Raw genomic sequence first — 72,089 nt, 5'->3', positions numbered from 1 at the left:
CGGGATTTTCTCAGAAAATTGTGTAGATAACAACAAGCCAAAACAATTTTCCTTACTTTTGTAGGATTAAAAGGAAATGCTCTTTGAAATACTCCAAAACGAGTAGCTAGTATACCGAAAACACTTTCAACCATCCTTCTAGCTCGCGATATTCGATAGTTGTAAATTCTTTTTTCCTTTGTTAACCTAGTTTGGCTATATGGTTTCAATAAATTTTGAGACATTGGAAAGGCATCATCCCCAACAAAAAAGTATGGGAGTTTTCGGGAACTTCCAGGCAACAATGCAGGTGGTGGGATATTTAAAGCATTATTTTTTAATTGCTTTCCAAATGTTGTATTCTGCAGCACACCTCCATCTGATACACGTCCATTAGTCCCTACATCAACCATAATGAACTCGTAGTTAGCATTTACAACCGCCATCAACACAACACTGAATGTTTTTTTGTAGTTATAGTAGTATGATCCAGAACCAGGAGGTTTCTTTATTTCCACGTGTTTGCCATCTATAGCACCGATTACATGAGGAGCATTCCACTGGCTCTCAAAATCCTTGGCAACTCGTTCCCATTCCTCGGCAGTTTGTGGTAGCTGAAAACCAAATAACAAATTATTTATCTTTTTCAGGAGAATAGTTTAACTGTTGAAGCGGACCAAGTGCCATCTACTTCCCATACAGTTCTAAAGACAAAATATAAAAAATTAAATAGAAAAGCTGAAGATGACCTTATGAAATTAGCAGCTAACCGTCTTAGAGAGAAACCAGACGAATATGAAAACTGGGCTTTGTCTTGTGCTGCAGATTTAAAGAAAATGGAACCAATGCAACAAATCTTTGCTAAGAGTGCTATTGCTGCCATTATCATGGAAGGACAATTAGGTCTTTTACATCGCAATTCAGTTAAAATAAATACTCCAACAGTTACAATAACTCCATCTCCAACATATACCAGATCCACGTCAACTCCAACTTACAATAACAACAATTACAGCAGTACGCCATCGCCACGGTATTTTATAAACTATTCTCAACAGCAAAATTCTGAACTTCCAGCTGAGCAGCTGCCTCATAACCAGCAGAACATGTACTACTTCCAACAGGATAATCAGCAGAACATGAACAATTCTCAACAGGAAAATGATGCTAATGACTCAATATCTCAATTAATAAAGTTTAATAATTAAATGAAAATATTATAAGTAGTCTTTATTTACCTTGATGAATTCCTTTAAAACATGAATTATGGCATCGCAGGTTTCCGTAATTATTAAGGAAATAGTTTGTGGGGCAATAGCACTATGAAACTTTAAATCTTCTAGAGTATTCCCAGTCGCTAGATACCGTAATGTTATTGAAAGCCGTTGAAAAGGTGGTATTGCTTCCCTCATGTTTGTATTTTTTTTCTCAATCAATGGCGTGACCAATTCTAGTAGCTCTTGAAACTGTTCCAAGTCCAGTCGTACAAAATTTTTGAAGTCTGCTTCCTCAGTTAACATCAAGTCTTTTAAGAGATTTTCATGAGTATATTTTTGTCTTTTCGTGTACCAATCTTTCGACCAACAACGTGTTCGTTTACGTTTACGCTTAGCCACAAGCAATAACACTACAGCTGCCGCTAAATCTTGTGCAGACATGTTGCTTTATTACGCACGATGCACACGGTATCAAACTATTCTCCGACTGAACTCGAAAACATTGCACAGTTCGTATTATTGTGCAATATAATTGAACGTTTGGATTCAATGCGCCATTCAATTTTATTGTACAATAAAATGCATTGTACAATGTTATTGCAGGTCTAGGGGTCGCCTAATTAACTTCTAAATTTATATTGCACTAATTCTAAAGCTATACGGATACAGTATTAATTACAAAAACCTTAATTAATTTTGTTAATTGATTAAATATTTATGATATTTACTAAATACGTTAATTAATTAGATAATTGACTAAAATACGTCAATAATTTAAACATTTTATGTAAAATTTGATACTTTATTGTTATACATTATACATATTTATTATATACGTTTGTGTGGATATACGTTTGAACAAATAGGTAAGTAGCTAAAAAGTCAGCGCTCAATTAATTTAAATAGGCTAAAAAAAGCAAGCGAAAATATTATTCAATTAGCAGTGCCCGCGACTTCGTCCGCGTGGAACTTATAAAAAATTATTGTTCAGTTCGCAGAAACACAAAATAAATAAATTTCTAAAATATAAGTAGCCTAAGTTACTCCTTATATCTGCCCAGCCGTTTCAGAGATTAGCCGGAACAAATAAACAGACAGACAGGCAAAAATTGCAAAAAATATTATTTTAGTATTTGTACCGTGTATACGCCCATTCAGTAAAAAGAGGTTATTTTAATATTACAAACAGACACCAATTTTATTTATTTGAATAGATGACGGGTCAGATACCGACGACGCGACACCACCCGCTCGACCTTCGCTTCGCGCCCCCCGTTGTTGCTGAGATAAATATTATTATTATACTAGGTAGCTAGTTACACGTGCAAAGCTGAAAAAGGACGCTAGCGTCGATAGCGAAATATACAACAAAATCAGTGACATCAAGTACACGGTACCTTCTTGTTAGTTAATTAATTTTATTAATTTTAAAATAAAATATAACACGCAAATTTGTATCATTTGGGACCCCTCCCTCCCCCTTTGTCACGCTAAGTCACACGTTCAATGATCCCCTAACAGACATTACTCTGTAACAACCACAGCCCACCCATCCTCCTAGAATATTTTTATTTCGAAATTATAGGTGTCTCTATTTATTTAAATAAATACATATTTAGTTTAAAGGACGCTCTCAGCGGGTGCTATTCTATTTCCGTGATTGCGATAATCCCCTTCCCCATATAATTGCAAACGTATTTGACGGGACCGAATATAGGATAGAACACCTAATGAGAAAAACTACTTGTATCATTTTTTCATCAATAAATTATTGTAGTACTAGAATTCAGTTGGTAATAAAAACAACTGATTCAAAGATATTAAAATAAAATAAATAAAATTGTGTTTACTCGCAAACGAAAGAAAAAACCAACTTCAATTATATCGACGAGTAAAATAACGTTTATAGACGAAAACATAGTAAAATACGCATTATTAGATATAACTCGAAAAGTACTTGATCAAATTCAAATGGGACTATAATGATAAGCACCACCTTTTGAATAAAAAAAGAATTATCGAAATCGGTCAACCCAATAAAAATAAATTATGACGTAACACACATTACAAAGAATTCAATCGAATTGAGAATTTCTTCTTTTTTTTCAGGTCTATTAAAAATAATAATACACAACGAACGGCTTATTTCATATTCCACCATTGTTTTAAAAATAGATCACATATGTGCACACTAAACAAACGGCGTATTCTGTAATAATTCAAAAACTAATAAAGAAAATTACAAATCTAATCTGTCTCTTTCTTACATTGTACGAGCGTAATAATTTCGTTACCTATAACGTTAACAGTAGCAATTAACAGTAACGGTATAGATAAGTAACGTTAAAAATAACGTTAACTGAGTTTTTACCGGTAAAAAATATAACGGTAAAATTGGTGAAAAATACCGGTATCTAAAGTATCGTTACTTCAAAAATAACGTTATGCCGACCTTGGCAAATTAACGTTACCGAATTTTTAACGGTATTCCAAGCCCTACCTGAAGGTTATCTATACTTGTCATAAAACTGTAATAGGGTCCATTCGGAACATTGAAAATTTTATATTTTAATATATATACTTTATGATCGATACTTAAGATATTAATTTTTTTGCCTTAAATTAAACTATAATAATTTGAAAAAAGAATCTAGGAATAAAAATAATTATGAACTTCCATTAGCCCTTTTAATAAAACAGTTAATATTAATTTCGAACGTCAGTCGGCAATTTTTTAGTTTTTCCTTATCTCAAAATTCGGAAAGTAAGTACCTACGTAAAGCATTTACTTATTTACTAACAAAATTTTGATATTCTTTAGATAAAATGCATTTTATTTTCGATAAAAAAGAACTACGTTTGAAAAAACTGATTTCAAAAATCTATTGAGTTACAACTCAATAAAGATCTAAATTGAAACACAACCTTTAATAGAATAACACGTGGTTCAATAAGTCCCGAGACTAAGTACTAAAAAAAGGTCTTTTTTATAAAATTAATTTTTATTCATCAACATAGTCTCCTCCAAGAGCGATACAGTCCCTCCAACGCTTTTCTAACTTTTCTATCCCATGTGTGTAGAACGATTTGTCTTTGGCTTCAAAATAAGCCTCCGTTGCTGCGATAACTTCACTATTTGAGTCAAATTTCTTACCCTGAAGCATTTTTTTGAGGTCTGCAAACAGCCAGTAATCGCTGGGGGCCAAGTCTGGCGAATAAGGGGGATGAGGAAGCAATTCGAAGCCCAATTCGTTAATTTTGGCCATCGTTCTCACGGACTTGTGACAAGGCGCGTTGTCCTGGTGAAACACCACTTTCTTTTTGTTCATGTGAGGCCGTTTATCCGCAATTTCGTACTTCAATCGCTCCAATAAGCACATGTAATAGTCACTATTTATATTTTGCCCCTTTTCAAGGTAGTCGATGAAAAGTATTCCATGCGCATCCCAAAATATAGACGCCATAACCTTACCGGCCGATTTCTGAGTCTTTGGACGCTTTGGGCGGCTTTCACCAGCCGCTCTCCACTCCGCTGCCTGCCGATTGGATTCCGGAGTGAAATGGTATATCCAGGTTTCATCCATTGTTACATACCGACGTGAAAAATCCTTTTTATTATGATTCATCAGCGCTAAACATCGTTCTGAATCATTGATACGTTGTTCCTTTTGATTAGTTGTAAGCAAACGCGGCTCCCACTTAGAAAAAAGCTTTTTCATGGCCAAATTTTTATGTAAAATAGTGAAAACACTACCAGCTGAAATCTTCACTATCTCGGCTATCTCTCGCACTTTTACCTTCCGATCTTCCAATACGATTTTGAGGACTTGGTTAATATTTTGTTGAGTCACTGCTTCATTTGGACGACCTGAGCGGTCCCCATCATTGGTGTCCATGCGATCGCGTTTGAATTCGGCATACCACCGACAAATGGTTGCTTTAGAGGGAGCTGATCCTGCATAACATTTTATAAGCCATTGCTGTGCTTCAACGGTATTTTTTCCCATTAAAAAACAATGTTTTATCAACACGCGAAACTCGTTTTTTTCCATTGTATCGAAATTACAACCGTAGCGTCACTTATATGTTTCAAAATCAATAATTTTATTGTTCCATTTTTAAAAATTTGACACATATTCTTGTATTGATAGCCAGTACTTTTTAAAAATCAAAAGAGTTTTTAATATATGCGCCATTTCCAGGTTAGTCTCGGGACGTATTGAACGATCTAGTACTATTATTATTTATATGTGCTACATACTAATAGGTTTGAAGTCAGTTGCAAACCCTAAACAAAATAAAACAATATTATAAAAAGCTTCAGCCTATTATATCGCAGTCCATTGCTGGATATTGACCTGCAGAAGTTCGCGCCAAAACCGCTGAGAACTCATGTGTGTTGCCCATAGTCACCACGCTGGGCAGGCAGGCAGGCAGGCAGTGACCGCAGGGCTGGCTTTGTCGCACCGTAGACGCTGCTGCCCGTCTTCGACCCGTGTATTTCAGGGCCAGCAGTTGGATGGTTATCCCGCCATCGGTCGGCTTTTTAAGTTCGAAGGTAGTAGTGGAACTGTGTTATCACTTAGTCACCTCGTACGACACCCACGGGAAGATAGCGGGTGGCTATATTCTTTACTGACGTAACCACGAAGCTTAAATTAATACTGTTAAATTACAGTAATGAAATTTCTACCACGTTTGGTATTGGTTGCTTCATATTTAACGCATATAAATATTTCTTCTATACTAAGGCTGGCACCGACCACACCGATTATATTAATTTGCTTCATCGGATCTGAAGTACTTTTTTCGCTTAGGTAGCAAATAGTACTAAAACAGTACCGAGTAATAGATCCCGCCATTTGATTTCACGACACAAAAAGGCTAACTTAAGCACAGAAGAAAAGCTTTTATGAGAGTGGGGGTTAGAGATGATGTTGATGCTGCCGGATGATTTTGAGAATGAGAAAGAAAATCGTAATCTTTGCTATTAACCAAAGAAAAAAAATGAAGAAAAAAAATTGGTTGCCTGTAAAGTCGGTATACGGGCGAAAGTTTTACGTGACAACGACTTTGAGTGGTAAAATAATTTTAATGTGAATATTCATTCGTATAGTAGGAAGAAGGATGAAATAATAGTAACAATTTAAAACATTTATTTATACAAAGAATTATATTTAAAACATTAATTTATACAAAGAATCTCGCACTGAATTTCATTCACTTTTTATGTCTGTCTCTCTCGTTCTTAGGCGGGCTAACCATGCCCGAGTGGAAGGGACGCGTGCCTCTCACTCGCTCTCATTGTGAGCGCATAACGTGAGCGGAGCGTAACGCAGTTTCTTGAAGTGTCACCCGGCAAACCAATTTATAAGACGTTGTCACGTCAAAAAATATTTATATGTAATTGTATATTATTAAAATCATCGATGATTCTAAGGTATCGTTCATGTTGCACTTCACTACTTTTCTCACTATTCGCTTATGACGTCACCACAGTGTCGTCTATGCTTGACAACGGCGTGTAGTAAACAGATTAATGGTGAAACGCTAGTGATGCGCCAGATTTACGATATCAGATTTATTATGGCAATTTGATTGATTTTAGTTGATTTGTTTTTGTTATTCATTTGCTATTTATGTGTTAGCTGATAGTTTTATGTTTTTTACATTTTGTATTATTCAAATATCAAATTATTTATAGAAAATATAACACGTGTGAGTTCAATTTTGAATAGCTTAAAAAACATTATACCATTTTGACTAGCCCGTTAGCCCAGTTTGTAGTGACCCTGCTTTCTGCTACCGGGATTGTGGGTTCGATTCCCACCCCGAGTCTGGGTGTAATATATATTTATTTGTATATGTATTATTTATATGTAAGTTTATCAAAAAAAAAATGTAGCTGTACCAGTCGGCTATTATCTATAACACAAGCATTAAGTTACTTTAGGAACAAATGACGGTGTGTGTATATTATAAATATTTTTTTTTTATTTATACCTCTTGCGTCACATCCCTAGCGGTCAACTATAGACGACTTCGGCGTTGTGGACATATCATTTACGTGGAATAAAAATGCATGTTTTGACGTGACAACGTCTTATAAATTGGTTTGCCGGGTGACACTTCAAGAAACTGCGTTACGCTCCGCTCACGTTATGCGCTCACAATGAGAGCGAGTGAGAGGCACGCGGGCATGGTTAGCCCGCCTAAGAGCGAGAGAGACAGACATAAAAAGTGAATGAAATTCAGTGCGAGATTCTTTGTATAAATTAATGTTTTAAATATAATTCTTTGTATAAATAAATGTTTTAAATTGTTACTATTATTTCATCCTTCTTCCTACTATACGAATGAATATTCACATTAAAATTATTTTACCACTCAAAGTCGTTGTCACGTAAAACTTTCGCCCGTATACCGACTTTACAGGCAACCAATTTTTTTTTTATTTCAATGTTTTTCAGTACGTATAGCTCTAAAAGACTTGTTTTTATACTCAAATGTTGCAGGGATATTCAATTTTCAGAAATGTTGAATTAAAGTATTAGAAATATTTTTTAAATAATTTTATTTAATATTTTTATGGTCCGGGTTTTTTTTCGCCTATAGACGTCGCTGGCGCACAGGACTCGCGATCCCTTGTCAAATATAGGTGACTACGGCGGTCAAAAGGTTAAAAAGCCGTTCATAAGAAGATTTAGAGGCTGTATTAGAGAGTAGGTGGCAAACAATTTGAACGTTTATTATAACACTACGTATCTGAAATTGTTCTTTAAATTATTAACAACACCCCAACAACCCTAAAATGCATGATTTTCGAAATAAAATTCTTATTTTATTATTTGTTTTAGTTATAAGAAAAATAGGGCTAGAGAAACACAGGTAGCAATAACTCGGTAATTTGACAATAAAAAAATTGAGCAAAATACCATTTAAGAAACTTCATGAAGTGGGCATGTTTTTTAAACTATGGGCCACCTAGGTCCCCTTACGTTTTTTTTATACCACATGTGCTCAAACTTTATCATAAAAAATTCGAATACACTGTTTTTCATTTTTAAGTATTTAAAAAAAAAGAAATAGTTTCGGCTAGAAATATTTTGTAATGCGCGTTAGCAAGGCCAATTATCCACGGTTATTTCCAGAGAAAATCAATTCGTTATTATTAAATTTGCAGCCGTAGTGCCCAAAAGTTTGAACCAAGGTACCAAAGTTTGTACTTAATTTTTAACCGACTTCCAAAAAAGGAGGAGGTTCTCAATTCGACTGTATATTTTTTTTTTTGACGTGACAACGTCTTATAAATTGGTTTGCCGGGTGACACTTCAAGAAACTGCGTTACGCTCCGCTCACGTTATGCGCTCACAATGAGAGCGAGTGAGAGGCACGCGGCATGGTTAGCCCGCCTAAGAGCGAGAGAGACAGACATAAAAAGTGAATGAAATTCAGTGCGAGATTCTTTGTATAAATTAATGTTTTAAATATAATTCTTTGTATAAATAAATGTTTTAAATTGTTACTATTATTTCATCCTTCTTCCTACTATACGAATGAATATTCACATTAAAATTATTTTACCACTCAAAGTCGTTGTCACGTAAAACTTTCGCCCGTATACCGACTTTACAGGCAACCAATTTTTTATGTATGTTACATCAGAACTTTTGACCGGGTAGACCGATTTCGACAAATTTTGTTCAAAATTTGTGTTGTAAAAAAAAAGTACTTCACAAAATTATCGTAACACCTTTATTTTATTTACAATGATATATATAATCATAATAATCAAACTGCAATAATAATAACAGTCGCCACGTAGACTATACATTAGACACCGTATAGCCATCATAGATGACTATACATAATTAAGAATCTAACGCTTTTATTTAACGTTACGGATGTTTTTTGCCCGCTAGGGTACCCATCCGCAACGCCCCAATAATTAAAAAATATATATTTGTGTCAAAATTGACAATTAGCGCTTTCATAGTTGAAATAAATATTGTGTAACAAACGGAATAAAAAATTTGAAATGGGGAAACATTTTGGTAATTTGGCGTTCATTCGCGGAATAATATATTACCAGATATCTCCTCATGAGCAGAAGCCCTTTGCCGGAGCTATTGTTCGTGGTATTCCTAATTTCATTCCACGAACGACAGCGACTATACTGACATGGTTACCACGTTAGTTATTAAAAACCTCTTATGTGCCTATTACAAGACTGAGATTGCATCTAATTAATTTTTTCCATTAAAATATTATATGAGCCTCAATTTGAACAATTTATATTATTGATCATCAATTATAAAAATATATAAGTATGATTATATATTTTTAATTTTTCAGCATTTATATGCGCAATAGCAGTTTATAAAGGAGCAGAAGAAAGTCATCGCCAAAAATTGAGGAAAAATCCTAGTGATTATATAAATGATATATAATCCGAAACGATACTATAACTAATGTATTAATAGTTTTAAAACAAATAAAATAAATATATCTATTGGTTTTCCAAGTTGCTTCTTTGTGTTTGTTGGGACTGAGACGCGTGGGCATAGCGAAATGGCTCTCACTGTCGTGATGAGTTGGTTGTCTAACAACATCCTGACTTTAAATTTGGATAAGACTATGTTTATGACATTTAGCTGCAAGCGCTGCTTACCCTCCAATTCCTTCTCTATAACCGCACATAAATGCTATCCCGGACATGGTATTTGCAGCTGTAGCAATATAACTCGCTCTTGCATTGTAAAATATCTAGGTGACTAACTGAGGTAGGGCACAGCAGGAATTTCCTGCTCAAAATATGGAGCAGCCCGACTGGGGTAGTACCTCGACCTTACAGAAGATCACAGCAAAATAATACTGTTTTCAAGCAGAATTGTGTTCCTGTTGGTGAGTAAGGTGACCAGAGCTCCTGGGGGGATTGGAGATTGGGTCGGCAACGCGCTTGCGATGCTTCTGGTGTTGCAAGTGTCTATAAGCTACGGTAATCGCTTACCATCAGGTGAGCCGTACGCTTGTTTGCCGACCTAGTGACATAAAAAAAATGTACCAAATATTTGAAGTAAATAAATATTATTATAATTAATATTACAAAATTTGATAAAAATTGGTTCAGTAGTTTCGAAGTTACATACCAATAGCAGCGCCACTTACCGGGACCAATGGAGATAAAAAACTACCGTATCTCCTCAGTTGGACCAAATTACAGATGCTTACAAAATTTGATAAAAATTGGCGTAGTAGTTTCGGAGATACATATCGATAGCAGCGACACCTACCGGGTCCAATTGAGATAAAAACTACCCTCTCTCAAGATTGATTCCGTAGAAAAAAAATTGATAAAAAAAGTAGTTTCGGAGTTTATTGCATACACATCGTGACACGAATTTTTTATATATAGATTAATGATACATATATTTTGGAAAAGCGAATTTAAAGAGTCATTTCACAAAAATTGGTAATAATCCGCGGAATTGAAACATTTTGACGTTGTTAATCTCAGTATTGGATGCAATAATATAATTTCTATTATTGAAATTTGATAGAGCAACCCTTGTTGTAAGGGAATAAAGAGAAACAATGTTGTTATATATTATGTGTATAAAATTATTAACCTTTTCATCAGCCTCCGACCTGGGTAAACGGTCACAATGTATACTTTGAAGTCCTACTTTTCAATAACCTCTACGTTGAAACCATTTAAAAAAAAACATCGTAATATGTGGAATATAATTTTGTTGAATACTAGAATCTTTGATTATATACACGTATATATAATTAAAGACTAGAACAGATTTTTATTCCATTTCCTATTAATCGATAAAAAAAAATTAAAGTTACGAATATTTTCCAAATAAGTACAATTTTAAAAGCGATATTTTTCTTGAAAGCTAAGAAGTTTTAACGAACTATCTTCATCAAAGTAAACTTAAATCATTAAGAAATACAAAAAAAAAATAATAATTAAAAGATGTAATCATTTTTAATACATTTTATATTAAATAATAAAAAGATAGTACCCACAGTAGTTACCCACAGATATTACCACGCATCAAGACCAGTAAATCAGTCGAGCATTCCCTACTATTACAATGTTGGTCGAGCGCTAGCGCTCTTTAGAGGTAAAAAACCGTTTAACTCGATTTCCGACTAAACTACAAGTCCTATGGAAAAAAGTTCAATGGCAAAGTTGTAGGTAGTAAAAAGCTCTACAACTTTTGTATTTATATTTTTTCACGTTACCTCCAATTTAAGTGAAACAAATTCAAGTGACAAATTCAAAAAATCAATCTTTTTGAAGCAACTTCACATACTAGAAGACCACGCTCATAGTCAACGACAACGGCAACTAAGTTACCTATAGAGACTAAGCCAATACAAGTCATGCGGCCAAACACGACATGGATTTGGTTTTCTACTTGGTAGCCTGCAGTCACTTGTCATGATTTTGATCTTATAATGCGTAAGGTACTTTCTCTTTATGTACGGTCAGCTTAAAAAATGTTTTGCCACCCTAAAGTTGAATGTCATGCAGAGAAAGGACAGCGTTAGTTTCGCTTGCAGATTGAACTGAAAACTTTTATAAGTAGCATGAACCATGTTAAAATTTTCATACTTCTTACTACTCGAGTAGACTTCATAGATAAAGTAAAAAATATAGATAACGCACCTAGAACAGAAAAGTGAAGCCACTTTTTTAAAGATGTGTGAGTGAGTGAAGTGTTGACACTTTTTAAAAAAAGTCCCTAAAATTTTTATTAAACAATTAATTTAATATAGGTAAAATGGGTATGTGGAAATAAAAACCTGTTTATAGTTTTAAATATATTTACTCCTTTTTTCGATTCAAATTGTTACATAAATCTATTGTAGCCGTGTTTTGATTTATTTAATTATATAAATCTGTGTCAATGAAAACTTGCGTTTTTAAGTAATTGATGATTCTTCTGAGGGGCAAGTTCCTGCTTTAAAGACGTCTAACTCTTTGCTGTAATAAATTGATTTTATTTTTACATTTTTTTTTTAAATTAAGTTCCTGTTTTTTTAACTTTTCTCTTAGTTTATGTTTTCTAGATGTATCAAAGATTGAATCTTGGTTAACGAATGATTTAGACTCAATCTGGTAGGCCCTAGAACAAAAAATATAACATTAAAATACGTAGTAGTAAGTAGCAGTATGTACTTGATGGTACTTTGCGAAGTCCACGTTTTATACTGTACATGTCAGCTTTATCAAAATGGTTTGAACAAATCAACTAGATGAGGATGGCTGTCGTTGTAGTTCATTTCGGCTCAGTCGTAAAGCAGCTACCCATTCATTTCCTATTAAAATATTCGTTGGAAACCTAAAACCATGATATTTAGTAGTAAAATATGAGTAGTTAATTCACAAATTTAAACAGAAACAAACGAGTTAAAAATTCATATTTAAAACAATAATGTTGTCCACTTTCTACTTAATTATTTTTCTATGATTGCCTACAATTTACTTACCCGCATTTTGGGCTAATGGAAATAAAAATTACTGGTAACACTCCCTCGGTACGTCATTTCGGGACATCGAAATTATAAGTTCCGAATAACCTCAATATTATTTTGGAATAACAAGAAATATAAAGTTTTGTATGTACTTACGTCTGAAACGCTATTTCTTCAGACTTTTTATTCACTTTGGTATTGTTTTTGCACCATTTAATTACATCAAAACGGCATTTTGAAGGCAAAGTTACTGTACGAGGCCCCGTGAGATACTAACGAAAATGAGCGTAGTTTGATGCATATGTGTGCGTGAGCGCGTGTGTTTACTTGAAGGAGCCGAGTTTTGTGGCTTCAGTAACAACAAAGGCCGCGCATTATCTACTTTTTTTTACTTGATCTATGGTAGACTTACTACTTTTTAGGCCGTTCGTAACACCTGTTGGGGGCGCGTCTTCATAATTAGCCTAGGACGGTCAGAACTCTTGATCAGTCGCTGTAAAGAAGACTTCGCAGGCGCACATCGAGTGTCGCGAATAACACTAGGCGCTATTTCATACACTTTCGTTTTCACAACTAACGCGCATACGCAAAATGTTGCGTATAAACTCCGTGTCGGCGACATCTCCGCTGCGCGGTGTTCTTTATGCCCTGTATTTAAAAACACTTGCAAACCGTTAATCTGACCAAATTAAGGTTTTTTTTATCTTATTAATAAAAAGATATATATTGTTAAATCATTCTTTTACTAAGCTTTAACATTATGAACGCACGAGTAATGTTACAATGGTTCAAACATCACAATTTACAATGTACAATGTAGGCCAAGGTGTCTTACAGTATTTATGTAATTTTTTTTATTAAGTAAATGTCCTAAATAATTTTTATTATTAAGTAAATGTCCTGTCCTGTAATAATAATGTGTAACAGTGAATATCTTGATTTTTGTCGTCAGAAAAATAAAGGGAAATTTAAAATATTATTAGCTATTTCTACATAATATTATGACTAAAAAAGCTGTCTTAATGTTTATAACTGTAGTTATTGTAATGTAAAAAAGGTTTTAATATTGCAGAAATAAAAGTTACATTTTCTTTTTAACTTGGAATGTAAATACATACATCAATCTAATAAACTATTATTTGAAGTATTTTCCCGAACAATTTTTTTTTCGTTATATTTTTAAATCATGTAAAAAGCAAGAGACACAAATTTAATTGCTTTTTAAGGAATAAAACAACTCGATGATTTAGTAAAAGAAACCTTAAAGGTCATTTTAATAATACTATCAAACAAAAGCCTACTGTATGGAACAAAAAAAAAAAACAGTTCACTTGTTATTTTAATATTTACCGTTTTTAGTAAAATAAAATTCAGACATAAGTTAATATTAATTTTAATTATTAGCTAATAATGACCAAAACAGAAAAAATTATACTATAGTATAAACTGAAGCAGTAAGCAACATTTCATATTTCATATAATTGTTTGCTTACACATTCAGCAAAATAATTTATTCAATTTTATCACATTTAAAACATGTAGCAACGGTACAAAATAAACATACATAAACCACGAAATTTGTATAATTAATACTATCCAGTGTATTACATAAAAATGCACTATTTTATAAAATATAAGACACTCGTTTTCAAGAAATAACAAAATTTTTAAAATTAAATTCACATTAATTGCAATTTGCCACATGTTAAGTAAAAATAAATATTGACTATAATAAATTGCATGAGACGTGTGTATAGGTGAGATAATTAAGAGGTCCATCCAACTAAATAACAACTTTAGGTGTGCTTTTTAGTATCTACATTATTTTTTGATTTAGGCTAATATTTATCAAGGACTATACTTTTTGTAGATATAAAGGCATTATAATCGATATTTAATGTCATTCTCATCTCTCCTCTGTAACATAAAATTAGAATGTTTATTATGAAGAGATTCAATAAAAATGCAATTGAAGTCAGGTTGACATAGTCACCGCTTTTTAGCTCAAATAATGACCTAGCTATAACGACTTTTCAAATAAGCTATGGTAATAATCAACAAATTATTTAGAATTTGATCTGGAATGGCTTCTTTTCAAAGCAGTTGTTATTCAGTTTTAGCTGTGTATTTGAGAGTGTGTGTAGCAGTTGGATCATTCGACGTCCATTTGTTCCTGCGCAGGCGCATCGGCCGGTTGCCCGTCACCCGCGGTAGGGTTAGCCGGTGGTGGAGTCTTCTCTTTAGGTTTGGGTTTGTTTAGGATAGGATTCACGATGTTTTCCAAATTCTGAAACAAAATGTAGTGAAGTGGTAAGTTATGTTCTTACCCACAGACACTGATTCGTATTATCGGAATTCATATGTACAACGTCAATTATGGATTTCGTTACATGCAATTTTCCTTTTTTTTTTAATACATTAATATTTCTACAGAAAACAATGGTTAAAATGTTTTTTTTATCTTTAAATATTCATTACTTATTTCCTGATGCTTTTGTTAGCTCTCAGATTCAATAAAAAAATGACAAATATTAACCCGTGTTAATTGTAATTTTACAGAAGTCATATATATATATATATATATACTAGCATCCCGTCCCGGCTTCGCACGGGTGTTTAAGAAAAAATTCAAAATAATTTTTTCCCTATTTTTTTTTTAAATATAATATATCCTATGTCACCCGCGAATAGTGTAGCTCCCCAATAGTGAAAGAATTTTTCAAATCGTTTCAGTAGTTTCGGAGCCTATTCAATCCAAATAAACAATCAAATCTTTCCTCTTTATAATATTACTAGCTGACCCGGCCACGCGTTGCTGTGGCTAAAGTTTTTGTTATATTACAATTTCACTGTATTATCTTCATTATAATATGAATTCAATTTACACTTCAGTCTAAGTAACACGTGGCCGGCTATGCTAACACCAAAAATTTAAAAAGTGCAAATAATTGAATTATACGGTATTTCGTTCACTACAAAATAAATTTAATTAATTTTATAGCGTCAACAACACGTGGTAATTATGCTGTTAAAATGTAGCTTATATGACACGTTCGTAGATTTACCATAGCAGCGCCATCTACTGATTACTTACTCAACCCAGTCGAAAGGTATCGACATCTGTTAGAATCATTTGGAGTTAACAGATAATTGTGACTGTCAAATAATAACAGACAAATAATTAGCAATAAATTAAAATTGCGACTATAATTTGAGATTTAAACTATCCTATCTCTCAAGTTGGATCGAACTGCAAATGGTGTGCGAATTTTATTATAATCGGTTAAGTGGTTTAGGAGTCCATTGAGGACAAACATTGTGACACGAGATTTATATATATTAAGATACATATAGTAATGCAGATATGATTGATGAAATTAGGAGGCAGTCAGTGTCTATCAACTAGGGTGTGCGGTCCGCCTGATGTTTGTGGATATCGTAGCCTTTGAATGCCTACAACAGTGTCTGCCTCTACCCCCAACCCTTAACTGTTAGCTCCAGCTACGTAGCTCGCCACAGGATTACAACACTATCTTAGAGCATTATTGTTTGGCTGTGTAAAGTTGAGGTTGGGCTGCTTCGAAATTTCTAGCACATCTAGCACTTACTGTGCCTCAATGAAAAAATTCATAATAAAATTAGTTTAATAATTCATAAATAAATCAATATCTATCAAACACACATTATCGTCTGTTCATAAGGTAAGCAATTTAATGCTTGAGTTATAGGTAACTCCCGACTGATATAACTACATACTTTTTTTTATAATCTCTATCTATCTATGGCCTTTACATCTATCTATTGCAGTTGTTTTAAGCAGTGTAAATCCATGTTAGTTTCACCGCTCTTGAGATTGGGATGGTGAAGTATCCTCTTCACAGATGTTAACTGCTTTGCCTGGGTTTGAATTTAGGAAGTGCAGGTTTTCCCACTGGCTACACTACCCCCCTCTCAACCTTGCCAGCAAGACCCACAAAAAAGAGAAGTCGCTACATTTGGAACTGGTTTGGTTGCAGGACCTGACTCGTCTTAGGGAGATCCGCTACGAGTACCTTAATCGCCTCTTACGACCGGTACCAGCAGGTGTCCCTGGTACTTGAGGAGGGCAGTATTCTGCCGATGCCCCACGGCATAAATATATAGACCCTAACTCTGGAATTGAACCCACAATGCCCAAAGCAGATAGCAGCGTTACTACAAACTGCTCCAAGGGCTAGTTAAAAATGAGATACCTGTCTCTCCTGACGTATCTGATGGGTGGTGTGCGGTGGTGGCAAGTGTCGAGGCGCGTGAGCGAGCGTCTGCCGGGCACTTTCCAGCCATGACAGAGCGTTCTTTGACGCCTCTGCGACTTTCTGAATGTCGGCTTCAGACAAATGCGCGTACTTCGCATCACCAGATCTGTTGGCGTGTTAAATTCTCCAGTTTATTTGTTTCTAGTTAAAACGAAAAGTTTTTTCATTCATTTAAATTCATAATTTTAGTGCACTATTATATTAATGGCAAAGATGTATAGATTTAGTGGTGCAGTATTTAAGATATTACCACTTTTATCCACAGAGTATTATTAATTAATTAAGACAAATATAATATTAATTTGTAAAATGAAAAATCAAAAGTAACAAGCCTATTTAAATGAAGTAATTTTTGATTTTGATTCAAGTATGCTATTATAGTAAGTATATGGCATTTTGTCTAAAAATCAAGTCATATATCGATTTTAAAAGTTTATAAATTCATCTCAAAATAACACTATTAGATCTGATTTAGAACACTAAAGCGATATATTATTTTAATTTACTACCTAATAAAAATATACGGAGATGAGAATACAATAATGAAGAAATATTTACATTAGTATAAAGACTTTCGAGAACTCTCATAATGTAACAAATTATATAACAGTTTATAAGATAACTATGAGTAGAGTCATGGGAATAATAAATATTGTAAACAAAGAAATTCAAACAATTTTGGTTTTTAAAGCTTGGTAACTTGGTCGATATAATAATAATAATTATAAGTTACGGTTACTGTGAAGTAAATTTGATTAAAAAATAATAAAGTTACCTGTACAGGTCGATCGCCTTGTTAGTCAACTGGATAGCAAGAGCAAAGTCGTCGAGGGCACCCGGGCGAAGTTCAAACTCGAGGCGGCGTTGCTTAATGGGTTCACCTTCTGTTCGTAACTCACCCAATTTGTCGCTGTATACCTGTTAAAATAAAACAAAAATTATATACATATATGTATATATATTCTATTTTTTTGGAATAGTCTTAAATAGTAAACAAATATGGAGTACTTCTGACCACAGACAATAGAGTAATATTGTAAGTATAGTAAAGTGACACAGAGCAAATGAATGAACAATATTAATAAGCCATAGACGAATATAAAATTGATTTTATATTAAAAATATTTAACGCTAACATATTACTAAAATTATTTCAAAACCTAATAATATATTGAATATTTTTGCTAAAAATTAGTAGAGGTACAGAATTACGAAAAAAATAATAATATTAATCGAGCATCGAACATAAAAGGCAACAAATTTATATTTCGTTTATGTGAAATGGTCGGTAAAAAAGACGTCAAAAATAAAATTTACAACAAATAGGGCCGCCTGTGTCTAGAAAAAAAAAGTCGACCCTATTAATATTATTGTCACATTATTTGTATTTACTATGAATAAAAAAACCTTGCACCGACGCGGCACACTCTCTTTAACATCTAAAAAAGGACTAATATAACTGTTCTCCACGAAGCTCTCATTGTGTAATCCTAAGTCTCATAATAGTCTCAAAAAAATTTCCTGTGAACTACAGTAAACTGGGAAACAGTAAAATGGGAAGCGTTAAAAATGTTCAGGGTGAAATTGATATTCAGAAATATTCATAAAATAAAATATAACCTTTACAATGAACACTTTATCATAAATGATTGACATTTGCAATATTTTGTAGGGATTTTTTTAGCGCTCAACATAAAAAAAGAACAAAAAAAAAAAAACAATTAATAGCAAAAAACAAATTAAAAATAAATCACTTTACAGTAACATTATTTAACAAATTATAATTCGTAACATGGCCTATTTTATCGCTCATGCTGTTCATTCATTTAAACTCATTCACCTCTAAAAATATTATGACCACATCCCTATTTGCCTTTTAAAAAAAGATATTAAAATGTCATATTCAAAAATATTAGTTATCTGTACTCTCGAAATTCGTATTTTAGTAGTTTTTATATGTTTAAAATGATAAATTGATATTTGTTTTTAGTGAAATAAATAGTAAATGGAGATTTACAAATGTCCGTAAGCTAATGTGTTATGAACAGTCTGTGAACAGTTAGTGAAAGTGAGTGATAAATGCAGAAAAAAACGTGAATTACGATTGACAGGGTTTGATTACCAAATAAGACTCTTCCAAAAAAAAAAACGGAATATATATATAGCAGTGACGTAAGCGGCGTTGACGCGAACCAAAAGTTATGACATTAGCGTACTAATCTCTCATCATTGAAATTGGATTAGTAGTAGTACAATAGAACAAAGTTCTTTTATGCAAGTGCTATGTATTTAGGAGTTCACCATAAACTTATTTTTCCGAATATTTGAACCCCATATTGTTAATAGTGAATAAGTCGTTGATGTACCTTTATAAGAATCAATAAATAAATAAATGAATAATAAACATATAAGTTACTCATAGAATGCTGATAATTGCCTACAATCTATTTTTTATACACGACCTACGACTCCTTATTGCGTTCCCTCAAATGGGGTTCTATAAAAAGAATAAATTAACATTCCTTGTGAAAAAAAAATCCTAGCCCATTTTAAAATCTGAATTTGTTTAAATAGACGAGCTACTTTGATGACTCGCTCTGCATGATACTTTTCGTGAGCGCGTAAGAACGGCTTTAATTTACAATGAAAAACGAGACGATACGATACTACAAGAAATAGAATTCGTTTCTATATGCGGTTATTTAGCTGTATGCGGCAGGTTGTATTAATATCTCATGTTATCGACGTTTTTAAAGGTTAAGAAAAGTAGTATTGGACAGTTTTACAAAGTGTTGCCAGAGTAGGTCATATATTAAGACGAAGTAAAAGAAAGGTATAATTGTATTTGCTCGCAAACGAAAAAAAAAACCTGACTAATTACATCGACAAGTAATACAACGTAGGTAGACGAAAATATAGTCCAGTAAAGTAAGTAAAGATTACTCAAAAAGTTGTTATCAGATCTCAATGAAATTTAAATGTGACCACAAGATAAACACCAGCTTTCGACTAAATTAAAAATCATCAAAATCGGTACATCCAGTAAAAAGGTATATACAATGTGGTTCGACGAAAAAATAGTAAAGTAAAAACGCATTATTAGATATAACTCGAAAAGTTGTTATTAGATCTCAAATCAATTTAAGTGGGACCAAACGACACACACCACAATTCGATTAAAAAAAATTGTCGCAATCGGTCCACCCACTCGAAAGTTCTGAAGTAACAAACATAAAAAAAACAGTCGAATTGCGAACAACCTCCGTTTTTGGAAGTCGGTTAAAAAGGGCTAGGACACGATCTACAACACCCTCACTTGAAGAAACGCAGCTAAGAATCGAACATCTTATGTACGAGTCGTCGCAATGAAAATTAATGAATTGCTAACTCAAGAACGGCTGGAGTTCACTAGTTATTTTTAATTTAGTAATGCTTTGTAGAAGATTCTTACGAAATGAAAAATAAAGAAAATTGTGCATAAAACTGGGAAATTTCAAAAATATGTAACGAATCAAATTTACGAGTTTTATAGTTCGCAAGGCATGACATATTATGTCGAGTCAGCTAGTTATTAACGGACTTCAAAAACAACAGGATTCTCGATTCTACTCAATTGTTTTATACGTAGGTATGTTAGTTACCTCATATTACTCGAGTACCGTACTGTACTTAATAATGCGTATTCAAATAATTATATTTTCCAATACGAACATTGTATTGCTTTTCGATGTAAATTGAAGTTGGTTTTTTTTCAATTGTGAGTTAAAACTATTGTAAATTTAATAAACGTACTTGTCTGTTCTGATCTTCTCCTTCGTCGTATAGCCATTGCTCCAGAGCATCAAGCTGGTTCACAAGTTTCTGACGCTGGTCCTCTGCGATGAAATCGTGCAACACTTCGCCCTCCGACAGCTTTCCTCTTAGTTCGTACACATACTCTTCGAGAGCGTTACGTGCATCCGCCCGCTCTTTTTCTTGACGATCTTGGGCTTGCATTTTACCCTAGATAATAAAAAAATAATTATTAACTTACTACAAAAAAGAAACTGTTAGATATTTAAAGTAATGTTGTAAATCAATATTGACATATTTTAATATAATTGTACAAATTTTATAAATCATTATTTGAACTTTATTTTTCCAGTCCAAATATATTATGAAAATAATAATAATAATGCTTTATTCATAAAAATAAAAATAAAAAACAGTTTAATCGTATACATAGATAGGTACATTTAATCTCTTGCCCCAAAATAAGTATACTAATTTGATAAAATACCAAAAAAATTAAATAATCTTTTATGTACCTCTTGCTCCATATAGCTGTTCAGGTCATGCTGGGCAAATCCATGAGTTCTTGCATCAATGGGCAACTCAACAGTCTTCACAAGTACCTTTTTGGATTTATCCTTAGACTTATCCTTTTTGTCATCATTGTTTTCCTAAAAATAAGAGCAACCGTTCATAACATTTAGGAAACCATCTCCCCACCATTACAACGGCTTGGATTTATTAAATATGCTATTGTAGAAATAAAGTTTAGTACTAATGAGACATTCATGTATCCAAGTGCTGTAATGACCCATTTGCACCCATAAAATGAACACAAGCAGTAAAAAAAACTTACACCATAAATATCTTACACTATCCTGGTTGTTGCTAGAAGAAAATAGAATACATAACATTAGCAAATGCAGGGCAAACAAAAACATGCGTGGACACAGAGACTATTTACTCGTAAATGATCCAAGAGAACGAAAAATTTGTTACGTATCTTCAAAAGGTTATTTAAAAGCCTTATGAAAATACCGTGCAAATGGGGCCTCAATTGAGGGTGGGGAAGTTGCAAACTATGTGATGTCTGCTGCATTTAATTTAAATAAGAATTCGATTTATGACAAGATAATTTGGAAAATTTAAACATGATAGGATAAATTGAAGTTCGAGATTGAAAAAAAGTGTAGGTAAAGCAACAAACATCACAGATTCACTCCACAAACGCGCTACCGACACATACCCCGCTGAACCACTGTCCTACTCTCTGTGTCCACGATTGTTTTTGTTGCGGCTCGTCTTTCATTTCGTCCTCTCTCACCTCTTGGTTCTCGGGCCCATTCTGTTGTTGTTGCTGTTGTTCCTGGGTGCCGCCGTTTGTCTCCATTGGGGCGTCTTGGGAACCCTGGGTGTTGTCATTGGAATTTTCCATTTCAACATTTTCATTTTGAGAAGAATCCTGCTTTTTCTCCACTAGAGATGCAGAGGCAACCGTGATTATACCGTGAATGTTAACTCGCACTTTAAGTTTAACTTTTTGTGACTCTCCTTCAGCCGTCGGTTGCACATCCCTTATATTCCACTGACCTATAGTAAATAGTTTCTTTTAATGATCAAGTTTTTTCTTTGTAAATAATGAGAAATGATAAATATAAGAGTGACAAAAAGTTTTACCAATGAAAGTATCAGGGTAGGGCACTTGATCAGAGTAGTATGCGCTAACTGAGAACGGCTCTTTTCTGTAAAAAGTGAGCATTTTGGAAAATGGCGCAGCATGGAAAGCTGGAAAGACCTGCGAAAAAACGAAAAAAAAAAAACTGTGGCTTAAGTTTTGTAAAGGACAATTATGCAATAATCAGTGCAGAGAACGAAATTTTATAAAATTACCGGGAATTAATTGACAAATTCTAATACTTCTGAATCTAATGATACGACGTTTCAACAATAATCTGAATTTTCAGAAAAAAATACTTGTAATTTAATTGATTAATTTGTTAGATAATGCCTAACGAAACTTGTTTTTTTTTGTGACAAGTTTTTAACTACTTATATATTGACAGTTTCTGTTTAATATAATGTTGTAATATGATGTATGACTATATGTGTAAAATATTTTAATCACATTAATGTACATAAAATAAACGTGGCGCGGTGCTGTTGGCGCAATGCGGTGCCGTTAGAAAACCGCACACTTCCGCTAATTGTTAATCACGCGGCGTTATATCTATTAGATTATTACATTTTAAAAGAATTACATTTGTGCTGTCTCTTCATATTTACACTGATGAATATAAAAATTAAAAAACTACTTATTCACACAAATATAGACTCACTGCATAGGAAATCAAGGATCACTTTCCTAAATATCCATATATGTTTTTACTGCAATAATTATTAGGCAGATAATTTTTTTTACTTTATTTCAGCTAATTATAGTTTGCGGTCGCTTTTCTACTATATACTATATAAGAATTATATTCAAAACAAAACTATATCTATATACATATATAAATGAATCTATATTTTTCTTAGTCACACTATAAGTATAACGAATTTAGTGATTTTTCTCTTTAAATTTTTTTATTTTAGAAGATAGAAAACTTAACACGTTGGACGCCATGACGGACACCATATGTCCGACAGCATACTTTCGCCTGGGGCCACACCAATAAATCGAGAATCGTCAAAAAATTGTTAAGGTGTTTTTCTGCAAATATTGTCAGCGACAACCTCAAAAATAATGGGCGACTGACGGAAACAGTTATTTACCCATTATTTTCCAAGATCTCAAGTGGCAGACACCAGCTATAACATTTTTGGAAACAATTTGTTAAAAAGCCTATAAATTCAAAGTGTATTCGATTTTTTTTTTGTGCTATGTGCCCTTTTTGCACTGTGAGGCCGCGCGGGTCACTTGCCTTAGTAAAAACAGTCGAAACACTGTCTGTCGGCTCCCTAGAGGCTTCTGAAGTGATCGAGGGCATGCGGACACATGGTGTCCGACACGGCCTCTTGGACCCAATATAATGGCAGTCACATGGTGTCCGTCGCGGCCCACTGGACTAAACATGGTTTTTGGTCTGGCGTTCAACGTGTTAACAACTATTTAAACGGCAGAATAACATCTGTCGGGCCACCTAGTATTGTATACGTTTTAAAATAAACAAATACACTCACTTCCATATCACCATCCTCGCCCCTGGCGGCGTCCCAAGCGAGGCGAACAGCGTAGGGCTGGACGTCGGTTATATTGAACTCACGCACGCGCACTGCGGGGCTCAACATTGCACACTGCAGCGCACAGCCACGGGATACGGCCTCGTCCTGTGATTATTATTTATTAATTTATTAGTAAAGTTACATTTACGGATTATTTTTTCAAAAATTTTTAAATAAAAGTGGTGTAAAAATAAATCTTAGACTAGAAAAAACTGTATCATAATTTTACAAAGCAGTTTTATGGTAATATGAAAGTTATTAATTGTTTCTTTACATTATTATTTATCAGTTTAAATTATTGTAGTCATTTAACTACAGTTATGCAAGCATGTCAAAAAGAAAGAAAAGAATTTTATGTACTTACGTAAAAATTGAATTAAGAAATAGAAGTGTTTCGTTAGTTTATAAAATTATTGAAATAATGGGATTTTTCCAATAAAAAACATCACTTATCACTTACGGTAAAACAGTAATCAAAGTTTATATAAACTGTCTAAATTTTTTTTATATAGTAATTAAATATAACAATAGTTTTTCCTAATGTAATAAAATATAGACTTACTTGGTTTAATGTTGTTGATGCTTGTTTGCCAAATACTTGTTCAATCAAGTTTTTAACTGCAGGCACTCTAGTTGAACCTCCCACAATTTCTACAGCACTTATATCTTCAGCTCTCAATTCTGAAAAAAAAAACGAGTAAATAAATTCTACTCAAATAAGCTCTTAAACATGTATCTTAAATAACTAATAAACTTACTGGCATTATGCAATAAGCCCCGTAGGGTTCTTTCGACTCTGTTAAATGTCTCAGTACATATTTGTTCCATTTGAGAGCGTTGCATCTCTCCAGAAACATCACGTTCCTCCATAAAGCATTCAATGTTTAAGGGCAACCGAGTGCTATTTGCGGACATCTGCTTTTTGAGTTTTTCTACTTCTTGCAAAAGTCGGAGGAAAGCCCTGTACATAAATTATTATACATTCTATTGTTATTGGAAAACCAATATAACAAAAGTTTAAAATAATGATATTGTTATATTATAAAATATTGTAAAACTAATAAAGTAATATTTAATAATTAGATGACATGTTGGTGCAATGGTCACAGCACTGGTTTGTGGATGTTGCGCTGGCGGTTGCGGGTTTGACACGACAAACATTTGTATTGGCCATACAGATGTTTGCTATGGTCCAGGTCTTTGGGCTTATGTATTGTGTGTGTTTTTGCGGACCCCTGACTCAGGGAGATAAAACATATTCATCATTTCAGCCTATCACAGTCCACTGCTGGACATAGGCCTCTAGAAGTTCGTGTCAAAAATAGCATAAACTCTGTGTTTGGCCCATAGTCACCACGCTAGGCAGGCGGGTTGGTGACCGCAGGGCTGGCTTTATCGCACCGAAGACACTGCTGCCCGTCTTCAGCCTGTGTATTTCAAAGCCAGTAGTTGGATATTTATCCCGCCATCGATCGGCTTTTTAAGCTCCAAGATGGCAGTGGAACTGTGTTATCCTTTAGTCGCCTCTTACAACACCCACGGGAAGAGAGGGGGTGGCTATATTCTTAACTGCCGTAGCCACACAGCAAACATTTTACTGATAAAAAAAAATTATTCAAACTGTGTAGGATTTTTAAGTAATTATGGAGTTAAGATTTTTAACATGTCAATATGATACATTAACGGCCATAAATTAACTAATCAACAAAGTACCTCTGATTTTTTCTTGCATCAAGTTTAAATCTGGTCTGAAAATCTTGACAAAAATATTCCGCTAAAGCCATATCAATGTCTCTTCCACCACAGAAGGGGTCAGCTGAGGTAGCCAGGACCCTTAATTTACCTTTATTAAATGCACATGCAGAAACCTACAAAAAAGTTATTATAAACCAATATTCTGATATGTCTTAATATAAATTAAATTCAGTATAATTAAACTTAATAATATACCTGAAGGGAACTATGACCGAAATCAACAAAAACGACATTTCGTGGTTTCTCTTCTGGTGCAGGTAAATCTTGCTTGTATATACCATAGGCAAGTGCAGTTGCGGTTGTTTCATTCATAAGGCGCAATACATTCAGACCTAAAAATTTACATTAATGGTAGTCTGAAACCTTGAAGCAATTGATTTACGTATTGACTAAAGTAACTGGAAGGTCAAGGACACGAGCATTCAAAACCTAAAGGCAAGGCTACTGGTGTACTAATTGTATTAAACAGTAATAAAAATTTTAATATATTAGATAACTTATTAAAAGCAGAATTTACTAATTAATTAACTTTGTCATTTAGGGTTTTGAAAGGCTGCTAAACTGTTACTATACTATTAAAAGAAATTAAAGTTACAAAAAATCTAAATTAAATATAATAATATTAAATAACAAATATGCAACATCCAACATTTATGAATATATTTTAATGTAAAAAATTAAATTACAAGAATTTAATTTTTTAATAACATTTTGAAACTAGCTGGGCCCTGCGGCTTCACCTGCATTGATTTGTGGAAGAAATAGACTGAAATGGAACAAAAATTTACAGCCATTCAATCATGTTGACATTGTTTCTGAATTGAAGCTGTCATATACATAATTTTAATAATTTACGAAAAAAAAGGAATAATAAATTTTTTAGTTGTTGATGCCAGTAGAGCAAGCAATTGTGAAGTTTTTTCTAAAAAAAGAGGCAAACATCCTTAACTATAGCTTATTATTATATATTAGGAAATATAATTGCAGTCCCAAAATCAACTTACTTAAGAAAGTAATATTAACTTTAAACAATTTTAGAAATCCAACAATTCTTACGTCTTTTTATTCCATACATTTTACTTATTAGTAATCCCTGACCTGGCAAACTTTGTACTGCCTATTTTTTTTCTTAAATATAATAATTATATATATCAAAATAAAATATAGCCTATCATTCAAGTTGGATCAAGCTGCGCCAGTGATTAGAATCGGTTAAATAGTTTAGGAGTCCGATGCGGACAAACAATGTGACACTTAATTTATATATATTGCTTGCTAAGAATAGTTGCTATGACGAAATTTGATGTGGTTTATATGAAACATTTTACAAGTTTCATTTTTTGTTATTTGTTTGAATTAAAAAATACTATATTATATTATTTTCCTTAAAAGATTTCACTAACCATGATATACGTTTTAACAGTTAAAATCTAGTTTTTGAAACAATAAACTAGCGTATTACTTTTATTTGCATCCAATTAATTATAAAAAAATTAAAAACAATAACTTACCAGCAATTGATGCGGCATCTAGTAAAGCATTCCTCTCTGCGTTAGTAAAGTAACTAGGTACTGATATCACACAATCATTAACCTGAGTTTGTAATGCAGTTGCAGCTATATCTTTCAACTTTGTGAACAGCATTGCTGCAATCTGTACACAAATTATAATATATTTACTCAAGAGGATACAAGAGAAAATTTGGGTACTGAACACGATACAGTAGCAGCGGTTAGAAGTGTGCACATTTAAGGAGGAAAAATCAATAATAAATAACGTAACTTAAAATACGATATGATGATACTTACATAAATATGAAAAACTTATATATAAAAAAAATATTTTAGTATATAATATATAAAACACATATAAGTACACACATATACACACACACATATATATAAGTATATACAATTTAGAGTATTTTTATGAAACTGGATCACCTATGACACATACATTATGGTTCTTAGTACCAAAAGTTATAGTAGTATGTAGTAGTAGTAGTTAGCTAAACATGGTACCGACTTGGTACCATGTTATAATATGATCTACAATATTTATGAGAATGAGAGTTTCACAAACCTGTTCAGGACTAAATACATTATCTTCACCTAGATAGTTGACTCTAATACCAATACCACCATCAGCTCTCTGTTCTACCTTGAATGGGAAATGTTTTAGTTCTTTTTGTACATGAGGATCTGAATATTTTCTACCTAAAAGTTTTTTAAATCCAAATACGGTATTTTTCATATTTGTCACCATTTGGTTTTTGGCAGCTACACCTAATATTCGGTTCTTTGGTGAAAAGGCCACACATGACCTGTAAAAAATTGATAAGATATAATAAGTACAAAAAATCAATACAGATTCCAATTCGAATCATACGTCGTGAATAGTAAAATGAATAATTGATAAATTAAATATAGTCAATTATACGACCAGGGACAAAAATAGTTTATTTCGTAGTTTTTAATAGGTACTGTTTTATTGAAATTTGTAAGCCAAAAAAGTTAACTTAAGGTTTGTCAAAAATTATACTTACGGTGTACCCCTTAGACTGTAGTCGTTAGTTATTGTCTCAATGCCACCTGCTTTTGCAACAGCAATATAACAAGATTCATTACCAAAATCAATACCTATGACAGACATCGCGGCCATAATAGTTTAAAACTGTGATAAAAGACAAAAATCTTTAAAAGAAAACCCTTTTTTCGATCGCACAAAACACGTTGCTTTAATCTGACAATCAGTCAGTCGATCGCAGTTTAACGCCGGTTCTGCAACACAGTTCACAGAGTCTTGATATTATTCCCTTTGTAGGCATTACCCGAATTTTCTAGAAGCACAGACTAAATATGGAATTGTATTAGTATCAAAGAGTATAGAATTGGTATAGAACTATATAGAATCACTATTTTACGATTTGTAGGTATCCGTCGTACGACATGAATGAAATTACTTAGCTACCTATCCAATTCGTAGACGAGATGACTGGGATTTTATCAAGTATTTGTATATTTTATCCATAACGGTAAGATAGACATTACATTGTAAAAATATGCATGTTTTATGTCATAATTAAAATCACAATATATAACAAATATAAACACAAAGAAAATTAAAGTTTATACCTAATAATCGTTAATGAATTTAATGTTTGTTATATCGATTGTGTTTTAACGAGATGCTACAAAATCAATCAAATTTTCAAATTTTGACTTATATATATTATTGTTGTAATGTGTTAAATTCAATATATTTTGACGTGATAACGTCTTACAAGTCGATGAACACCGTCTGCATGCACGAAAAAGTGTCACGTTCCGCCTGACGCCTGAGCCTAAGCGTGCAAGCAAGAGCGCGGAACAAGCGATAGAGAGGCACGATCGGCCCAAGCGTTGGCTTGTAACACATTTATCTCTTTTCTTGCGTGACATCAGAGCTAGCAGTTCTAATTTCAAAATAACTTAATCATAATAATCCAATTCAATTGATAAAAGTATGCAATTTTTATCAATGTTTCTTTATGACGTTATCACGTAAAACCATCGTCCGTAAACCGACTTTACAGACAAACAATTTTTTTTTTTTTTTTGATGTGAAACATCTATAGGCGAAGGTAAACCTGATTGTTGGCGTGGCGATACAGGCCATGGCGACCACGGTATATCGTCGAGGATAGTGTAAATCCGCGTATCTGCTACAAGTAGGGAGCACGTATCTGCAGTTGTGCACTGGATGTAATTTTACAAGGGAAGGTTAAAACTTAATAAGTTTTTTATTTAAACGAATTTTGAGCTAATTTTTCAAAGAGAGCAGTGCCGGATTTATATTTTTTATGGGTGTAGGCCACTTTATTTCTGTCGCACCATGTTTGAGAACATTTTCTTTCTCACATCTTGTAGAATGTTTTCGACATTATCGTCCGCCGTAACAATAGGTTCTGCAGCTGTAGCATACGTAGTAAAGGCGCGAAATTTAAAAACTTAAATTTTAAAATGTTTTCAGAACTAATTTGAATAACTAAAATTATATCGCTTTAACTCCAAAACATAAGTTAGCTACTGCTGTATAAATACATAAAATTTAATAACTTTATTATAGTAACAAATGTAATTTAAGACTTTATTGAAATTGGAATTTTAAATTTCGCGCCATTACTACAAATACTGCAATTGCTCGCAGCGCCTTTCGAAATGCAACCCAAATAATCGTTGTTCTGAATGAAGTTCAAATACTCGACAACAGATAGCGCCACTACAATTAATTTCAAAGTTGAAGGGTTGGAAAAGCCCTTATATCTTTAAAAACACGCCCTTAAGGTTACTTAACTCGGAAACTTTCTTGTTTGAGGAGGGATATAAGGCTATCACACTATATAAGTCCCTTTATCCTGCCGGGACTCCTTTTTAAGTTTTATCGGCACGCACATTTTATCAACTTAGTTTTATTATATATAATAATTAGTGTATGTAATTATGTATCTATGTATGTATGTATGTATGTATACAGAATGGGGATTACAATACAACGATAATTAATAACACCGGTAATACTAACTAAAGTCGTTTGTTATAAAACTTCACAGAAAATGTGGGATTAAGCATTGATTTTCCCGTATCCCATGGAAAGCATTTGTAATAGTGCGGCCATCAGTTGGACAAATCGGATGTTCCCATATCTCTCCCGGTACTTCTTTAATTAGCATTGTCGTGGCATTCTCCGTAAACAAAAATCATGTCAGCGTACTCCGAAGCCAATCCGAAGCTGTGTAATTATAACGTGGCATTGTAAATAAAATAAAAACTATTATTACTATTAACACTTCAGCGCCTAATTTCGCACAATTCACTTAATAACTATTAAACTAGGTATTTATTCTACGTTAATTTCCTTGTCACTATAAAAATAAAGCGTTAACTATCGCACAATTCACTCCAAGAGTCTTTCGAGATAATTCAATAATTAATTAAAACCAACAAAACTCGTGCGCATATGAATGAAATTGACAAATCAACGCGTATGACATCAAGAAACATGAGTACCTAGATAAACGGAACAGAGACCACTGGCTGCTTGTCACGTACCCGGCGAGACTGGGAAAAACCTATAACCTGTTTACGCTAGCCTATGCGCCAGGGCTGCCAGATGTACGATTTTAATCGTACTCATACAATTTTTTTTTGCCTTTTTTACTTATGTACGATCGCTAGACTAAGATCGTACGCAAAATGTACGATTTTTATATTCTTATTACCTGGGAAGCATTTCATAATTAAAGAAACGTCATCCACCGCAAGCATGAATTTCGTTGAATTCCCCAACTACGTAACGCGTGCCTAGATCTTTTACTTGAATGAAGACTCTTTGAAAAATCTTCTAAAGGCTGTATGTGTTGGCTTTCTGATGAAACTTATAATTTCTCTTGTGGTAATAATTGCAACTTGAAAAAAAAAAAAAAACACTGGCTCAGTTTGCTTTAAATTTGTTATGTTTTCCCCATTACAGTGCAATCTGTAATGTGAACGAGCATTCAGCGAAGTTAACTTAATTAGAACAAATCTTAGAAACAGTTTATCCAATGATACACTTACACACATTATTAGCCAAGCAATTAATAAGAACAAACGAAAATTATACGAAGTTTAAGCCAACAAATTCTTTTGTTAAAAAATATGACCACAGAAAATTTTAACTATTTGTTACACTCATACAAAATTTTCTGGCAGCCCTGGCACAGCCAGTTGTCCTTCATAATCTCAGAGTCAGTGGAACACGTGCCACGTTGTTTGTTTTTTTTAGCTGTTCCTAGATTTAATATTTTAATGTAATAACGTGGTATTTTATTATTAATACTCGTAATTGTTGTTATTGTTATTTGTTGTCTTTATCGCATTTGTTGAATAAGCGAGCAAAAGTTTCGTAAATATTTCGATCTTGAAATAAATATAGTCAATGTTGGCAACGAAATACTTAAACTTATTAAAAATTGTAAATTTGTTATGTCATGTGTATTCTCCGTGATATTACCTACTTAAAAAAACTATGTTAGATTCAGAATTTACGTTTTCAGAATTTAAAATTTAAGCATTGAAAGAAACAATAAATTATTAAAAAAGAAAATTATTAGAATCGTTAAAATTAAAACTCTTTAACAAATGTTTTGTTTAATTTGTCTTAATCTATCACTGACCTACCAAAACTAGGTAACAATTTTGCACGTTTTTAATTACGCGCAATATAATAAAGTGACGAATCGATTGTGTGTACGATCGCGTTCAAAGGGTGTCAGTTTATTAATATACATCACGTAGAAATTTTAAAAAACGAAAAATTGATATTTTGTGACTAAAATACTGGATGTATTTTATTAACCGACTTCCAAAAAAGGAGGAGGTTCTCAATTCAACTGTATTTATTTTTTTATTTATGTTACATCAGAACTTTTGACTGGGTGGAATCGAAAGGTGGTGTGTGTCATTTGGTCCCATTTAAATTTATTTGAAATCTAACAACTACTTTTCGAGTTATATCTAATAATGCGTTTTTACTTGACGCTTTTTCCGTCGACCTACGTTGTATTATACCGCATAACTTTTTACTGGATGTACTGATTTTGATAATTCTTTTTTTTTTGGAAAGGAAATATCCCTAGTTTGGTACCATGATAAGGAAACCAGGATTTGATGATGGGATCCCAGAGAAATCGAGGGAAACTCTCGAAAATCCGCATAACTTTTTACTAGGTGTACCGATACCGACAGCCGGGCTCCAGTAAGGAGCCTGTCGTCGACACCGGCTCGTCTGAAGTGGATCCCCAATTTGATCTGGGTGATCTTTCCAAGGATGAGCCAGGTGATCTTGACGACGCCATCCTATCCAGCGATGATGGCGCTGCCAGCTCCACCTAGTAACCAATTAAAAATCACCCAAATCAACCTCCAGCATAGCCAGACTGCGACGGCTAACCTACGCAGATTGCTGGAGGGAAAAACGAAGACCGTGGCCCTGATCCAGGAGCCGTGGATCAGGAACGGGAGAATCTGCGGTCTAAACAACATTGGAGGTAAGTTACTTCTAAATAATAACGTATACCACCCACGCACTTGTATCTATGCACACAGGGACGTGAACATCACCTTAATAACCGAGTTCTGCAGCAGAGATCTTACAACCGTTAGGCTCCAAAAGGAACCCTCTTCGGGCCTGCCTGATGTGGTGATGGCATCCGCCTACTTGCCGGGCGATGCTGACATCCCCACTCCGGAGCTGGCCGCGCTTGCTGAGTACTGCGAGCGCCAGGGTCTGGAGCTCATCATATCCGCTGACTCCAATGCGCACCATGCGCTATGGGGCAGCAAGGACAACAACCAGCGAGGTGAGGATTTTGTTTCTTTTTTACTCGCAACTAAGCTTAATGTTATTAATAGAGGATCGGAACCAACCTTTGTAACTTCGAGATCCCAAACCATCATTAATCTAACTCTGGCGACAGAGCATGTGTCCGAATATATTTCAGATTGGCATGTGTCTGACGACGTGTCGTGCTCTGATCACCGGTGGATCAAATACAACCTAGAAGTCACGCTGACGTCACCTACACCCCGCCGTAACCCTCGGAAGATGGACCGCGGCAGGTATGAGCTTCTGACAGCGGAGAAACTCAAAGGTGTCGAACTACCCGATAACCATGAAGGCACGGGGGACATTGATAATCATATCAACCAGATAACTGACTGCCTAATCACCAGCTTCGAACAAACATGCCCACTTTCATCACCTAGAGCGCGGCAGTTTTGCAAAGGGCACTGGTGGGGACCGGAGCTCGAAAAGCTACGACGCAGGGTGAGGAAGTTGTTCAACAGAGCAAAGAATACTCGTCTAGAACACCACTGGGATGCCTACAAGCAGGCCCAATATCACTACAAAAGGCGCATCAGAATAAGGAAGAAGGAGTGCTGGAGGCGCTTTTGTACCAACATAGAAACGAACAATCAGGCGAACAGAGTTAAGAATATATTGTGCAGCGAAACGGTGCACAACCTGGGTAACCTGAAAAAACCGGATGGAACATACACCAAAACGGATCTGGAAACTTCAGAACTGTTAATAACTACACACTTCCCAGGATGCCAAATCGAAAGAATTGCGGCATGGGAGGAAGAGCCAAAGAAGACACCTGTAATGGTGGACTGGATCACCGCCAAGAAAATTGTCACACATGACAAAGTAATATGGGCCATCAACAGTTTCTTACCATTCAAGTCGGCAGGACTGGACAAGGTGTTTCCAGGTCTGCTAAGATGGAGTGATAGGAAACTTATCGACCACCTTGTCTCCATATATAGGAGTTGTTTAGCCTATTGCTACACTCCAAAGTTATGGAGGGAAGTTAAGGTAGTCTTCATACCTAAACCCGGCAAAGGAGACTACTCACAACCAAAATCATTCAGACCTATTAGCCTTACCTCCTTTCTATTGAAAGTTTTGGAAAGGCTAATAGATCGGGAGCTGAGGAGCACAACTCTGGTTGAGCAACCCCTGAATCCCAACCAACATGCCTACTCAATGGGCAAATCAACGGACTCTGCCCTACATAAGGTTATATCCTATATAGAGGGCAATCTCCATCACAAAATATCAACCTTAGGCGCCTTTATTGATATTGAAGGGGCCTTTGATAAAACTAAGTTCACCAGCATAAGCCGTGCCCTGACCAAGCATGGAGTCAATAACACGATTGCCGGGTGGATTGACAGCATGCTGAAGTACAGGGCCATCCAATTCACTGTGAATGAAATAACTAGAGGCGTTGTAGCGAGGGGGTGTCCGCAGGGGGGGGTCCTTTCCCCACTTCTGTGGAACATAGTGATCGACGAACTGATCACCTTGCTCAACGACCGCAGATTTCTCACAGTGGGCTATGCAGACGACTTAACTGTACTCATCAGTGGGCCATCTGAGAGGACAGTCTGCGACCAAATGAGGGCCGCATTAAAAGTCGTTGAACAGTGGTGTACGGACCACGAACTAACAGTGAACCCCGCAAAGACGGAACTTGTGATGTTCACAAATAAACGGAATTTAGGGAATCTTAAACTCCCTAAATTATTTGGCACCAGTCTTGCCCTAACCAAGGAGGTCAAATATCTTGGAGTAATCCTAGATAGTAAGCTTCTTTGGAACAGGCATTTAGACTCAAAAATCAACAAAGCCAGCATAATCCTCTGCCAATGCAAAAGGCTCCTCGGCAAAAGCTGGGGCATATCACCTAAAATTACTCTATGGCTTTACAAAACTATTGTCAGGCCTATAATCACCTACGGTGCGGTAATCTGGTGGCAGAGAACAGAACTTACAACCGTTAAAAACAAACTCCAGCGGTTTCAGAGAATAGCATGCTCTGCAATCACTGGCTGTATGCGTACCACCCCCACAGCAGCTCTTGAGGTTATGCTTGACCTGGCACCGCTTGACTTGTTCATACAACAGGAGGCGGCTATGTCAGCTATCAGGCTGAAACACTTGGGCTTGTGGTGCAACCAGGAGGGTCCACACAATAGACTTTGGAGCAACCTTGTGAGCTATGAGCCACTACTTGCTGCTCCTTGTGATAGGATTCCCAAACAATATATTTTCGAAAGAAAGTACCATATACAACCGTTTGAGGCTGAAAGAGACCAATCCGGCATACGCGAGGTCCGCATCTACACAGATGGCTCCAAAATGGGGTCTGGCACCGGTGCCGGAGTGTACTCACAAGACCTCAATATCAACTTATCACTAACGCTGGGCCAACACAGCTCCATCTATCAATGTGAGTGTGTTGCGATAACCCATGCAGCCACCGCCGTCCTGTCAAAAGGCATTACGGATTGCAATATCCGTATTCTGTCGGACAGCATGGCCGTACTTAAAGCACTAGAGAGCAATTCGACTAACTCTAGTCTTATATACGAATGTCATCAAACCCTGGAAGTATTAGCCTCACATAATGAGGTAATCCTCCAGTGGATAAAAGGACATAGTGGATCGCGCGGAAACGATGCTGCCGACGAGCTTGCAAGACAGGGGTCCAATACAACGGTTGCCGGCCCAACCATCTTATTGCCGCTACCATTTGGACAACTGCGCTCGTGGGTAAGGCAACGTACACGTGCAAATCACAATGCCCTTTGGGCAAACCAGACCGGCTGTAGACAGTCCAAATTGGTACTCACGGAAGTATCACCGCACCTAGCGTGCCGACTGCTCAGTCTCAACCGCCTGGACATCAGAATAGTTGTTGGCACGATTACCGGCCACATGGCACTCAATCACCAACTATTCATCATGAATGCAACAGACAGCCCTCTTTGCAGGGGCTGTCTGGCTGCTGAAGAAACAGCCGCCCACGTAATCCTGGAATGCGAGGGAGTGGCCGCACACCGGGCTACCATCCTTAAGGAAATAAGGACGCTCCGAGAAGCCTGTGAACGCCCCAGGAGGCTTCTGAGCTTCTGGAAGGAGCTGGGCTGGCTGAACTAGTCGGCCCACTTTTCACGCATAATGGACCACTTTTGCGTCTAAATGCGGAAAACCGAGCCCACTACAATACAATACAATACAATAGGTGTACCGATTTTGATAATTTTTAATTTAATCGAAAGCTGATCTTTATCGTGTGGTCACATTTAAATTTTATCGAGATCTAATTACTACTTTTTGAGTAATCTTTGATGACACGTAGTTACTTGACTATTTTTTCGTCGATCTACGTTGTATTACTTGTCGATGTAATTGAAGAAGGTTTTTTTTTTCGCTTGCGAGCAAATACAATTATTGATTTTTTGTATGTGGGCTTGGAATGTCATTAAATATACGATGTGAAATTTATCGTTGTATTGTCATCCCCACCTGTATATGCATGTATGTATTGTAAGTGTATTTGTTGTTTTACTCGATAATTGTAGGTGACACTATTCGTCATTTCTCTTTGTACACTTCCCTACCGCTTTCACTTGCCGTGTCCTATATAAGGTTAAGGTTGTCTGGTTATTATTATTATTTTTATTCTTTTGTTATTATTATTATTTTAACAATAATCATCTTCTTTGTCTAAAGTGTAGGGGTTTTGTCCCTAACTATGCTAACTGTAGACTTCTTCTTTTTATAGTTGGAGGGAAATAACACTCTTAAAAACTTACGACAAAAGTCTTATATTAATTTTAAAACAAATTTTTAAATTTGGTTGTCAAAAGAGGTTGCTTATTTTTCCACACGTAGCGAGATCTTATTAAATCATATACATATATAATGTGTATGATTTAATAAGATTACACATATATAATGTATATGATTTAATAAGATCTCGCTACAAAAGTATTTTCTTGTCTAGCTAAATGTTTTCGTGATGAATGTTGCTGATATTCTTTTTCAGTAATATCATCTACTTTATACGCACAACATAGATCACATGCATCTCATTTCGGTTGAAACAAGGCTATGTTTGAAACTTTCAGAACAAAAAGTCTTCAAAAAGTTTTCTGGAAGCCACTCCCTGTCTTTTTTGTCGCCTCTTCAACATAGATACGGTATAATTCACGTTTAGATTGTATTATTGGCTCTAAATATAATTTCGTACTTTCTTTTCTGCAGTAGTAAGAAGGCATTATGGGCATATTCCTTAAGAATGTACAGAGTTTTATAGCAAAAATAAAACTCAAACGCGTTTCCGGTGTCATTAGATCACTTAGGCGGTGTCAACACTTGCCGGCCGAAGATACGCGGTATTATTATATGGCGATTTCTGGCTTTCTATCGGTCGAAATAAACTCACATCAAAGTGGTGGCAGTCAGTTTTGCGTTAATTGCTCGTGAAAACTTAAATTAGTAATTATATCTATTTAAGTGTATGTATAGTTATATAATTATATGTGTTTACATATATTATTTTAAAGTACACCTCTTTACCGCTTTATTCTTATTCATGTCCTTTTTCTAAAGGTTGTCTGGAAGAGATCGCTCTTTAGCGATAAGACCGCCTTTTGTACATTCCTTTTTTTTTTGTTATTATTATTATTTCTCGCTTGTTTCTTTTTCTTTTATGTTACTTGTATTGTTTTTGGTTGTACAATAAAGTATATTTGTATTGTATTGTATTAGCTACATTTGTGAGATACGCGGGATTAATCATTGCTAGTTACGCGGTTTTGTACCACATAAATTTTGTAATTAATTTTTTTTATATTTGCTTCAACCTGTAATATCCCACTGCTGGACATAGGCTTCTTTCCCCATGTAGGAGAAGTATCAGAGCTTAATTCACCACGCTGCTCCAATGCGGGTTGGCGGATATATTATCCCTACTATGAGTAACGATCGCTATTAGGTGTACATAATAACAACCGGGACCGACGGGTTAACGTGCTCTTCGAGACACGGTGGGGAGACCCACAAGGACTGCATAAACACCCAGACCACGGCAAACACCTTTATGGCCAATACAAATGTTTGTCATGTGCGGAGATCGAACCAGCAACCGCTAGCGCAACAGGTACAATCCATTACCGGCTGTGACCGTTGTGCCAACGCGGCGTCACTCATCTATTATATAATCGTTAAATTTGTTCAAACTATTTATATTTATTTAACAGTTAAGGAGAGTGGAGCTGTTCCAAGCTGTACTTGAGCAATTATAAATGCAACTTGAGCAGTTTTTTAACACTTTGAGCAATTTAAAATATTGTATACATCAAAAGATGTAGGAGATTGAAAATATTGATAAATTAATTTTTTTTTCAACGACTTTTTTGAGTTTTAATTAAATAATTTAAGTTGAGCAATTTAAAAGGACAACATAGTTGAATTGGCTATTGAACATCCATCGATTAGCATTTTTTTTATTACAAATATCATTATTTTGCAGACTGGGGTGGGATAGGTATGCTTAGGCTCAGGCAGAACGTGACACTTTTTCATTTATATATATAGGACCTGGGTGACCGAGCTTAGCTCGGTATTTTTAGTAAATCGTGTTTTTTGAAAATCATATTTAAATACGAATTACATATTGATAAAATATGAATAATTTTATTTTTTTTTAGAAAAAAAAGAAAAAAAAAACGATAATCGATCTGGAATACGTGAGGATTCGAACCATGATCTTTTCGGCCGAGCGCGATCGGCCGATTTCCCCTGAGCTATTACAACTTTATTGACAGATGCGAAATTTACCTTCTTATTCTAACGATATTGTAGCCATTTTTTCATTGCCTAAAAACAGGGATAAAACGACATTTTCTAAAAATGAATCCTAGCTAGATTTATTTATCTCCCCCGTAATCCCCTGTATACTAAATTTCATGAAAATCGTTGGAGCCGTTTCCGAGATTTAGATTATATATATATATATATATATATATATATACAAGAATTGCTCGTTTAATAGTATAAGATATTCTCTTTGGTGCATCCAGATGGTGTTCATCGATTTGTAAGACGTTATCACGTCAAACATAATTATTGTTACAAAAGTCTAGTCCTATTTTACATTTGACTAATTTGAATAGTTTAAAAAAAAAAGTAGATATGAACAAGTAATTTATATAATCGATACATTTAAAATCGATTATTTTAGTATCCATACTAACACTAGCACGTCTAGCACTACGGGTATGCTACGGGTTGTCACAAGTTAGTCAGAAGTCAGAACCAAAGAACTCGGGAGATAATTTATTCTGAAAAAAAAAAAAAAATTGTTAAGGTGAATATTCTGTAAATATAATTTCTATTAATGTTTATGTGTTCTCATCAAGTGCATATGTAATAAAGAAATACTTAAGTATTATCTCATTAAATAGTTACAATATATTCTAATAGGTTGAAGCAGAAAGTTAAGCTAAAACAGACACGTAAAAGGTTATCGCTGTTCGAGAATGACTGTGGTATTACGTTAGAAATTGATATACGGATTACGAACCGAAACGATAGGGTCACCTTGAAGACAACCGGTCTGGTATAAACATATTTTCGCTCTACTTTTTGTCATTCAGTTAACGTTTCAGGCGATCGTGTGAAAGAAGCAATCAGTAATTCAGTATGAGCAGTGAACCTCAAGCGAAACGTACAAAAATGAGTGCACTAGACCAACTTAAAAAATATTCCACGGTTGTGGCTGATACTGGGGATTTTGAAGGTTAGAATTTTTTATATATCATAATAAGTTGTACGTACAAAGTTAATTATAAATGTATTTCTAGCATGGTAAATCGTAATGAAATTAAATTAAATTGAATGACTAGATTGTTTTGTAGACAGTCTTACAAGTTATCTATAATTTTTATTTGTTAATCATATTTAACATAACAATATTGATTGGGGGTGACAATTATGTTTGAACGCTACGCTGAGCTCCGTAATGGAGGGGAGGAGGTAAAAGCAAAGTTACATAGTTTTCTTCAGGTTGAAATTTTTTTTGTGAAATTAATTTATAATTGTTCAATAATTTTATCCGAAACATGGATGCTAATTTTTTCGAAGAAATTATTAATAATAATACCTTTAAAATAAACTTTTTTCTAATTATTGTAAAGTAAAAAGCAGAAAATCTCGCCAAAAAAAACACGTTCCATCATGGGGCGGTGGGGAGGGAGGGGTTGACAGGTAAAGCTATGTTAGGCTACATGAGGGGAGGGAAGGGTCTAAGAAGGGCTAAAATATGACTGATTGATATTTTAATTAAATTAAATTTTGTATGTTTCATTAATATTTATACTTAAGAAAGTACAATGTTACTAATAAGTTGTGTAGGTTATTTGACCTTTCAGTGTCAACTATATCTATTTATTTTATTAATATCTTACTTCCATTTCTATCTAATCTTGATTTATCAATTACATTAATATTAATTACATATTGTATTGAACAACCTATGCTAAATGGAAACATGTACTAATATATGACTAATTCCTTTTTGTATTTAAAGTAAATAATGTCAATATTGAAATTGTTTTGCAGCTATGAAGGCATATAAACCGACAGATGCAACTACAAATCCAAGTCTTATTTTGTCAGCTGCTGGCATGGAGCAATACCAGCATTTGCTTGACAAAGCTATTAAGTATGGCAAGGACTGTGGTGGGTAAGTATTTCATGTCTATTAAGAAAAGTTAGGTACTTGGTGATAATGGTACGTGATAATTTGTTACTATTGTATTCTAATGATAAAATAAAGTAGTTTTCTTATTTATCAATATTATTAAGATTTGACCACTCCATCAATCCACATTGGAGCGGTGTGGTGGATCCTGCTCTCTGAAGCTCTGATTCTTTTGCTACATGGGGAAAAAGCAGAGGGATAATACAGGCTGAAGCAATTATTTGATTTAATTTTCATGTTTCATTTCAAAACTAAATATATGCTGTTTTCTTTGGTGTTTAATAATAATAAAATTTTGAAAGCATTTGAATTTTAACTGAGCTGGAGTTGTTTTTATAAAGTGAATTTTATATTAGATTCATTTTTATTTCAGAACTATTGAAGAACAATTAGCTGAAACATTAGACATGTTAAGTGTTTTGTTTGGGTGTGAAATCCTTAAAATTATACCCGGAAGAGTATCTGTCGAGGTTGATGCAAGGTATTGGCTAGTTGGATTTAAATACATATTAAATATATTATTGTTATATGTGAGTAATAATAATCTTTTTTTTTATGATTTTTTTAGATTGTCGTTTGACAAAGATGCCAGTATGGCTAAGGCAATCAAACTTATCACTATGTTTGCTGAGCATGGTATTAAAAAGGAAAGGATTTTAATCAAATTGGCATCAACTTGGGAAGGCATTCAGGCTGCTAAGTAAGATTTAACTTTATTCTAAAACTGTGTAAAATGTGTTCATGTTATATTAATGTATGCTCTTTCTACACAGGGAACTTGAGAAGAAACATGGAATTCACTGTAATTTAACTTTACTTTTTTCTTTGTATCAAGCAATTGCTTGTGCTGAGGCTAATGTTACTTTGATATCTCCATTTGTTGGGAGAATCTTAGATTGGTAAGTATAATGAGAATACGTTTTAGATTGTATATCTTCAACATGAAAATTTCATCTCTATAATTTTTAAATAAAAAAAAAACCAATGAAATTTTTGAAATATTTTAGGTATGTTGAACATACAAAACAAACATATGAGGGAAAGGATGATCCAGGTGTAATATCTGTCACTCGTGTATTTAACTATTACAAGAAATTTGGGTACAAGACACAAGTAATGGGTGCCTCTTTCCGTAACACTGGAGAAATAAGAGAATTGGCCGGTTGTGATTTACTAACTATTAGCCCAAAACTGCTACAAGAGCTTGCTAATAGCGAACAACCTCTTAAAAAGGTTAGTGCACTTTTTACACGAGACTATTCAGAAAGAGTCAATATTCTGCAAAACTTTGACTGATAAATTATGTAACTCATAAAATTTTAACTCATCATCCCACTTTTGGGCACAGGCCTCTTTCTCCACGTAGGAGAAGGATTGGAGCTTAACCTACCAAGCTGCTCCACTGTGGGTTAGCGGATATGTACCTAATATGAGTAACGATTGCTATCAGGTATTCATGATAACAACTGGGACCATCGATTGTACGTGCTCTCCAAAGCACTTTGGGGTGACCTACAAGGACACATCCAAACCGGAAAGGAATATTTGTACAAATACAAATATCTGTCCCGAGTGGGATTCAAATCTGCGAACCGTCAGTGTTTTAGGCGACTACTCGTACCACTACACCAGAACGGCCTCTGTTTCTTACACGTCAATATTAAATGTGTGTAACTGTCATTCTACTGTACAGTGCTTCATGCAATCCATTTCAATTCAGTACTAATAAAATACATAATCAAACATATAATAAAAAATATAAATGTAATAATATGTTTGTGCATGCTAATCTTAGAAACTTCTTATTCGATTTAGATGCGGTAACTCAAATAGTTATAAAAAAAATTAAAATGAAATTGTGAGATTAAGTAGAACCAAAAATATATAGTGCATACTTTTGTTATAAACATATATTTATTTCAAATTCATTTGAAACTAAATATTCAGTATTTCAAATAAGTGTTATGTGTTTATCAAGGTCACAACATTTTTATTATTTGCTTTAATTAAGGTATAAAGATAAATTTGAATAACACATGATGTATGGAATTAAAACAAAGGACTAATACATGCATGTAACAATACAGTTCGTAAAATAATCTTGGGTTAATTTTAGTTTATATTCAAAAAAATCTTTACATATATAATATGTTTAAAAAAATCTTAAGTGGATGTAGTAAGATAGGTAATGTGTGTATTTCCAATATAAAACGATAACACCTAAAAATCTTAAAGTTATAATGCCATATTTATTAAATAATTTTCTTACTGATTATAAGTTGCGTGGCTACGGCAGTAAAGAATATAGCCACCTCCTCTCTTCCCGTGGGTGTTGTAAGAGGTGACAAAAAGATACACACAGTTCCACTACCACCTTGGAACTTATAAAGCCGACCGATGGCAGGATAATCTCATCCAATTGCTGGCTTTCAAATAAACAGGCCGAAGACGGGCAGCAGCGTCTTCGGTGCGCTAGAGCCAGTCCTGCGGTCACCAACCCGCCTGCCCAGCGTGGTGACTATGGGCAACACACATGAGTTCACGCCATTCTTGGCGCGAACTTGTGTAGGCCTATGTCTAGAGTGGAGTGCGATAGGCTGAAGTGATGATGATGAAGTGATGATACTGATTATAATTTATTTAAAGAAATTATTAATTAAATAGGTTCATTAGCTGGATGAAAATTTGCAAACATAAAAATGTTTTTGTATGGTTGTACTGCTATGAAGAGATTAAAAAGTACTAAGTACAATGGGTTTCTGCTCTGTGAAGTATATTGTATCACATCTCTAAGTCTACACATTGCCAACACAATACGTAGCCTTTTCTTATGACCATGGCCCAATTTCATGAAAGCACTTCTTTTTCTGAAAACGGTGAAATAAGAATTTCTGTATGATAAAATTGGTGTCAATCTGAAAAAAAAAATATGTTTTTATTTTTAAATTATATATATCTGTAAATTAATATATGCCTAGAACTTAAATAAGTGCATATTCAAGTTTTGGTGATTTTATAATTTTAAAAGGCACTGTTGTGTAATAATTAATTGTTCATTATTTATTAACGCAATTAGTAGGTACAAATTTTCTTCGTTTTTTTAAGAATTTCTAGAAATTCATACATATTTTACATATAAATAAACTTGGAACTATCTGTCTGTGATTTTAAACTGTGTGTTTTTAAGTGCATATAGTTATTTACACAATACTAAAACACAAATCATTTTAAAATTTTTGAAGAAAAACATTTTTACGCACGATTGATTTGAGTAGTATGCTGGTGAATGCGTGACGAGAGCGTTACGATGTGTTATTGGACAAGGAGAACGGAAGTTGAGAAGGAAATATAAGTTAAATGGAGCTAAAGAAGTTTTACTTCAATCGTGTGATCTAAAGCTCACTCGTTTTTTGTCTGTCTGTCTTTCTTTCTGTTTATCCGGGCTAATCTTCGGAACCACTGAACCAATTTTTATGGGACTTTCACTGGAAGATAAGACGAGGTTGTGGAGCAACATATAGGCTACTTTACCCCCGGAATTATCGTAAAAACAGGATTAACATGGAAAAAAGCGCGCGAGTTCAGAACTACAACCGATTTTTACGCTACTTTCACTGGCAGATAGAGGAGGTTGTGGAGCAACATACAAAAAAACACAGGCTATCTTATATATATATATGTAGATAGGGTGCCTTTTCACGCGTGTAATTGAGTTTCCCTACGTGTGACGGATAAACGGATACATTGATATTTTTATTTTATTTTATTTAAATTCTTCATTGTACAATAATTACACTAATACAAGTGTGTACAAAAGGCGGGCTTAACGCTGATGCATTTTCTACCAGCCAACTTGGGTGTGTGCAAGAAAGTATAGTGAGTAGGTGTATAACAAAAATAATAATAATATATAAGTAAAACAAATAATATAATATAATAATATGCGATAATACAATAAAGCGTAACATAATACATATAATGAGTTATGTATATAATACAATAATATATAATAAATAATAATAAAATATATACATCATAATATATTACAATATAATACAGCAAAATATAACAAAATATAATATAATATAATGTAATGTAATGAAACATAAAAGTGGTAAAATAATAATGACGCTACTCCAGCTCAGTCATTGCGGCCAATATTCTCCTGATTAAGGAGATATTTTTTTAGGGAGATTTTGAAGGACTCCTTAGAAGGGCGCCTTCCTAATCTGTTCAGGCAGTCCATTCAACAGTAGCACGGCAGTAACAACGAAAGAGTTTGACATGAATCCTGATCGGTGACATGGGAATGTCAACAAAAGGTTTTCGGTGGGGCGCAGTGGCTTATCATGAGCGTCGGCTCTGAACAAAAATTTACTACATAAATAATCGGGATAGTTACCATTGCTTAGAATTGAGTACAACATGCAGAGGATTCTCATCGATCTACGGCCCCGTATCGTAAGCCAGTTCAGGCGCGATCGATATGAAGATACGTGATCACTTGCGTAGATTAAATATGCGAGCGAGGTAATATTGTCCATATCCAGCAATCAAGTTTACTTGAGACACTATGATTAAATCAAGTAATGTATCTGCTGTATTAATATGATGAGTTGGTTGCAGGGGCAGAATGTTTAGATTTAGTGACTGAAAAATAGAGCCCAGTTTTTGAGCCCGATAGTTATTTTTCATCATACATGTGTTTAAGTCACCCATTATAATTACATGAGTGTAGTCGGACATAATAATTTCCAATTTAGACTCTATTTGGTCAAAATAATCTATATTAGGTGGACAATAAATTACACCGAGTGCCACTCTAACACCAAAGTTGAGTTCAATGAACAAGTACTCAGCGGACGAACTATATGAGGAGGGAGATTGTTCTATGATTTTAAAAGACAGATTATTTCGCAGATATATAGCCACGCCTCCTCCACCCTTACCAATGCGATCATTCCGTATTAATATGAAACCCGGAATTGAAAAGGAATTTTTACTATAAATAAATTCTCTCTTATTATAAATCATCTTTCTTTATTATCTTTAAGTTTAATAAAATGTTCAATTTCAATGTCCCATCCTTAGATTAACGCTACATTATGATAGAGGTCCTACGCATGCTTTCAGGGTATGTGCTCAACTATATACTCAATGGTTCTGGGTAGGACGAAAATCCTGACTCTGAGACTAGGAAATACACAAAAAATATAAAAAAGCCAGGCTACGAGAAATATCTGTTTGTCGCATACAAAATTGTCTTGAGAGCGAATCAATCCAAGAATCACGTTTATATATTGACTAGCGACCCGCTCCGGCTTCGCACGGGTGCAATGCTGATACTAAATATACTACAGAATGTCTTTATTTATAGTGTGAAGCTAGCTTATGACATGGTTATTAACATAACGACAACAACATTCAAATATGCGTCGTTAGATTAACCGTTGTTACAGAATGCGTTGAAGAAATAAAGGTTCACTGCTCGTTCCCCGTAGGTGATAGCGTGATAATATGTAGCCTATATGTTGACCCGACTTCTTAATAATATTCGTGCCAAATTTGAAGTAAATCCATGCAGTACTTATTGAGTTTATCCCGGACATACATACAGACAAACATACAAAAATTCTAAAAACTATATTTTTGGCTTCAGTATCGATTGTAGATTACACCCCAAGTATTCTTTAAAAAAAATATTTAATGTACAGTTTTGACTTTCCTACCATTTTATTATATGTATAGATGATATAAAAATTTCGTAGGATAAGTTTTAAATTAAAGGGTTAAATGTAATTAAATTAAAACGTCAAGTGAGGAATATATAAACGAGCTTAGCATTAAACAGAGTGTCTCGCGCCGACATATATATAAAATCGTTGAGTCATTCATTCATCACGAAACCTCAAAAACCGCTGGTCGCATAAAGATGAAATTTGGCAAGAGGTAAGCTTATGGTTAATAGAAGTCAACTAACAATTGGTTGGTTTGTTTGGGGCCGGATTAAAGGGGTCTAATAAAGGCTCTCACAAATTTGTATGAAAATCCTTCATTTTTGTGCTACAAGCTTGAAATTTGTCAGAAAGATAGTAATTAATTAGTAGACGTTCTCTGAGTATGAATTTTGCGACTAGATTCGATCGCATTAAAGTTTAAGTTAAAGTTTTTACAAAAATTCTTATTATTTTATGATATGAACTTAAAATTTGCAAGAGAAGTAGATAATAGTAGACGTTCATGTCCACCAAGAACGAATTTTGTGACAGGGTTACATAAAGATGGTCTAATCGATTTTGAAAATTTTATAAATCACCTTAACTTTTTGTTCTACAAATACGATGATTTTCATATAGGTAGTTTACAATAAGTAAACGTACAACTAATAACGAATTTTGTGAGAGGAATAAATAAACTCGGTCTAAGGGCTTTCCCAAGTTTGTATAAAGTTCTTCATTTTTGTACTGCATGCTTGAAATTTGATAGAAAGATAATTAAAGTAGACGTCCTCTAAAAACGGATTTCATTACAAGGACCGAATTAAAGAGGCCAAGGGACAGTCACTAGGTTTACAAAAGTCCTTAGTTTATATTATCGCTGTTAAATTAAAATTTGCCATTTTGTGCTAATTAGTAGGGCCTCACTAATGTAGTATAAAGGCATTAATATTTTTTACTAACTTGCTTTCCGCCCCGGCTTCGCACGGGTATTTAAAAAAAATTCCAATCCCTAATTTATTTTTAAATAACTTCTTTTCTTTTCGTTTCGAAATTGCTTGTTTCACTGTTCAAATCGAACTCACTCTGGCGGGCAACACCGGGCTCTTATATATTCAGAGAGCTAAGCTCTAGGATATTCGAGAAAGTTTTAGAATATTTTCTTTGTCACACCTAGAATGTTCTCGACATTATCGTCCGCCGTTACAATAGGTTCTTCAGCTGTAGCATACGCAGTAAAGGCGCGAAATTTAAAAACTTAAATTTTAAAATGTTTTTAGAACTTATTTGAATAACTAAAATTATGTCGCTTTAACTCCAAAATATAAGTTAGCTACTGCTGTATAAATACAAAAAATTTAATAACTTTATTATAGTAACAAATGTAATTTAAGAATTTATTGATGCTGCAATTGCTCGCAGTGCCTTTCGAAATCCAACCCAAATAATCTTTGTTCTGAATTAAGTTCAAATACTCGACAACAGATAGCGCCACTACACTTAATTTCCAAGTTGAAGGGTTGGAAAAGCCATTATATCTTTAAAAACACGCCCTTAAGGTTACTTAACACGGGAACTTTCTTATTCGAGGGGGGATAAAGGGCTATCACACTATATAAGTCCCTTTATCGTGCCGGGACTCCTTTTTAAGTTTTATCGGCACGCACATTTTATCAACTTAGTTTTATTATATAGTAATGATAATGATTACATTTTTTTTTTGCTACAAGAGTTGTAATAGTTTGTAGACGTGCACTAAGAACGGATTTTGTGATAGGACCAGATTGATGTGGTCTAAAGGCTTCAGGAATTCTTATGAAAGTCCTTCATTTTTGTGTCACAAGCTTGAAATTTGGCAGGGAGATAGTTGATAATTTGTAGACGTACACTTCAAACGAATTTTGCGACAGTATCGGATTAAGGAGCTCTTAGGACTCGCAAATCTGTATCAAAATACTTTCAGTTTTTGTGCTAAAAACACTAGGTACACACACACTTCAGCCTATCGCCAGTCCACTGCTGGACATAGGCCTCCCCAAGTTCGCGTCAGACATCCCGGTCTTCCGCAATCCTCATCCAGCCTTCACCGGCAATCTTACGTAGATCGTCGGTCCAACGGGCCGGAGGACGTCCCACACTGCGTTTGTCAAGACGCGGTCTCCACTCTAGGACCCGTCTACTCCAACGGCTATCGGTCCTGTGACACAGATGACCAGCCCACTGCCACTTCAACTTGCTAATTCTGTGGGCTATGTCGCTTACTTTCGTTCTCTCGCGGATAGTCTCATTTCTAATCCTATCTTTGAGAGAGACCCCAAGCATAGCCCGTTCCACCTTCGTTTCGCCGACGATATTATCATCTTTGCGGAGACGCTGGATGAGTTAGGCCAAATGCTGGCCGGCCTAAACGAGTCCTCCCGACGTGTCGCTCTCTGTATGAACTTGGATAAGACGAAAGTTATGTTTAACAACCAAGTCATACCGATACCGGTATCGGTCGATGGTACCCTCTCGAAGTTGTTCAGGATTATGTTTACCTAGGCCATACTATCCAACTAGGCCGCAACAACTTCGAGAAGGAGGCCGATAGGAGGATTCGGTTGGGCTGGGCGGCGTTTGGCAGAGTCCGTCGAGTCTTTACTTCGAAGATTCCGCAATGCTTGAAGACAAAAGTTTTCGAGCAATGCGTCCTGCTTGTCTTAACGTACGGACGACGTGGAAACTGACGAAGGGACTGGTTCACAAGTTTAAAGTCGCTCAACGTGCAATGGAACTAGGTACACGTCCACTAAAAATAAAAACAGATATTGAAAAATTATACCCCTAAGAAAGGAAAGTTTGTATGACAAGTCTTATCATTTTTAGGAACTAAAACAGGACCCTAAGACTAAGACTACGCTGTCCGTCCGTCCGTCTGTCACCAGGCTGTATCTCATGAACAGTGATAGTTAGACAGTTAAAATTTTCACAGATGATGTATTTCTGTTGCCGCTATACAACAAATACTAAAAAATATAATAAAATAAATATTTACGGTGGCTCCCATACAACAAACGTGATTTTTATAGAAAATGGTACGGAAACCTTCGTGTGAGATTCCGACTTGCACTTGTCCGGTTTTTGAAATTAGAAGCATGAAACTTAATTTTCAGACTGCTGATTAGGATACATTATCCACAAATGGAGATAAAAAATCATGAATGTTTAAATTGAATGTTCGTCATTTTTATTTCTGTCAATTTTATTTCTGGACTACTGATTAAAAATGAGTAAGGACATGTTTCAGTTTCTGTGGAAATTCTAACATTCATAAATTTAATATTTTACCCCCTTTTTGTAAATATTATCAATTTTTACGCCACGCCGCGGGCAACTGCTAGTAGAGCATAAATTAATAGCAAATAATCAAATGTAACCTGTGACTGGTGTACTTGGATATGTCTATTATAATTCGTTTTTTCTTTGTATAATATATCAACTACACAAAAAAGATAAGTAGTTAACCATTATTTATATCTAAATCACTAAAGATTTATTCTTGTTTATAGGCACTGGATCCGAAAATTGCGGAGCAATCTGACATTGAAAAAATATCGTTGACCGAATCTCAATTCCGTTGGCATATGAATGAAGATCAGATGGCTACTGACAAGTTGTCTGACGGTATAAGAAAATTTGCAGCAGATACTAGAAAGTTGGAGTCTCTCATTAAGTCTATGCTCGCAAAGAAGTGAAAGAATAAAAGCCTAAGGCGTCATGTACACAAATCAAAATAGGTTTCAAGTTATTACACAAATTAAATTGCAATTTTTCAAAATGAAGTGACATATTGTTGGTGTATTTTAATCATACTGTTGTAACAGTTATTTATATAAAGTTTATTAGAATATAAGAAAAGTTTATATTTTAAGGGATCCATATATTTTTATACATTCCTGGTTTTGTTATATATTTTACAATGCCTTGTTCAGGTTTCGTTATATTAAAATAAAGATTGAAATTGAAAATGTTTTTTATTGACCCTTTTTTATTTAAAAAGAAAGAAGAAAAGAAGAAAGAAAATTAGGTATTTACAAAAATGTATTTTTTTTATACCACTATGTCGACAAAAAAGCGTACGGCTCACCTGATGGTAAGTGATTACCGTAGCTCATAGACGTCTGTGATATCAGCATGTTATATAAGCATCACAAAAGCGTTGTCGACCCTACCCCTGACCGTCTCCAGGAGCTCTGTACGTCTACCATGAGTTTCCAGAGACGATACACGTTAGCGAGTGTAGTAGAAAATTTGTATGGCAAGTTGAGCAGCGCCTCTACCGGATACTATCATTACTATATTTGGTACCATAAGTTTTCTCAGGACAGTTAAGTTAACTACACTCGTAAATGTCATTCTAGAGCGCCGATATTTTCTTCTTCTTCTTCTTCTTTTACTTTGGCTCCCTGAAGGATTTGCCAATATCTGAGTGGAGCTTAGCTTATGTTATGAGAATCGTTAAGTTAGGGCAGAAAACTTTGCTTTGTGTAAGGCTTTGTGGGAGTGCAAGTCGTAAAATCAAAAATAAAGATTAAGAAGTGAATCAGAAATACGTCGGAGTTGTTGCCAGTTTTTCGCGCCGATATTTTCATACAATTCGCTACCATGAGTAACATATTTGACAGATGTCACCCTGTTTAACGTTACTATTATAGTTGCGTCACTCACTTGAAAAAATCGTGCGAGAAGTTTATAATTATTAGGTTTATATACTATTTAATTGCATTATATTTGGTAGAACATAGCCCCGTTCCTACAATTTACGATATAATAATATTATTTTCTATATTCAATTTACGAAATAATATAATAATATAAAACAAATTATACAATTTATTTATAAAATTATGATCACGATTTACGTTAATAAAGAAAGAGATAAATAACCATAACACTTAAATAAACACTTACTTTTTCATATAATCCACCTTAAGTTCGAACTGGGAAGCATTAGTTCTCATTTTTTATATTTTGTTGTTTTAGAATTATTGTATAACAATTAAACAATATGATTGTTTCACAAGTGTTTGACAACAACTTAAGTTAGAAATTTAAACTGACGGAATAAATTGAAAAAATTTAGAAGTTCTTGAGCTCGCACGAATACACTGTAATATGCTGCTTTGCATTTTTGTCGGATTATTTTAAATTTCGTTTAGACCTCACTTCATTCGAAAGTCATCATGTTTACTCTTTCTTTTTTCTATACGGAAGAAAGAGATAAAGATATTAGTAACTAATACCAATATAACGGATTTAAAACTATAAGTCTTATCGAGTGCTCGATAGACTCTATAGTGAAATTTAGAAATACTCATAATAGGTATGGTATAGATAACTATTCCTGTTGCGTTTCTACGTTTACTACTGTAGTTATGTCATGTGCGCTTGTAACAAAAACTCATGGTAGACGTACTGGTCACCTTACTCACCATAACAACACAACACTGCTTGAATCAGTGCAGAAATCAGTGTTATTTAGCTGTGATCTTCTGCAAGGTCGTATACTTTTACGGTTATTTTTCGCTTCTATAAATTGTAGCACGAATCGGTCCAGCTCTTAAAAAGGGATCAGTCGATTCAGCTGATTCCGATTTAAAAGCCTTCAAAATCATTATTTTGCTCTATAAGAGTATAGATAAAAAGTAGGCAGAAGTGAAACTTCTGAAAAGTAGCCTATGAGAGAGATCTTTTTTCACCGAGAATATGATTATAATACCGTGTACCTAATGTATTCTATACATACATACATACATATAATCACGCCTCTTTCCCGTAGGGGTAGGCAGAGACCACTTCTTTCCACTTGCTACGATCCTTACATACTTGTTTCGCTTCATCCACTTTCATTATTCCCTTCATACATGCTCGTCGGTTTAGGGTACTTTTGACCTGGCCTTTTTTCAAGACGTCCCCGATTTGGTCTTGAAATGTCCGCCTAGGTCTACCCCTTCCAACACTTCCACTCACACTCGCCTTATACACTTTTTTCGTCAGTCGTTCTTCATTCATTCTCTCGACATGACCAAACCATCTCAGCATACCTTTCTCAATTTTTGTCACTACATCTTCTTTCAGACCACACCGTTTCTTTATCTCACTATTTCTCATCCTGTCACTCAGTTTAACTCCTATCATGCTTCTTAACGCTCTCATCTCAACTGCATTTATTCTGCTTTCATGTCTCTTCTGCCATACCCAACTTTCACTTCCGTACATGAGTGTCGGAAGCAACACCCCCTCATGCACAGCCAAACGAGCCTTTTTAGACACCTTCCGACTGCTCATAAAGGAGTTCAAAGCTCCGTTCACCATGTTTCCTGCATTCACTCTTCTTTCAATATCACTCTCACACTTTCCATCTCTTGTAAACTTCGAACCCAGATACACAAACTCATTCACCTGTTCAATTTGTTCATCTCCAATCACGATATTACAGTCTGTCACTACCTCATCTCTTTCAAACACCATCACTTTCGTCTTCTTTACATTCATCTTCATTCCCTTTCTAACAAAAGCTCCACTCATAGCAGTTACCATCTCCTGCAACTCCTCGGCCGAGGACGCAAGTAATACTTGGTCATCAGCATAGAGAAGACATTTGACGAGTAACTCACCCATTCTCAACCCACTTTCATTCTCTTTTAACTCTGTCAAGCAATTGTCCATGAACACGTTAAACAGCCACGGTGACGCTACACATCCCTGTCTAACACCTTTTTCGATATTAAACCATTCAGTGTATGCCCCGTTTATCCTCACACAAGCACTAGAATCCCTATAAAGAGATTGTAGTGCTCGCATGAGTGCGCCGCTCACACCGTACACGGACAATGCTGACCACAATTCATTCCTCACCACTCTATCATAGGCCTTTTCCAGATCCACGAACGCGCAATAGACCTTTTTGTTTTTTGCTAAAAACTTTTCGGCTATGCACCGCAAGGAAAAGACCTGATCCGTACATCCCATTCCCTTTCTAAATCCCGCTTGTGCATCCCATACTTTTTCATCTGTTTCATTCACAACCCTTTCAATCAACACTTTCGCATACAATTTACCGACGACGCTGAGAAGGCTTATACCGCGGTAATTTATGCAGTCCTGCCGTGACCCTTTTCCCTTATACAACGGCACGATTACGGCTTTGCACCAGTCTTCCGGTACTTGCCCATTTCGCCAGCACAAATTGAAAAGGCAGTACAGCTGGCTAGCCACTATACCCTGTCCAGCCCTCAGCATCTCGACGGTGATCCTGTCATACCCTGCAGCCTTACCTAATCTCATACTTTTCAACGCTTTCACTATTTCATCCATGCTTATCTCACTTTCATCGACATTTATACTACTCTCAATGGAAGGTGCCGGATGTTGTACCTGCACTTCCTCTCTTTCAAACACACTGTATTATATGTTATGTATTCTATCTCCAAAACAATTTGTGTTTCTTTCTTTATCGTGGCATTTTCGTTTCATCGAGTGTCGTATCACAACAACTAAAGAAGTTTTACTTCAAAAATAATGTTATAATGAAAGTTAATACAGTGCGTTTGGCCTACTAATACATTTTTACTCAGGCTTTTTTATACAATAAAGGTGGCAAACAAGCGTACGGTTCGCCTGATAGGAGCGGAGTATTGCAAGCACGTTGCTGACTTCTAACTCGTTACCCCCTCCGAAATCTGGATACCTTACGCATCACAGGGACACAACGCTACTATTCTAAAAGCAAATATTTTTTAGCTGTGATCTTCCGTACATATAAAACATTGGGGTAATATAGTAGTAGGTGATCGAACTTGCTTGTTACCTAAATGTTTTTTGTCGTTTACAAAGTAAGTAGGTATAGGATATTTGATTTCTCTGCCAACAACATTCACACGTTGGCGTGTTAATTAGTTCTTTGTTAGTTTTATTTATGTTGTTCTTACTTTCTTTTAGTTAAACTAAAATATGGAATACTTAATATCGATTATTCTGTTTCATCAATAAAATGAAGCATTTTGTGGTATATTCATATTTACCTATAATAAAATTGTAACCGGTTGATGTCTGTAGGTAGGTAGGTACATGAGATATGTTTAAGTAAAACGAATTTTAAGTTTTTGTCGAAACGAGAATAATAGAAACAATCAACAATAGCAAGAGCCTCATTTATTCTTTCATTATCCGCCGCATGAAATAAACGTATAGTTCTACACGAAGGCAAGCTTTTTGAAAATACAATTTTTCAAATTGACATGAAGCGCAAGGTGATCATTATCCTCCTCCGCTAGTGAAAGAGTACAAGAGCAAACAGTAATCCATATCAGTAAATAAATTAAGAAGCCTACCGTTATTATTACGTATTTTTAACCGACTTCCAAAAAAGGAGGAGGTTCTCAATTCGACTGTATTTTACTACCATTACTGTTATTTTTTTTTATGTATGTTACATCAGAACTTTTGACCGTGTGGACCGATTTCGAGAAAGGTGGTGTGTGTCAATTGGTCCCATTTAAATTTATTTGAGATCTAACAACTACTTTTCGAGTTATATCTAATAATGCATTTTTACTTGACGCTTTTTTTGTCGACCTACGTTGTATTATACCGCATAACTTTTTACTGGATGTACCGATTTTGATAATTCTTTTTTGTTGGAAAGGAGATATCCCTAGTTTAGTAGCATGATAAGCAAACCAGGATCTGATGATGGGATCCCAGAGAAATGGAGGGAAACTCTTAAAAATCCGCAATAACTTTTTACTGGGTGTACCGATTTTAATAATTTTTAATTTATTCGAAAGCTGATGTTTGTCATGTGGCGACATATAAATTTTATTGCGACCTAATAACTACTTTTTGAGTAATCTTTGATAACGCGTTACTTGACTATTTTTTCGTCGATCTATTGTGATCGTTGTATTACTCGTCGATGTAATTGAAGTCGGTTTTTTTTTCGTTTGCGAGCAAACACAATTATATTAAATTGTTTTAAATTTGAAAAATTTAGAAAGTTCGACAAGCTATATGCAAATTTATGCCCTTCACCCACCTTACTTAAGGGTGAATTTCCGTCCATATCAATCCATTGAGCTGATGGGATATTAAAACTACTACCTACTGTAAAAATACATATAATAAAAATGTAAATTTAATATGTTTGTGCACGCTAATCTCAGAAACTGCTAATACGATTTAGATGCGGGTTTCACTAATATATTGTGGTAAGCTTCACTTAACATTTAGTGTTTGTTTCATGTCAATCGGTTCATAAATAAAAAAGTTATGCCAATTTAAATAATCACGTTGAACATATAAATACCCAAACGACGGTGTTTATAACCCAAAATAAACCAAAAGATATATCCAAAAAACGTCCACGTGGACGTAGTTGTGGGCACAGCTAGTCTGTAATATAAGTAGATATAGGTAATATGCTGCGATTCAATGAAAAACCGTGTTTGACCTAGGACATAGATACATTAGTGTGGGCATCAGGGCAAAAAGGCGCGCACGTCGCTGTAATCAATACGTCGCTCTACTTTCAGCGACCTTCCATATCGTAGGGACCCCATCTTTGCCTGCGCCGCGATGTCCGCCTATGCAATTAGGCACATTATTTAATTAAACCAGCTCTTCATTATTTGAATTTTTTGTTAGTTTTACCAATGTAGAGCTTTATACTAGTTTATATTAATTTTTTTTAGAAAGAATATTGTGTAAAATCAATATATTTTTTAATGATATAACTAAATATGATAGTGTTCATTTTACATTGATTAGAATACATTAAATATTGTCTATTGGAAGTTTTTAGTGAGTTAATGGTGACTTCATCACATTCACAATGTGAGCGCAGGATATTTCCATATGATTTTCGCTGGGAGCGATCGTCCAAAAGGGGGTGAAGAGGGTACGGTGGAAGCGGAGGCTTGATATTGACCTAGATGTTCATTCAGAGTTCGGTCGATGCGAAACTTGACATCTGCGCGTTCCTGCGTTTAATGTTTTTCGATTTTATGTACATTTAATTCAGCAATGACTTTATTTGTTTTCCTTTTTGTAATATAAATGGGGTCTTGATACTATATAGTGCTCATGTCATTGCTATGCGATAAATGATATCATATAAGTAACGCACTATCCATCAATTCTTAAACTCGGGAGTGTAATGTGATGTTAAGTGTTTAGTGCCAGTACGATCAGCGCCCAAGTGTCTCTCGATAAAATGATATTGCGATTTTCATTCAAATAGTTACTTTAATTAAAATAACATGAAGCCGGAAAAGCGAACACCAATACCCGCAGTAACTGAAAACATACCTGCAATGGAAATAAAATATTCGGATGTGAGTATTGACTAATTGATTCATTTAACTACAAATATTATAAGTTTATAACAAGGATCATAGATTTATTTTATAAAACTTCCATAATATATTATCATAGCTTTTAAATAAATGGAGTCGTGATTTGTAATATTAAATTAATATAAATGGTATCGGATATAAGATAATTTACGATGTATCGTAACAGTGCAAGGAAGAAATGACAACGGAAACGGTGACTGAGGAAACAGAACCTGAACGCGGGAATTGGACGGGACGTTTCGACTTCCTATTATCACTTCTAGGATATAGCGTTGGATTAGGCAATGTCTGGCGATTTCCATATCTCTGTTACAATAACGGTGGAGGTAGGTCAAATAGCGTACTTTAGCACTAATTTTATTAAGCATTAGTGTTTTAGCAAGCTAATTTTATAATTACGTACGTATGATATTTTGGTATCATGGAGCAGTGATAGGTAATTCTTTATTTGTCGGCGTGCTTTTAAAAATACATTTGCGCTTAGAAAGTTCCTGATAAGGTAAGTATATTATTAGAGTGATATAAGGATCTCGAAGATCAGTATCATACATACTCTTAGATTAATTGTAGCTTCTTCATTCAAAAATATAATATTAAAGAATTAATATAAATATTTTGCTATCTAAGCTAAGCGCATTAAAACAAGTTAAAATCCGAGCAAATAAAAAACTTGATATTAACTTCCTTGAAAATATTGTTGGAAAGAAAACGATGTTGTCGTGTATTTTAGTCATTTTCAATTATGCGGGTGGTAAACAAGCGTTGAGATGAGTCTTAAGAAATAATAAGCCACTCTAGCATGTTATCGCTAATGAGTTCGTAAGGCACACTTGCGTCGTAATTATACTTCAATAGTTTGGGTCTCCAGCAATGGACTGCAATAGGCTGAACTGACTGACTGACTGACTGAGGTTGTGTCTCTTATAATGGAGTTCAAATCATTCAGTAATTTAGGTACATACCTATTAGTACGTGTTTATACACGTTCAAAAATAAAATTAGTCTAAATCACTTCAACCGCCCGAGAAGAGTTCGGTGGTATATATCATAGATATATTAAGTGTATTAAAATTATGCCAAATTTAAATTTCGTTTCAGGTGCATTTTTAATTCCGTTTACGGTGATGCTTGTGATTGCGGGTCTTCCGCTTATGTTTATGGAATTATCGTTTGGCCAATACGCTGCTCTAGGACCCGTCGCAGTTTATAATAGATTCTGTCCTCTCTTCCGAGGATTGGGTTATGGAATGGTCATAGTATCCTGCATAGTAATGTTGTATTATAATCTCATCATCGCCTGGACAATTTACTATATGGTCGTATCATTCGCGAGTATATTTTATCAACTCCCCTGGCAAAACTGTGACGCCGACTGGAGTACTAAATGTAAGTTTGCATTTTTATAAAACGAAAGTTTATATAACTACTTAAATTGATTAGGTTTTAATAAAATTCGTGAAATCGAAATAACAAGGTATTAAAAATATTATTCTAGTCTGCTACTCATACGAAGAGGCAGACAGGTGTCAGGCACAAAACGGCACATATTACTTACGAGAATGTCTGAATCAAAGTTACGCTACCCTTCACGACTATGTATCAAAGGCTGAAAAGGCTCTACGTCGACCTCCCGCTGAAGAATATTTTACGTAAGTTTTATAATAGGTACTAAGGATTATCTAGTAGATATGATAAATATTTTAAATTTGAATTGATGTCAATGGTTATTTTTTAAACCTTTTTTGATTTTTTCAGTAATCAAGTGCTGGGATTATCGTCTGGAATTGAAGAAACAGGTCAAATTCGTTTGGGCATGGCTGGTTGTTTATTTGCCGCCTGGCTTATTGTGTTTCTCTGTTTATGCAAAGGTGTTCAATCATCAGGAAAGGTTTGTAAATAGCTGTTATTGGTGTAATGGCTATGAAACATGTCATAAATAAGACATATTTCGAAGATTTACAGGTGGTATTCTCACTACATTACTTATTAGAAAATAAAATGTGGCAATCAGATTATCAAAAAAAATATTTTGGATCGATCGATGGGTATCGAGTGAGGTATCTATCGAAGTTAGTAAAATCAATAATTTTAAGGTGTTTATTCACTTCTTCCTTCTACCACATAATTCAAAAATGCGCTGGTTTAGCAATTCTAATAACTTTTAGCTATTTGTTCAAATAATTTTTACGATTCTTATCAATTGAATAAGTGTTTTTTATGTACTTGCTTTAAATTATATATTTGCTAATACAAATATATATGGCTATGCTATTATATAATATTTATTTATTAATTCATTTAACATTAACACCAACAGGACATACATTAACAAGAACAGAAAAAGAATGAATTTTTACAAAAATGACAAAAAATGATGTTGCCTTAATTATAGACGTTACACACGATTTGCAAAAAGAAAATAGACGCACAATATACAAAGTTATATATAACAAATTCATATTAAATTAAATCACCGAAAAAAATTCTACTATATAAATCATAAAATTATAACACAATTAAATTTAACATAAAAATTTATCACAATATATTGAAAAATTTATAAGGAATTCCAAGGACATTAATTAATAATCACAATATCACTTTACAAAGCAACATTCATTCATACACATAATAGATAATAACAATAAAAATCATCATCATACTTAATCATATAGCATAAATGAACCACGATACAAACATCATAATCAAGAAACATTATAATAATAAAAATTTAGCAAATTGTACTGAAATTTAAAAAGATTGCCTAAAAAATATCGATATCCGCTTTTATGTTTTTTTGTTGATCATTAGGAGTTGCACAAAAACCATTTCTCTGTGTTAGACGTTCCTTAACACCGGCCCTCACGTGAGCGTGTAGGTGTTTCAACAAAAGGTGTAAAAGCTGACGGATATTTAATTGAGCCAGTAAGTTGGAACAGTCACTGGCGTCATTCATTAATTTGTGCAAGAGTGTAAGATCAAAAAGTCGTCTCCGACTCGAAAGTGACTGGAGTTGAAAGTACTCAAGCCTATCCTCATAGTGTCCAAAATTTTTAACAACCCTATTTTCGTACGAGAGGTCCCAAATAAATCTCTTTTGGATTATTTCTATTCTCTGCTAATAAACATTAAAGTGTAAAATTCCAAACAACGCTGCAGTATTCTACTTCGTACCAAGGCCGAGTAAATAATTATTTTATTGTGAGAATCCTTGAATTGCTTACAATTACGCAAGAGGAAGCCAAGTTCCCTAAAACCACTGCTGACAATGTTATCAACATGAATATTGAAACGGAGTTTATTATCAAGTGTCCTAGATCACGTATGTAAGAGACTTCCGACAGTGCACTACTACCAATAAAATACGTTCTCGCGATTGATGTTTTTTTCCTGGAATATCTTATAACACGACATTTATCAATGTTCAAAATCATCCCGTTATGACGACACCATAGAATCAAGCTATTCAAATCCACTTGGAGTAATTCAGCATCAAAATTTGTGATAATATTTATGTATATTATTAAACAGATGGATCAGAAATATTCCGTATCTTTTTTTTTTTTCTTTATTTCCACTACACAGTATTAGATAGTGTATTTTCAACTGTGAAAGAGAAGGTTTAAACATTAATCTAAAATGGTGTTCCACTTCGCGTTAGATAATTTACAGGCGCTAGCAAGTTACCTTCAAGCAACCTTCGATTTTTTTTCTTCCCCATGAGTGTATGATACGAACTTCAACAATAAATTTAGCACTTAGACTCGTAGTACGTAATGTTAGTAAGTGATAAAAACTACGACTGCCTGTTATGAATTCAGTTTATTATTACTTTTTCGCGCGTTAAAAAAATAATCGAGAGAGAAATTAAATTTCTAACGCGACGAACTAAGAAAATAAAAAACTAACTTTAATTCAATAAAAGGACAATAAAATCAAAAATAACAGATTGAAATTAATTTTTTAAAAAGTATCAAGCACACTCTTGTAGTTTAAATAAGATGACAAATTTTTGATACGAAAATTAAAATTACGAACACACAACTTGTCTGAATATTTAACAAATAAAATGTAATAAAAAAAAAACTATAGCACCTAGCTTATATTAGCCTAGGTTACAAAAGGTCACTTAGCCGATCATGCTCCGAAGCACCACGTGGCACCGCCCGTAGCAACACATTGCATCACGTGGTTAAGCTCACGCAGATCCGCACGATTTCTAGCAACGTAAAATAAGAGTCGCCGACTGTCACAGCGTCGAAAAATGGAGGCAGGACGAACTGGCTCGTAGTTGCAATTCAATGACTTCTTCCCTAGGAAGCTGGTCCCTTGGGATACGGTACCGTATTCTTTAATACCGGACGCACCATCACAACCGGAAATTTTGGGGTCCTAGCGGAAATCTTAACAAAATGACTCGCCATGTAGTCACACCAGAAGCATCTGGCACCGTCCGTGACCGCCTCGCCAAGGACCCTGGAAGGTCACACCAGAATGTGAGCCTTTCCGTAGCCAACCCCCAATGTCTCTGGGTTGATACGGAAACGGCCCACTAGAGACAAGGCACAACAAAACATCTTACAAAATTAAACAAATAAAACGTCTTGAAACAATTTCAAATAAGTAGTACAATCACGACACAATCAACATACTTAATCACAATTAAAACAAGAACTTAATCTACGTTAGTAGCTTAATGACTCACCCAACAAAACGCACCCTGAACCTGGCCGTGGCTGGAGAGGAAGGAAAAGAAGGAGCCACTCGCCATAAGCGCTTATATACTGATGAGCTAAACCATACTCACCAGATCCCCACCTATGGCCTCATAAGCAAAACCACACGTCACAAGGACCGCGCTAATATACGACAAGCAAGTAGAAAAGAGCAATTACGCCACCAAAATAAATCAGTAACATGATATATGTTACAACTTGTTGTTTGCAGGTGGTATACTTTACGGCGCTATTTCCATACGTTGTACTTGTAATACTATTCATTCGGGGAGTAAGTTTGCCAGGAGCGTCAACGGGAATCTTATTTTATTTAACGCCAGATTTTAGCCAACTTGCTAACGCTCAGGTATTTGTACTGTTATCTTACAATTGTGCCCACGTTGTTCAAAATTAATTAAGGAAAGTATAAAATACTATTAAAATAAAAACTTTCAGGTGTGGGGTGATGCTGCAGTCCAAATATTTTTTGCCCTGAGTCCAGCTTGGGGAGGTCTGATAACACTGTCGTCCTACAACAAGTTTTCAAATAACTGCTACATGTAAGTGTTGGTTTACTATTATTATATTTCACACAATCTTAATAAATTTATATAAAGATTTTATTGATAAGAAAATAAGTAACGTTATGTTTCTTTTTCAGTGATTCATTAATAGTGGCTGTGTCAAACATAGCAACATCATTTTTTGCTGGCTTGGTTATATTCTCTGTGATAGGATTTTTGGCTCATGAGTTGCACGTAAGCGTAGATCGAGTAGTAGATCAAGGAGCAGGCCTAGCGTTTATAGTCTATCCTGAAGTCGTAACTAGACTACCAGTCTCACCACTTTGGTCAATTTTGTTCTTCGTTATGCTTTTAACTTTAGGACTTGACTCTCAGGTACGCTTTAAAACTATTTACTTAAAATGTTTCAAATGATGGCGAAGACCTGCATTGTTATATTTTTTTTAGTTTGCCTTAATGGAAACTGTAACAACTGCTATATTGGATCGATTTCCTAATTTTCGTCAAAAGAAAGTTTGGGTTGTACTAACGGTAGCCATATTTGGTTACATTGGTGGTTTGATTTTTACGACTAATGTAAGTTTTTATCGACATAAAATGATATTTTTCGAAAAATAATTTTCAAAGCACACATTGTTTATTGTTTTTGTGTTGTAGAGTGGAATGTATTGGTTACAACTTATGGACAAATATGCGGCAAATTGGTCGGTCCTCATTATTGCTATCGGTGAATGCATTCTAATAGCCTGGATTTACGGTGCAGAAAAGTTTTGCCGAGACATACAGACGATGATCGGGAGGCAATCAAAACTTTGGGTTTTGTTTTGGAGTGCTATGTGGCGAGTCATCACCCCAGCTGCTCTAGTGGTAACTAAAATCACTTACATTACTAAAAAGAATAACTAGCACACAGTTTTAGAATATGTCAGTAATCATTTCGATATTTTCAGTTTATTTTGGTATTTAATTGGATCGAGTACAAACCTGCATCGTATGGACAATATGTGTACCCTATGTGGGCTGATGCTGTTGGCTGGATAGTTGGAGTTTTACCAATTGTGGTAGTAGTTCTTATGGCAATTGATAAGATTTGCAATGGACCTGATGACCTGACGATTATGGAGGTGGGTGTATTTTTTGACAAACACTTCAGACATAACGAAGGAAATTAATCTATGTTTTTAATGCAATGAGTTTGGTTATATTCAAATACTTTTGCTGGAACAGGTACTTTTAGGTGTACTTTTAGGAACAGATGCTCTATACCTATTATCGTCTCTAAATTGATGTTTTTCAAGTCGGTTGATTTCTGTCAGATTCAACAATACAACAAACTCGACACAGGGTTAAATATAAACGGAAACGAAACTTTCAAATCATAATGTGTTTTCACAAAGAAAGGAAGCGGCGAGGATGTCATGTTATGATAATAAAATATCATCTGCATTAAGAAGTTTCTATTTTGTAAGCATACTAAAAAAAATCTCTATTTATTTTGCTTTTAAAATAATATTATTTTAAACAATCAGAGCGATTTATTTTTTAAGCTTTACACATTCTGTTGCGTCAATGAGTAGCGTATTGGTAGGTTCATAAGCAGTGGCATAATGCTGACGAATGTCTTGTGTCACGCTTACCCTTTGTTTTATTCTGAAACTCGAGCTATCTCCATAACAAGTTTCATTACAATCAGTTCATAGTAAAATGGATGTATGTTACATTCATCCAACCCCAACACTGTTAAAAATTTATTTTGTATTTTTACAAAAAATGTGTTGGAAGTAATTACGCACCACTATTTAGTAATTTCAAAATTCAGTTTTGTAAATTGACTATCCTATTTAATGTAATTCAATCTAAGAAAATTACAACATATTTGTTGAAATTTACTAAACTTTTCCTGAAAATATTTGAATATTTGCATTTGTACAAATTCGACACATGGTTAAAATATTTGGAAATTTGTATTTGTTCGTTGTGTGGCTACGGTAAATAATATAGCGACCCCCTCTCTCCCCGTGGGTGTCGTAAGAGGCGACTAAGGGATAACACATTTCCACTTCCACCTTGGAACTTAAAAAGCCGACAGATGGTGGGATAACCATCCAACTGCTGGTTTTGAAATACACAGACCGAAGACGGGCAGCAGCATTTTCGGTGCGACAATGCCAGCCCTGCGGTCACCAACCCGCCCGCCCAGCGTGGTGACTATGGGCAAAACACATGAGTTCATCAATTTGTAGAGGCCTATGTCCAGTAGTGGACTGTGATAGGCTGAAATGATGATTTGTACAAATATTTCTTTCCGGTTTGGATATCTGTCCTTGTGGGTCTCCCCACCGTGCCTCGGAGAGCACGTTAAGCCGTCGGTCTGGTTGTTATCATTTACAACCGATAGCGGTCGTTACTCATAGTATATATACCCTATATATCCCCCACCCCGCATTGGAGCAAAATGTGATATAAAATCTCAGCAATAAGTTTCGTGAAGTTCCTACGCTTATTTAAAAAATAAAAATATTCGATAAAATAACAATTCACAATGTAAGTATACAATCGAAAATTGAATAATACAAAAAAAGTATTAAATTTTCCAAGTCTTCATTGTAATTCATATTACAAATTGTTTCGTGAATATACAAAAAAAAATATTAAATAAAATTACAAAAAATGTTTGCAAAAATAAGACACCACACACATTTAAAAAAAATTATTGGTCAAATTACTATTCACAATATAATTTCACAATCGAAATTTGAATATTACAAAGAAAATTACTAAAGTTACAATGACTCCATTGTAATTTATATTACAACTTTGTTTTGCAATTTTACAAAAAAATCTGGTAAACCAAATTACAAACAATATTTGTAAATTTCAAAGTTTTTAATGAAATTCAAAAATTACAATACAAGTAGGATTTTTACATGAAGATCGTAAAATTACAACACATGCTACTAAGTTTCCTGACATCTTTTGAAAATTTACTAGAATTATCTTATAATTTCGCAGTGGTAAACATCGATTTGTAATTTTACCCAACCTTTGTTTTGTAAAAATGATTGTAATAGGTATAGATCATCACAAATGGATATAGGAATTACACGTCTACAACTCTTTTATTAAGATCAAAAACGTAAGCGTTTCGGATACTTTACAGTAACCATGGTCAGGGGTGGACTTGCAGTTGGGAATGTAAAAAACCTAATAAACCGCAATAAATTCCGAAAAAGTTGTGTCATTATAATAGGTTAAATTCGTGTAAACAATAGAAAAAAATTTTTTGTTAAAATATTGTTTAGAAAGCCCGCGTTCTTGCTCGTCCGACGGAGGAGTGGGGCCCGGCGTCGGGGTCGGTGTGCAGTGCACTGCGCATGGAGACCGAGTTGTCGCCGCCCGTGCTGCTGCTCCACGGCCGGCACGTGCTCCGCGAGCGCGGCGCATGACCCCCGCACGCTCATCCGCTTATTGCCATGCGGAAGGTGAGTTGATAGTTCATAGCATCTATCTATAAAAATAAAGCCCTATTGATTCGCTTCATCTTTTTAAAAAAACTTCTCTAACTTTGTAGAAGGTAAAATGAAAATTTAAGGAAATTGCGCATACAATTTGAAAATTACAAGAAAAGTTAACGACCATTTAAATTCGCTCGTATGCTGCCAGTTCATGCGTTTGACAGTTCGCGTGCCGAAATATTATAGTTGACAGGACAATGTCTGTCAAGTCAGCTACCTAGCTTTAATAAAACAAAATGTGGATAGATAAAAATGAATCCCTAAATTCTTGTTTCACCGGTTGTCGTTTAGAATATCTAACTATATAATAGCATAAACTTTATACGTAACCTTTAAAACATGCACAAAATGTGTTGCTCTAAGCGCAATACTCGAGAACGACTGAACCGGCTAATAGATATAAATAAAAATTTGTAGAGATAAAAATTAAGAAAATTTCCGAATTGTAAGGCAATGTAACTATTATTTAAACTTTAATTCTTTGACATTTCGGAAAACAAGACAGCGCAGTATTATATAATATAATAATATTTCATTATATTTTAATAGCACTTATTAAATATAATAATGAATTTATTTATCACTAGCTATGCTCGCGACTTCGTCCGGAAACAGTGACTTTACATGTTCAACGTGATTATTTAAATTGGCATAACTTTTTTATTTATAAACCGATTGATATGAAACAAGCACTAAATGTTGAGTAAAACTTACCACAATATAATAGTGAAAACCGCATCCAAATCGGATAAGCCGTTTCTGAGATTAGCGTGCACAAACACACAGACAAGCAGACAAAAATTCTTACAATCATTTTTTGGGTGCTATTTGCGTTGATAAAGGTCCTAATAATATTTTTTCTCATAAATATTAAATGTATAGAGAGTGACCCGTTACATTTTATTATACCTATGTATTGATGATTATAAGCGTATCGTCCCGACACCGTATGAGTGTTATTTATTTAAATAATTGTGTTTGCTCGCAAATGAAAAAAAACCGACTTCAATTACATCGACGAGTAATACAACGTAGATCGACGAAAAAATAGTCAAGTAACTGCGCGTTATCAAAGATTACTCAAAAAGTAGTTATCAGATCTCAATAAAATTAATATGTGACCACATGACAAACATCAGCTTTCGATTAAATTAAAAATTATTAAAATCGGTACACCCAGTAAAAAGTCATTGCGGATTTTCAAGAAGTTCCCTCGATTTCTCTGGGATCCCATCATCAGATCCCGGTTTCCTTATCATGGTACTAAACTTGGGGTATCTCCTTTCCAAACAAAATAAGAATTATCAACATCGGTACATCCAGTAGAAAGTTATGCGGTATAATACAACGTAGGTCGACGAAAAAAGCGTCAAGTAAAAACGCATTATTAGATATAGCTCGAAAAGTAGTTGTTAGATCTCAAATAAATTTAAATGGGACCAATTGGCACACACAACCTTTCGATTAAAGGAAAATTTGTCGAAATCGCTCCACCCAGTCAAAAGTTCTGATGTAACATACATAAAAAAAAGTACAGTCGAATTGAGAACCTCCTCCTTTTTTGGAAGTCGGTTAAAAAGAATCAGCCCACCTGTATAGGCTACTGAAGAAATACGAGTATATCAAATGAATGACCTTTCATACTACGATAAAATTTATTAATGCGCATCAGTATACTGATATTTATTTGATTACCAATACATTAATTTGATTTATAATTTTTTTTCTGGAAAAGACAATATTAAATATTATATTTGTTATATAATTTTATACTATTTATAATAATATGTTTTACCTATACAAACTTAAAACATTAATACTGAATGCTAAGATCTGCGAAATCTTACAAATACCTATATCCTTTCTAACATATACAATAGTAATGAAATAAGACTATGAGTTCATGAGTTACAACTATGAACACGTACCTATTTACTTTGGGTATACATACATATATATTTCATTTGAGACATGCATGTTTTATACACCCCCGGCACGACACGAATAAAGAAAGAGCGCTCAAAAGCTCATTGTCAGTCTTATCTAATACTATTAAACCAGCAATTCTCGTATACATACATATAATCTGAATCTCGGAAACGGCTCTGGGGGATAGCTGGGATTCATTTTTAGAAAATGTCGTTTTATCCCTGTTTTTAGGCAACGAAAAAATGGCTGCAATATCTTTAGAATACGAAGGTAAATTTCGCAACCGTTAATAAAGTTGTTTTAGCAAAGGCGGGAAATTGGCCGGGCGGGATCGACGTCTGGATCGATGTCTCTAGATCGATTATTTTTTCCTTTTTTTCCTAATGGCACTCATGATTTTTTATTTAAATAACCAGTTCATATTTTTTATTATTATGTCGGTAAAATTGGAAAATATTATTCATATTTTATCAATATAAATATATAGTAATTCGTATTTAAATATGATTTCCAAAAAACACGATTTACTAAAAAATACCGAGCTTAGCTCGGTCACCTAGGTACTTAGGCTTAATATGAAGCAGTGCAGTAGGTAAAGTAATGCTATTTTTCAGCTTAAAACGATATTTTTATTCACATTTATTCTTTAAAACTTATTAAAATTGTTTAAAGTAATTAATAAACATATGTATTTAAAGGTATCGTGTTTATGTTACAGACATCTCATGACGGCATTGACGCAACTTCTATTACTAGTGGCATTGAAAATGAAATAAAGAAAGCAGGGGCAAACTTCAGTAAAATGAAAAAATCCTCCATTAAAAGAAAAGTTCAAAATTTTAGCCATGAGTCTGACGAAGGTATAATAGAACCACTATTGCAAATAGAGAAAGAAAAAGCCGAAATCGTTAATAAAAGTGCCAAGTTCTTATTAAATAAATCTAAGATTGATTCCTCCTATGAAAGAGTTAACAAAAGTTCAGATAATTTTGCTTTATCGGGAAGCACCTTATCAACGCCTCCTAGTAAAGTAATCAGTGCTACTTTGAAAGACAGTCAATCATCAACTTCATACATATGTGGAACTGCACCTATGCATAATCATATGAACACTAACGTTTTTAGTACATACGATGTTTCAAAAGGCATACCTGCACCTAAAAATCAAATACTTGTAGAAATAGATGGGTGTAAACCGGGGAATTATAATCCAAGTCCATTAATTTTCACAACTGCAAAAATTCACACAGACAGTAAATCAAAATTAATGGAACCGGTACAAACAACACCAGTCCCAATATTATCAACGATTGAAGGTAATGTTGTAAAAACATTAACTAATAACAGTGAGCGTCATGTAAACAGCTTGCCAACAAAATCTGTCGATCAAATTATAACTAATAAAACTAGTAAACTTGATACGAACGAATTACAATCGGATAAAGGAAAAGCACATATTTCAACAACAGTAACTACTGTTTCTTCTAAAAAGGACGATATAAGTTTAAAAGAGGTAACTAATCTAAATGAATGTAAAAATAAAAATGTAAAAGATGCACCTGAGACGCGTATAAGCCAAAACACAGGTATAACAACAACAGGTATAACAAAGAATAATACCAAAAGTATGTTGCCAACTACAAAAAATTCTAGTAATTTAACGACTCCTAAAAATATGAAAGATGTTGCCGATAGTTTGGCTAATAATAAATTAAGTACTGATTCAGCACCTGTTAGCACAAATTCATCTACAGAAACATCAATATCCTATAAAAATCAAACGACACTGAGTGAAATGTCACTATTACCTGATAAAAATAAAAGTACTGCGCTTATAGCTAGTGACAATGAAGCCCTAAAGTCTAACGTGCAGCCTGTTGATTTGCTAATGGAAGATAATAAATCTATATATTTAAAACAAACGAAGGAATCACATTGTGATGACAATGTAACGTCAGCAAGCAAAATTAGCCCACTTCCTGGCAAATTAACAAATGATGAAATGACTAGGGCCGTAAAATTAAAAGAATCAATAGTAGACGATAAAAGAGATGATACAAATACATTCAAGACACCAATTGCTAGTGCTAGTAAAAAATTACAACGTCAGAAAAACGCTGCAGTAAATGAAATAAATGAAACAAATAATATTTTCAGCTCGTTCTCAGTTGAAAAAAGTAGCATTGCTCAAGAGTTTGATAAGAAATTTATAACAAATAATGAGAAAGTTTCTTCCTGCAAAGGCGATTATAAAAGGGACGGTACTTACTCTTCTGAGAAATTTTCTACTGGTACAAAATCGAGCCCGATAAATGAAACACGGCCAACTACAACGCCATCGCTACCAAAATCTATAGATGAAGCAAGTTCAAAGTCGAAAGTAAAATTGACTACTGAGGTGACACACGTAAGCCCTGTGACCTTTACTACTTTTGAAGATGTTACCAAAACTCAAACTAAATCTTCAATAGTGTCGACGACACCTAGCACAAAAAATAATACAAATATAACTTCTGTGGTTACCATAAAATCACAATCATCTTCGAAAGCCTGTACCGGTAACACGTCAGTAATGGAAACATTCAGTAAACCTGATAAATCAAGTAATGATACTGTGGTCCCTACGACTAGTAAATACATTTCATCAGTTAAATGTGATAGTACAACTGCTTCTACAACTCTTCCTTTGTATATTGTTTCTACATCTAAAACAAAAATAGGTTCAACGTTGACTACTGATACTTTAAAAAATACCACGAAATCTTCATCTCAACAACCTTTTGCTGAAATAGTTTATACATCAACTGAAACCGAAAAAACGACTCAGGCCACGAAACTAAGAGACGGATCTACGTTGATTACATCTTCTTCAAGTTCTGCTAACCATTCTAATTTCACTCAACAAACAAAAACGAAAACTGACACTTGTTTCAAAGATGGTAGAGTTTAACATAAAATGTATGCCGCTGGAATTGGTCCGTTACGTTTCTTTTAAGTGGTACTTATAAATTTTTAAAAATAGCAGCAGCATGTACAGCTATAGGCAAAAATATAGATACTCACAATTGCTCAAAAGTATGTTTTCGTCATGGACCTCAAAAGCAAAACTAGCAATATAAATATACACAAAGATAACGAAATATCCGGATCGAAATAATTTTTCATCACTTATCACACACACACACACACATATATATTATTATTATTTTTTCATATCTTATTAATCTCAATATTATTTGTCCGTCGACGTTATTTGTCCGCGATGGACTTCTAAACTACACAACTTGAATGATAGGCTATATTTTATTTCAATATAAATAATTATTATATTCACAAAAAACCATAAATAATAAGGCGGTACGAAGTTCGCCAGGTCATCTAGTATTGTAATAATAAGTCAAATAAGTCTAGCCATTTATTTTAGATGTGTGATTGAATACATTTCTATACATTTTTGCCTCCAACTTGTACTTTAAGATACGTTTAAGAATTGTAATTATTTTTAAACAACTCAATTATCTTACGAAATGTAGCAGGCCTTTAAATCCTTACTATCCATAGATTGTTATGCGTAGTTGTATGTATTTAGACTTCTTTGTGGGCGGGAAATGTTTTTGATAAAAAGCAAAATAGGACAATGTCAATAGATTTATCAATTACTATGTAATTATTTGTCGTAAGCCCGACTGTGGTAGAACAGACTTTGTGTTTAATAACACAATAAAAAGTTTAAAGATCATGTGACGTCAGTACTCAGTTCGATTAAAATAACATTGTAATAGTTTAACTATTACTTTTTAATATTCAGATTTTTTTATACCAATATTCAACATGAATTTTGAATAACTTTTAAATGTGCCTACATGAAAACATAATAATATTTTACAGCATGGCGGGTCGTAGTCGGGTAAATAAAATAGGCACTTTGCTTACGTGTAGTAGGAATCTTCTTGAACGGTAGAAACTGTTGACTCATTATACTATAACTATTATTTGCTCATTGAATAAATGTAAGGAATTGAATAGAAATATTTTTTTTTGTCATTTAATTGCAGCTCAAAATAACTGACATCAATTCTAATCAGTATTTAAAGAGTCGTTTATATTAAAAGAGTTGTTTGCTTATTTATGTTGGTTTAATACTTTTAAACCCTCAAAATAAGCTTTAGTGGTGCTAAGATATAAACTAATATTTTTCATAGACAATATTATATTTTTATGATACAGTTTAAAGATGAATTATTTCATCTCATATAAAGTCAATTTGAACCTACCTTGTTTAACAATTCACATTACCTATCAATTTTATTTCTTCAATCTGTCTCTACCTATTCTGTTCTTAATTATTGGAGAAAAGAGAAAATTAAAAGTCACAGGGTAGTAACAGATAATACGATAAATCTTCATTGTATGATGAAAAA

General features: G+C 34.3%; 6 protein-coding genes and 1 long non-coding RNA gene across 7 annotated transcripts in view; 4 read left to right on the top strand and 3 right to left on the bottom strand.

Annotated features, from left to right (window-relative positions):
* The window catches only part of LOC123669888, a 1,759-nt gene extending 560 nt beyond the window's left edge, over positions 1–1,199 (top strand). The window contains exon 2 of the mRNA XM_045603408.1: positions 630–1,199. Coding sequence (XP_045459364.1) covers positions 630–1,187 — 558 coding nt within the window. The 3' untranslated portion in view covers positions 1,188–1,199. The remainder of the gene's footprint in view (positions 1–629) is intronic.
* The window catches only part of LOC123669887 (putative nuclease HARBI1), a 2,065-nt gene extending 255 nt beyond the window's left edge, over positions 1–1,810 (bottom strand). The window contains exons 1-2 of the mRNA XM_045603407.1: positions 1,218–1,810; positions 1–593 (exon numbers count right to left, since the gene is read on the bottom strand). The exon at positions 1–593 is cut by the window's left edge and continues 255 nt beyond it. Of these exons, the coding sequence (XP_045459363.1) occupies positions 1–593; positions 1,218–1,637 (1,013 nt within the window). The 5' untranslated portion in view covers positions 1,638–1,810. The remainder of the gene's footprint in view (positions 594–1,217) is intronic.
* Positions 1,811–14,066: 12,256 nt separating this feature from the next.
* On the bottom strand, positions 14,067–28,582 carry LOC123670197 (97 kDa heat shock protein). Its single transcript, XM_045603705.1, has 15 exons — positions 28,278–28,582; positions 27,815–28,055; positions 27,244–27,385; positions 25,928–26,064; positions 25,691–25,845; positions 24,736–24,938; positions 24,540–24,658; positions 23,936–24,082; positions 22,433–22,550; positions 22,002–22,345; positions 21,292–21,426; positions 20,777–20,986; positions 17,760–17,902; positions 16,922–17,090; positions 14,067–14,976 (listed from the first exon to the last, which is right to left on the bottom strand). Exons 1-15 carry the CDS (start codon positions 28,391–28,393, stop codon positions 14,842–14,844), a joined length of 2,514 nt encoding a protein of 837 aa, XP_045459661.1. The 5' UTR covers positions 28,394–28,582; the 3' UTR covers positions 14,067–14,841.
* A 10,717-nt stretch (positions 28,583–39,299) lies between these two features.
* LOC123670196 lies at positions 39,300–39,805 on the bottom strand. Its single transcript, XR_006745881.1, has 2 exons — positions 39,696–39,805; positions 39,300–39,453 (listed from the first exon to the last, which is right to left on the bottom strand). It is a non-coding gene; the product is annotated as an uncharacterized LOC123670196 (long non-coding RNA).
* Positions 39,806–39,814: 9 nt separating this feature from the next.
* LOC123670195 (probable transaldolase) lies at positions 39,815–50,487 on the top strand. The gene is made up of 7 exons (XM_045603704.1): positions 39,815–39,911; positions 40,733–40,856; positions 41,248–41,355; positions 41,443–41,574; positions 41,648–41,773; positions 41,882–42,107; positions 50,140–50,487. Exons 1-7 carry the CDS (start codon positions 39,815–39,817, stop codon positions 50,323–50,325), a joined length of 999 nt encoding a protein of 332 aa, XP_045459660.1. The 3' UTR covers positions 50,326–50,487.
* Positions 50,488–56,889: 6,402 nt separating this feature from the next.
* LOC123670389 (sodium- and chloride-dependent glycine transporter 1-like) lies at positions 56,890–68,471 on the top strand. Its single transcript, XM_045603887.1, has 13 exons — positions 56,890–56,964; positions 57,152–57,311; positions 58,084–58,371; positions 58,481–58,634; positions 58,741–58,873; positions 61,933–62,067; positions 62,157–62,260; positions 62,362–62,599; positions 62,672–62,800; positions 62,882–63,091; positions 63,175–63,348; positions 65,527–65,706; positions 68,387–68,471. The coding sequence occupies exons 1-12, from the start codon at positions 56,890–56,892 to the stop codon at positions 65,668–65,670; spliced, it is 1,944 nt and encodes a 647-aa protein (XP_045459843.1). The 3' UTR covers positions 65,671–65,706; positions 68,387–68,471.
* Positions 67,911–70,618, top strand: LOC123670388. Its single transcript, XM_045603884.1, has 2 exons — positions 67,911–67,938; positions 68,367–70,618. The coding sequence occupies exons 1-2, from the start codon at positions 67,911–67,913 to the stop codon at positions 70,616–70,618; spliced, it is 2,280 nt and encodes a 759-aa protein (XP_045459840.1).
* The last annotated feature ends 1,471 nt before the right edge of the window (positions 70,619–72,089 follow it).

The sequence above is a fragment of the Melitaea cinxia genome, chromosome 4 (assembly GCF_905220565.1).
Source record: "Melitaea cinxia chromosome 4, ilMelCinx1.1, whole genome shotgun sequence".
In the NCBI taxonomy this organism is placed as follows: domain Eukaryota; kingdom Metazoa; phylum Arthropoda; class Insecta; order Lepidoptera; family Nymphalidae; genus Melitaea; species Melitaea cinxia.
This window is presented reverse-complemented; position numbering and strand designations above follow the sequence as displayed.

Coding starts and splice junctions, on each gene's coding strand:
- LOC123670197 (XM_045603705.1), bottom strand. CDS start 28,393: ATGGCCGCGATGTCTGTCATAGGTATTGATTTTGGTAATGAATCTTGT. Junction 26,065..27,243: donor AGATGCCGCATCAATTGCTG/GTAAGTTATTGT, acceptor GTAAATTTTTAG/GTCTGAATGTATTGCGCCTT. Junction 24,659..24,735: donor GGGCTTATTGCATAATGCCA/GTAAGTTTATTA, acceptor TTTTTTTTTCAG/AATTGAGAGCTGAAGATATA.
- LOC123670195 (XM_045603704.1), top strand. CDS start 39,815: ATGAGCAGTGAACCTCAAGCGAAACGTACAAAAATGAGTGCACTAGAC. Junction 40,857..41,247: donor TATGGCAAGGACTGTGGTGG/GTAAGTATTTCA, acceptor TTTTTATTTCAG/AACTATTGAAGAACAATTAG. Junction 41,575..41,647: donor GAAGGCATTCAGGCTGCTAA/GTAAGATTTAAC, acceptor CTTTCTACACAG/GGAACTTGAGAAGAAACATG.
- LOC123670389 (XM_045603887.1), top strand. CDS start 56,890: ATGAAGCCGGAAAAGCGAACACCAATACCCGCAGTAACTGAAAACATA. Junction 58,372..58,480: donor CGCCGACTGGAGTACTAAAT/GTAAGTTTGCAT, acceptor ATATTATTCTAG/TCTGCTACTCATACGAAGAG. Junction 58,874..61,932: donor GTGTTCAATCATCAGGAAAG/GTTTGTAAATAG, acceptor TGTTGTTTGCAG/GTGGTATACTTTACGGCGCT.
- LOC123670388 (XM_045603884.1), top strand. CDS start 67,911: ATGGCTGCAATATCTTTAGAATACGAAG. Junction 67,939..68,366: donor AATATCTTTAGAATACGAAG/GTAAATTTCGCA, acceptor ATGTATTTAAAG/GTATCGTGTTTATGTTACAG.